Raw genomic sequence first — 72,089 nt, 5'->3', positions numbered from 1 at the left:
AGCCAACCCAATTGATTGGGACACAAAGCTCAGTTTGTTTTGGTGCAAATGAATGTTAAGAGCACTTCATGCATAATGTAGGAGATTCACGAATAGTCATTAGAAAATGAGGATTTTAAAATATGCCTGTTTGGTGGATTTACTCAAACTAAATATCTCGAATATGGATCCCATACTATTATTTAAGTGTCGGGTCAGTGGTCGACACAGGTACCTCGTACATTCACTCAAATCCATGTTACATAGACCATATGTGATATGTCAAATGGAGGATATAAGTAAGGGAAGGGTCCAACTAATGTAATTTGTTTTCCAATTAAGACAAATAAGATTTTGCGCCTAAAAAAAAAAAAACATTGAGATTATTAACTGCAACTGTAAGGGGAAATTATCGTCATTAATTATTGGGAAAAAAAAATCAGTATTCTGCTGTAAAATACTTGGTGTTATTGTACTAGACTCAGCCTTGTTCATTTTAGGGTCTCAAAATCCCGAGACACGGTCTCCAATAAATTTTCTCTATTTGTTTCTTTTCACTTATCACTCTCAAAAACCTCTCTCAAAATCCAAATCGAAAAGGGCATCATCATCCAATTTGAGCTTTACAACTATGTGCCCTGCAGTAAATTTTCCAATTAAATAGCAAAATAATTACGGAGTACTCCGTATTATTTATTCCGACTAAAGGTTTACACAATTTTAGTACCTGGAACGCTTCGGTCCGATCGGACACAACTGCATCCAACCAGATTCTCCTACTAAGGAGCAAATTCTAGGAACACAACTTTAGAACATAATTCCGGACAGAATTGCGTCCAACCAAATACTCCTACAGCGCGGCTAAAGTTCTTGTTTTTTCGGTACTTATTTCTCATTTAACGATATAAGTCATTCTCTAACGATAAATCACCTTTAATTTAAAAAATAAATACTTATTTTAGATGACAAAACACACCTAATAAAAATAGCTAAATTACTCTTTCCTAAAAGTAAGGAACAAAGTCAAGACACAGATTATAGTACCTGGAAGGCTTCGGTCCGATCGGGTCGTGTCGTGTAGGAGTTGCCAAAGAAGACCAAGTCGGGCACGTAGACGTTGAATTGGGAACAGAGAGGGGAGATGAAGTCTTTGAACTGCCACATTGCGTTGGCTCCGATCCCGTGGATGAGGAGCATGGTAGGCTTGGTGGGCTTGTGCGACTTTGGGACCCAGCAGTGCATGACCGTGCCGTCGCCCAGGTCGGTGGTGGTTGATTTGAGGCCGGCGCGGGAGAAGCACTGCTTGAGCCACCAGTCTTGTAACGCCGTGAAGCTGATGCAATTGCCCATCTGAGTTTTGGAGAGAGAGAGAGAGAGAGAGAGAGAGAGGGAGGTAGGGAGAGGGGTCTTGTGAAGATTAAGGAAACGATTTTTTCGAGGAAATGAATGCGTAGGTGAGGTGAGGGATGTGAGTCACATAAAGGGTGCGGAAGCAAGAACGCGAACATGAGGCCCGTTTATTTTAAGATTTTGGATTTAAATTTGTAAATAATTCAAGTAATAATTGTAAAAAGAAATAGAATAAAAATTAAAAATAAAAATAATAATTGAAGAAAGATAAAGAAAAAAAAAGAAGAATAATTAGAAATAATAAAATAATAAAATAGAATAATAATTCAAATTCAAATTTTTAAAATCCTAAAACGAATAGGTCAGTCAATGACTTTTTCTACAATCAATCCACAAGGCTGACGATAGTGGCTGACGATAGTGCATAACACGCACTAAAAATTGCCTCCACGCGCTTTTATCATGTTGTCCCTTTACGTATTTCTATGTACTGTCAATTTACTTTGTTGATTGAATGTTTTCGGCGGCAAATGATCAAATTAACCCCTAGTTCTTTTAATAGTCACTTGGGTGAGTTCTAAATTTTTAAGAAAATTAGTTAATTTGTTCTTATTTGAATTTTCTTTGTATTTGTTACTTTTGTCCCAAATTTTTATGAATTATTAATTCGTCTCAACGAAAGAAATCGAAAGAGTAAAAATAGTATTTTTGTCCAAATATTTTGAAAAATAACTACTTTTTAGCACAAAAAAAAAGTGAAATAAGTTGACTTTTTTTGGCTAAAAAATGGTTATTTCTCAAAATACTTGGATAAAAGTATTTTTTTACTCTTCCAACTCTCCCGTTGAGAACAATTAATAATCCACAAAAATTTGACACAAAATTAACAAATGCGAAAAAACTCAAATAAGAACAAAACCAACATGTTTTCTTAAAAGTTTAGGAGAACTATTAACAGTGACTCTCTCTCCCTTATCTGAGCAATGATACGTATACTTCTATCAACTACTCATCTCTCACAAATTAATACGGATTTTGATATTCGCGCTCCACTTTTTACTGATGACAAACTTCACTTTAAAAATGAAGCCCCATCAGTTAAAAGTGGAGCGCGAAAATCAATTTTCATTAATAAAGACAAAACAAAAAACACCCAAAAAGCTTGTTTGGAAAACTAGTGCATATGTTTTCTGTTTAAAAGGTGTGGCCGACTTGGGCTCCGTTCCAGAAATCTTCTTAAAAAATAAGCAACTTATTTCACATTTTCAAACTCAAAAATAATGTAAATAAAAAATAATTTTTTAATTTTTTTGCACCGTATTAAAGATCTTGATGAGATCTATTAAACAAGAACCATATTGGTAGGAAAATTATTTGCGTAAACATATTATTTTTAAATTTGAAATTATCTTCTTAAAAAATAAGTACTTATTTTACGTTTCGGAACGGAGCCTTGGCGGTGCAGCGTGACAAATCTGACTGTTCTGTCCTGGGTCGTGCATACTACTACTCCATTACCCAAGAGTCAAGAGGTAAAGTAGAGGGTAAGATTGTCTTCCTGAGGTAAAAATTTGAAATGACAAAAAAGTAGTTGCAAAAATATATCGACTGTTCTGAACCATGACAGATCTTGTCACTTCTTCGGTTTCTTTCGATCCTCCATTGGACTGATTATAGCAAGATTTTTTGTCAAAAACCTGTAAAACAACGAAAATTTGTGATTGTGACGATTGAGAGCACGAGGGTAGAGAACGCGAGTGTAGAGTGATGATTGATAACGCGAGCATAACCCATTTTGAAGGATTATGTGTCTAAGGCCTCGTTCTAGAACGTGTTATAAGTACTTATTTTTTAAAAAGACAATTTCAAACTCAAAAATAATGGACTTAATGAAATCTAAAAATATTTAATATAGATTTTGTTTGAAAGATCTCGATGAGATCTTTTATACGGTGAAAAAAATTAAAATTTTATTTTTATTTATATTATTTTTAAATTTAAAAATATGAAATGAATATTTATTTTTTTTAAAAATATTCTAGAACTGGACCCAAGGGGACGATTTGGTCTGATTTGGACCGGACAAAATGTGGATCCACTTTTCCCTGTTTCGGTTACCCAATGAGCAGAGCTTTTGGAGAGAGAGAGAGAGCGCAATTAGCGCCGGCTGCTTAAAATTCACATTTAGCTATTGTGCCCAAAAATTATAAAAAAAGAGCCAACTCTTCAAAAGTCTTTATAATAGAGCAAAACAGAGTTGGTAAAATTCACAAGCAATTGGATTTTTTTATTATAGTAGTGACTACTCCCTCCATCCGGATTTAATCGTCTTTTTTTGGAGTTTGTGTTATTTTTCAATCGATTATATCTTGTATTTTACAACGTTTTATGTGATTTCAAAAATATTGTATTATAGAATTAATCGAGATCTATCAAATAAGATCTATATTCGCTATGAAATTCATTACGCATTTAAAGATATAACCCATTTTTTAGCAGATTAGAATTGAACGATGGACTATTAAATCCAGACGGAAGGAGTATTTACAAGCAATTGAATTTTTTATTTGCTTTCTCTCCCAATCTATATAGGGACAAGCTCCCGTCCAATCCGCATTACTATCCAGTTCTGGCGAATCTGCCATTTTTCAGCTGACGTTAATTTCGTTCAATGATCAAATCCATTCATATTATAGATGTTGTCGAAACGCATAACCATGTTAGAAACCATGTCCATCAGATGTTGTTCAATACACAATGGTAATCCGTTTGTTTTGGACAAATGAATGAGAGGAGTTCCAATCCAGTGGGTATGAATTTTTATCCAAAATAAACGGATTACTATCGTGTATTGAATGATATCCGATGGGCATAATTTTTGACACGCTAACGCATCTGGACAAGATCTATAATATGAACTGATCCAATCATCGAACGAAACTGACATCCACCGAAAAATGCTGAAAAATGGCCGACTGACCAAAAAATTCAAAATGCACCAACACCAGGTAAAGTCGTGCTCGGAGAAAAAAAAAGGGTGAACTAGATGTGACGTTAAAGAGGAACATTACTCAAGCCACTTTTCTTTTCCATATTACTTCGTCCCTTTTTATAGTTCAGTATTTTATTTTAAGTTGTCCCTTAATAAATATCAATTTTATAAAGTTAATAGGTAAAAATTAATGCATTTTCCATTTTACCCTTAAAAATAGATTCTATTTTGAAAAGTTAATGAGTAAAAATATAAAATAATGTTTTCACAGAGAGTAAGTAGGAAAATTAGAGGTAAAAATTAATATGAAAGGTATGACTATGATGTCTCTTTAATAAGTTGGAGTTACGAAACTAGACACTTAAAATGGAACGGAAGGAAGAAGTATTAAACCAGTCGTGCTACTTGCACATACATTTTGCACATACACTTTTATGGGGCCCACATCGGGTTCTACCAATATGATCTGAACAGCTCATTATTTTTAAAACAATTGTTTAATAGTTATTGTAAAAAATCAACTTAATAGGAGATCGGTAAGGGCTTTTTAGAAATCGTAGAGTGAAACGAAACAGACTAATTCATCATGCGAAAACTGAAAAAACTCTTACCAATATCCTGTCGAGTTGATTTTTTATAGGAACTCTTAAACAATTATTTTAAAAAAAATAAGCGGTTCGGATTATATTGGTAGAACAGATGGGCCCATTAAAGTGTATGTGCATGATCAGTTTGGAATTGTCTGTGTCCTCGGGTTTATTGTCTCATCAAATTACTAACAAAAGTGCTACACACACAACGGTTGTGTAAAACACAACACACAACCAATCTCTAGCCATCCATGGCTGTAATGAATGATCAGGATTCGCTCAAACTATTCCTCATAAAAGTTAAACTTATCCATGGAAGAGTTTTTTTAAAATTTAGACCGTCCAAATACATCTGGACGGTCAGAATTACAGACACAACCAACACAACGGTTGTGCAAGTAGCATTTTTGAATTACTAAGGATAATGAATCTTGATTGGTTTATTGTCATCTCAAATTACAAAGGATGATGAATCTTGATTTGGACACTAACCAACCAAGAGCTTTAGCAGCACAAAAGTCAATAGATAGACCTATAGAGAAATCGTCATTAGTTAGAAAATAAAACCCTACACCCACCCCGTCCTCTCAGATAAGGGGAGAGGACCAACTTTTTTGTTTTTTTTTTTCATTATAATCAAACGTACAAGCCAGCTTGTATGCACCTTAATTGATTTCGGAAACCAAAAAACCTTCAGTAGCCGCAAGACTTGGATTGTTTTGGCCTCCGTGTAATTCGAACATTGAACCTCATAAAGGACGAACAATTACTAACTTTCTCATGTCCACTTAGCCAAACCCCTTCAGATTAAAGTAAAACGGCTGCTACAATGGCTTTGGGCAGTCAAAAACATTCGGAAGTTTCCCAAGAGGAAACTATTACTCATAATATTCAAAACATAAAAAAGAATCCGGAAGTACATAGTCCATTTTAAGGACCTAAGTCCCGTTCCAGAAACCTTCTTAAAAAATAAGCAGCTTATTTCACATTTTTAAACTCAAAAATAAAGTAAATGAAAAATAATTTTTAAAATTTTTTTGCATCGTATAAAAGATCTCATCGAGATCTTGCAAACAAGATCCATAATGCATATTTTTAGATTTCAATAAACCCATAATTTTTGAGCTTGAAATTACCTTCTTAAAAAATAAGTACTTATTTCTGGTTTCGGAACGGAGCCAGGAGACCCAGTTCCTCTATGTTCTCATCTCAGATAGTCAAATGTTGGCAATTGTTGATTTTCTTTTTGTACAATGCGTCTACAGGAGAAATTTTTCGGTGCTGGGTGGGCACGGCCACGTGGCGAGACATCCGGCACTGAAAAATTTCTCCATCTACAGGGAATGAGTGTAATGAATGTCAGGCTCCGTTCCGGAAACGAAAAAAAACCCTTATTTTTTAAGAAGGTAATTTCAAGGTCAAAAATTATGGACTTATTGAAATCTAAAAATATGCAATATGAATCTTGTTTGAAAGATCTCATCGAGATTTTTTATACGATGCAAAAAAAATTGAAAAATTATTTTTCATTTATATTATTTTTGAGTTTGAAAATATGAAATAAGTTACTTATTTTTTAAGAAGGTTTCTGGAACGGAACCTGCAGTTTTGGCGTAACCGATTGTTACTTGCACATACCTCTGTCCTGATCAGCAGACTCTCTCCCACCCTCTTTTCTTTCTCTTCTTCCCTTCACTTCTGTGCTCCATCTCCACCGCTGCTGCATCTTTTCCCCTTCCCTGCTCAGTGTTTCCCCACTCTTTCTCGCTTGTACATCTTTTGCTTCCAACATTTAAAATGCAGCCCCTCAAAACGAAAAAGTTTGTTGATATCAGTGGTGGTCGGGGCGAGGTTAAATTTTCGGGGCTAAATGAGGCAAAACCCGCCCCGTTGCCATTCCTAATTTTGACCGGACAAAATGTGGATGCACTTTTCCCTGTTTCGGTTACCCAATGAGCAGAGCTTTCGGAGGGAGAGAGAGAGAGTGATTAGCGCCGGCTGCTTTTCAAAAGTCTCAAGCTCCGTTTCAGAACACATTTTTAAAAAATAAGTACTTATTTAACATTTTAAAACTAAAAAATAATGTAAATGAAAAATAATTTTTCAATTTTTTTTGCACTGTATAAAAAATCTCAATGAGATCTATCAAAGAAGATCCATATTGATAGAAAAATTATTTGTATAAGCACATAATTTTTGAACTTAAAATTACTTTTTTAAAAAATAAATATTTATTTCTCTTTCGGGACGGGCCTTACTACAATTAGAACAAAACAGAATTGGTAAAATTCACAAGCAATTGGATTTTTTTATTATAGTAGTGACTATTTACAAGCAATTGAATTTTTTATTTGCCTTCTCTCTCCCAGTCTCTATGGCTCCGTTCAGTTGTCAGGAAAGTACAGGAAATGATGGGAAAATCAATTTTTCCATGATTTTTGTAGTGTTCAGTTGACAGGAAAGTAGTGGGAAACATGTTTTTAAGTTTTCCTGCATGAATTACTTTCCTGCAAAAGTGATCCTGCAAAAAACACAGGATTTTGCGTCGCGGGAAAAGGAAAATGAGTGAACACTCACAAAATTTTCCCAAAAGTTTCTTTTTCCTAACAAATGAACAACTAAACCTTAATTATTCTTGCAAAATTCTTTTGTCAAATGAACACTCACAGGAAAATAATTTTCTTTTTCTTTTACTTCACGTCACCTCACTTTTTCTGGGAATCAATTTCCCACACAACTTTCTCGACAACTGAACGGAGCCATAGAGTCAAGCTCCCGTCCAGTCTTGGTTACTGTTCAGTTCCGCCAGTCAGCCATTTTCCGGCGAACATTAATTTCATTCAATGATCAGATCCATTCATATTATAGATCTTGTCGAGACACAGAACCATGGCCATCAAATGTCGTTAAATACACGATGGTAATCCGTTTGTTTTGGACAAATAAATGAAAGGGGTTCCAATCTAGTGGGTACAAATGAATGAGAGGGGTTCCATTTTAGTGGGTATGTATTTTAATCCAAAATAAAAGGGTTATTATCGTGTATTGAATGATATCCGATGGACATAATTTTTGACATAATAATGCATCTGGACAAGATCTATAATATTAATTGATCCAATCATCGAACGAAACCGACGTCCACCGGAAAATGCCGAAAAATGGCCGACTGACCAAAAAAAATCAAAATGCACCAATACCAAGTGAAGTCGTGCTCGGAGAAAAAAAAAGCCGAACCGATGTGACGTTAAAGAGGAACGTTACAAAATTGTTACTCAAGCTACTTTTCTTTTCCACTATATTATTTCATTCATCTCTTTTGTATAGTCTAATATTCAATTTTTTGTTGTTCCTTAATAAGTATCCATTTTATAAGATAGTAGGTAAAAATTGATGCATTTTTCATTTTATCCTTAAAAATAGATTCTATTTTGAAAAGTTAATGAGTAAAAATATAATAATAATATTTCCACGTAAGGTAAGTAGGAAAATTTAAGGTAAAAATTGATATAAAAAATATAATGATGATATCTTTTTAATAAATTAGAGTTACAAAGTTAGATACTTAAAAGGGACAAAAAGAAGGAGTATTAAATTACCAGTCGTGCTACTTGCACATACATTTTTACACAGATTTTACACACACACTTTTATGGGACCCACCTCGGGTCTCACTAATATGATACGAACTGCTTATTATTTTTAAAATAATTGTTTAAGAGTTATTGTAAAAAATCAACTTAATAGGAAATCGGTAAGGGTTTTTTTAGAAATCCTAGAGCGAAACAAAACAAACGGATTTGTCCTGCGATTTTTTAAAAAACTCTTACCGATGTCTTGTCGAGTTGATTTTTTATAAGAACTCTTAAACAATTATTTTAAAAAAACATAAACGGTTCAAATTATATCGGTGGAACCCGAGGTGGGCCCATAAAAGTGTATGTGCATGATCTCTTTTGGAATTGTCTGTGTCCTCGGGTTTATTGTCTCCTCAAATTACTTAGGATGATGAATCTTGATTGGTTTATTGTCATCTCAAATTACGAAGGATGATGAATCTTGATTTGGACACTAACCAACCAAGAGCTTCAGCTGCACAAAAGTCAATAGATAGACCTATAGAGAAATCGTCATTAGTTAGGAGATTAAAATAGAACCCTACACCCACCCCTTCCTCTCAGATAAGGGGAGAGGACCAACTTCCTTTTTTTCATTATAATCAAATGTACAGGTCAGTTTGTATACACTTTAACTAATTTCGGGACCCAAAAAATCTCTACTAGCTGCAAGACTTAGATTGTTTTGGCCTCCGTGTGATTCAAACATTGAACTTCATAAAGGACGAACAATTACTAACTTTCTCATGTCCACTTGACCAAACCCCTTCATATTAAAGTAAAATGACTTTTACGACTGCGACAATGGCTTTGGGCAGTCAAAAACATTCGGAAGTTTCCCAAGAGGAAACTATTACTCATAATATTCAAAACATAAAAAAGAATCCGGAAGTACATGGTCCATTTTAAGGACTTAGGAGACCCAGTTCCTCTATGTTCTCATCTCAGATGGTCAAATGTTGGCAATTGTTGATTTTCCTTTTGTATAAAGCATCTACAGCAGAAATTTTTTAGTGCTAAGTGGGTACAGTCACGTGGTGAGACATTCACCACTGAAAAATTTCTCCATCTACGGGGAATGAGTGTAACGAATGTCGGTCAATTTTGGCGTTACCGATTGTTACTTGCACATACATCTGTCCTCAGCAGACTCTCTCCCACCCTCTTTTCTTTCTCTTCTTCCCTTCACTTCTGTGCTCCATCTCCACCTCTGCTGCATCTTTTCCCCTTCCCTGCTCAGTGTTTCCCCACTCTTTCTCGCTTGTACATCTTTTGCTTCCCACGTTTAAAATGCAGCCCCTCAAAGCGAAAATGTTTGTTGATATCAGTGGTGGTAACAAAGATCTTGTTTTCAGAATCCATGGCAGATTGAATCATCTTAAAATTGTTGGAATAATTGCTGTAAGTAAGGGACGGGTTACCTCAATAATCTGTAATTAAAACAGAATACCACTTGAAGAACAACGGTTGAGTTGAGTCGCAGACTAGGGGCTTATTTGATAACTTAAATTTAGTGCTTAAAACTGAATCAATTAAGTAATAAGTGATTCAGTAGGTTTGATAACAACATTATACATTGCTTAACAAATTAAGTGCTACTTAAAATGTAGGCTAAAAAATTGAAAAAAATTAAATAGCTTTGAGCTACTTAATTATGACTGAATTCTTATATATTTGCATTTAATCACCATACCACCACCACAACCACTCCCACCACCACCATTTCGCCACCACCACTCCGCCACCATCACCACCACTTCGCCACCACCACATCACCATCACCACCACCACCATTACCACACCGCCGCCGTTGCCGCCACCACCACAATGTCACCATTGCACAACTATCACTCCACCGACACCACTCACTGTCACCATTACACCATCACTCCACCGCCACCATCACCATTACACCATCATTCACTGCCACCGTTACATTACCATCACTCCACCACCACCGTTACAACACCATCACTCTACCACCACCATTACACCACTATCGTCAGAACTCCAACACCGCCGCCGCCACCACTCCATCACCACCAACACACCACCACCACCACCATTCCACTATTATTATAAGTACATTGTGGACATTACTAAATTAAGAGAGAATCGGAACTAAAATTAATTTATCATTTTTTTAATTCAGTACTTAATATATTTACCAAACAGCTTTTCAGCTTAGAAAATTCAGCATTCAGTTTCAGTTTTATCAAACAGGCCCTAGGTCGCTCTCTTTAAGACGTTTTGTGGCTCTACCCAGATTGTGCAAGCAATTCACGAGTACCACGCCATCCTCAGGATAAAACAGCCCAGAATACGTACACCACCTCTGCTCGGCCTTCTTTGCACAAAAGAAAACCAAAAACAAAACACAATTCTACCTACTACTCGAACTCAACAGAAAGCATTTTTGTGGAGGACGAGAGATGGTTTTTTTCTGCATCTAAAACAAGTCTAAAAGAGTGAATTTATAGATGGAGGAAGGAGCGGCCAGGCTAGTTTTGGAAAAAAAAAATTCAAATCAGTTGCTTTGATTTAGCACATGTTTTCAATGAACACACTTTCCATTTCGAAAAGGATTTGATTGACTAATCAATTTTGTAACAAAAAATTTCAGAATTTTAGCAAAGCATGGCAATTCCGGATTTGCACATTTCAAAATTTTAGCAAAGCATGGCTCAAATCTCAAATTTGACACCTTGGCGCTCAAATAACCCATGACGCATGCCCCGATTCACTAGTTTCCAAATTGCCTTGGCCCTTGGCCCATTTTCCCAAGCCCACAAGACATCTCCTTGGTTTCTCATTCACAAACACAATAATGTGCAATGTCATTTAAGATAGAAAAAAGTTTTGTAACCAGACAATGTGGGACAAGAGGCAAACACAATGTTTTATAAATACACACTAAAGTTTTCAACAATTTTTGGCGTCGGAGCCCTATTACAAGCCTTAGCAATCAAATTGTTCACCTTCTTTTGGCGCTTTATCAGCGGCCCATAGTCGGCTAGTAGATGGGAAAAAAGGGTCCTTATGCGAGATAAATGCGATCCTATATATCTGCAACCCAATAACAACTGCCATTGTAGCATGCCCATTTTCCACTGAAGTGAACTTTCGGAACGGGAAAGGACAATGCATGTTGCATGCTTGAAACCATCCAACTGCGCATACTGATACCAGCAGCAGCGGTTGTTGGAGATAGAAGCCCTACTCCTTGTTTGCTATACTGTACTGCAACCTGCTCTTGTTCTCACGCCCATTTCCTTCATTTTTGCTCTCACATTTTCCACTTCTTCCCACCTCCCAAGAGAGATATAAAGATCGACAATCATCACATAATAGCCCTCATTTTGTGGGTCAGCTTCAATAGCATGTTTTGCAACCCTAATACCAAACTCAGCATTATTGTGTATCTTGCAAGCACTTAACAAAGAACCCCAAATACAAGAATAGTGCTTCAGATTTGGCGACAGAGCGTAGTCCCCCTTTCCATCAAAGAAGCATTTCCCTTCTCCGACAAGCCCTGCATGAGTACAAGCAACGTTTGATTGCTTAATCTGCTGGAAGATTTCTATTGCAGATTCTGCATCTCCATCCATTCCATAACCGGAGATCATCACATTCCAAGAAATTCATATTTTTCTTTAATTGCATCAAAGATTTTCCTTGATTTGTCAAGCTGTCCGCATTTTCGGTACATATCAACCAATGCAGTGGAAGGAGATATATCAAGCTCAAATCCTTCGTCCTTGGCGTAACTATGAATCTGTTCTCCTCTCTCTAGAGATGCAATATGGGAACAAGCAGACAGAATGGTATCCAGTGTTGCTACATTAGGCTTGAAGCCTTCTGAGACCATTTTATTAAAGAGACCTAAAGCATCAGTAGAACGCCCACTATGACTGTAAGATGTGTTCCATGCATGTAACAGTATCCTTCCGTGCCCGACTAAATATCTTCTATGCGATGACTGAGTTTCCACTTTTACCATACATGTCTATAAGCGAATTGGCAATGGAGACGTTCTTATGCATTAAACTTTTAATCACGTAACAATGAAGTGACCGACCAAAATGGGTTGCCCCCAATCGTGAACATGAAGAAAACACAGATACCAGACTATTTGAATCAAATTCAATACCCAGATGTTACATTTCTGCAAACATTTCTAAGCACTTGGATTCCTGTCCTATACTCAAAAGCCCATATTATTCCATAACAGTTTGTCCCTTTCTCGTACTCTATCAAAAAGCTTCTCTGCAACAGAAAAAAGTCCAAGCCTACAATACATTGACAGTAAGGCATTTTTTTTACCATCTGATCAGTTATATAATTATGCCTCAAGATTATCCCGGGAAAAACTTTTCCTTCGGAGACTCTCTTTGAATTACCAAACCCCCGAAGCAGACAACTGATAACAACTCCATCGGGATATACTCCAGTAACCTTCATTTGCCAAAATAGATGCAAGCACTCGGCACACACCCATATCTTGAATAAACACTAATAATCGACGTCCATGATATAAGATCCATATGATCAACTTCACAAAATGAAAGGTAAGCTTCCTCAGGAGTCCCACACCTAGTATACAGAGACAAAACTGATGATTGAACAACATTTGTACTTCACCACTAAACCATGTAAAGCACTTTCCTTCTAACAAAGCACCCAAATTCGCACAAGCTTGAAACCCACCTTCTAAATTTCTAATGTCCTAGAATCCGGTCTCTCCCCATCCCCGGCCACCTATCTTGTGCATTTCACAAAGACGCGCCCCAAACCTTTCTCACTCACATCATTCCGCACATACCCAATAACAAGCGCGGTCCAACCAACCGCATCCCTCATTGGCATTTCGTCCAACATAAGAGCCCCATTCTCCACACAACCACATGCACATCGAGTATAAGTAAATAAACGAAGACCCAACCGCAGAATTACGTGCGATAAACCCAAGTTTCGTAACTAACTCGTGTATTTCGGTACCAAAAAGCTCAGCACTAGAATCAACAACCAAAGGAATTGTTAAATGGGTAGGGAGTATATGAGACAATCGTATTTGTAATTTGTTTCCAAAGATTAATAAAATTTTCGCCTTTCGAAAAAAAAAATACCCATGGGAGAATTGGGCTTTGATTACGAATTCCAAAGAAAAAATTATATATCGCCACCTTAGGGTATGTTTGGTTTGATAAAATCAACGTTGGAATGGAATGGTCATTCTATAGAATGCTTATTCTCATATTTGGTTTACCATTAAATGATGGAATGATAATTACAGATGGAATTATTATTCATCTTAGTAAAGAAATTGTCATTCCACTCAAAACAACTAAGGAATTCACATTTTATTTCTTTGCCACACCAAAATTATTAGTGCCACTCCAAGATTCACTATTACCAGAAAATTACTATTGTCACTCCGAAAATTACTATTTCCACTTCAAAAATTATTATTGTCACACCAAAAATTACCATTTCCACTCCAAAAACTACTATTGCGACACCATTTTATTGCAGATGAGAAGAGCTATTCCTAAGTACAATCAAACTTAGGAATGGAAAGAATATTCCAATCTCATTTCCTCCAATTCCATTTCATTGAACCAAACATACCCTTAGTGGGTCAACCATTATCCCCAACCACCCTAAATCTCTCTCAACATTAATTTTGTTCACTGTCTTTTTTTTGGTAAACCATTTTGTTCACTATCTTTAAAAGTGGATGGACATTTACACATCTTTCCGGTTCTATTTTAATGATTAGAACGGTTCATCTCTTAATTCATGATATTTTTAACTCCTCCTGAAAAAAATATAGCAAGTTGTTACCAATATGAGATTACGTGGACTTTTTACAAGATTAGTTAAAGTATCATTATCTAAGAGATGAATTTTTCGAGTATTGAAATAAGACCGGAAATATGACGGATAATGTTCACCTACGGTGTTAAATAAGAGTGAACTCGATAAATCCTTATTTCGAATCTTACCGCCTATCTAATGTTAAAATATTTACATGTGTTTAGCCCGTTTATGTAGAAGAGTCTAACTAGACGTGAAAGGCATATTGAAAGTATAAATAATAAAGTTATCTCCCTAATAACTTAAGCTTTTAGATTAGTTGGTGGTTCAATCTAATATGGTATCAGAGTTAGGTTTTGAGTGGCTTCACCTCACGTGGTCGAGTCTCCGGTGTCCGAGCAAATCTCCTGGTCTCCTCAATTCGTACCTCCACATGCATCTGGGCTGTACCTGAGGGGGAATGTTAGACTTTATCACACATCGCTCATCTAAGCCATCCAAACTTAGTTAATAAAATCTAAAGGCTAATTCATCTATTGCCAATTGATTTTATGTTTGAAACCTCCAAAAAATCTAACACTTCTATAGATGTATGATGAAATCAGGAAAAGCATCAGTAATAGAGTGGCATGCATGATACTTTTTGCTAAAATATGGCCGACACATTGGTGTGCCTCGTCAACGAGGCAAGACAATTTCTCCTCTGCTTTACAACCAGATACTCCCTCCGTGACTCAAGGGAGAGATTTTTCAATGTCCAGCGGCTATATTCCATTTGGTTTCTATTCGGCACATCCGAACCGTCCGAAACACTTTTGGACGGCTAGAATTGAAACTCTCTCTCTCCTCTCACCCCAACACTTTCTCTCTCATTTTCTCTCTCCAAATATGAGCCGTTCAAAAACAAAATGGACGGTTTGGATGCACGAGCAGACACCACATGGTACCCGCTCGGCACTGAAAAATTTTCCCCATCCTTCATATTGAAAGTTATAATGATTGAACACTAATACAAATATCAAAAAAAGGACAAACAAAATTGGATAGAGAGAGTATCACGGAGCCATCACAGCACCAAAGACAAGATTTGACCAAATAGCAACCCAAGAGGGGGGTGAATTGGATTTCTCAAATTTAACGCGGAATTTTTGAAAATTAATTGCAATCTATTCCACTACAATTCCAATTTCAATGATATACTATTTTACTCATGCAATATTATTGCTATGCAAAACGGAAAGTAAAGAGAATAGGGAAGAGAGAATCGAACACAAGGATTTATAGTGGTTCGGTCCGTAACTTCACGGCCTAGTCCACTCCCCAAGTGTCCAACTTGGGATTTGCTGCACTATCTCCAATAGTTACAATCTTCTAGCTTCACGGGTGCTAGACAACCTTTACAATAAGCAATTATCCCCAATTGCTCCGACTAATTTTGACTCCGGTACTAGTCACACCTAACCCAATTAATTTTGACTCCGGTGCTAGTAACACCTAACCCTCAAGTGATTTTCTCTTCAAAACCACTTACAAAAAGATAATTCTTCTCTCAAGAATACGAACAAGGGCGTACAATCCCCTTTACAATTGATGCTCAAGAACAACACTCAAACTAGTGTAATAAGATATTCAAGATAAGGCTTTAGAGATGATTAACAGATATTTAAGAGTAGCTCACTGCAATTTTTCTTCAAGAGATCATCTCACATTTCTTCCTTCGACAAAAGTGTATATATATCCTTCAAGAATGAAGCCCTATTTGACTGTTGAAGATTAGTAACCGTCGGAAAGATAGGCTCCTTCCACAAATCAAGTAATTAATCAGCTCCTTTCTTGATTCCCGAAAATATATCTTCTACTTTTTCCATCCTCAATATTCTCCAATCATTCAATCATCTAGTTTCCATTTTTCCACTGAAATGCATCTGCATGGGAATTTCCAATAGCCGTTGGAAATTTAATCTCTCAAAATTATCACCCAATAATTTCTTTCATTTGAATCATTCTCTAGCCAATTAAGTTAGGAGAAGATTTGTTCTTAATCTTCCTCCTTCAATTTATCGTGACTATTGAGATAGTGATTTGGTGTAGCAATGTGTCCATGTGTACTTCAACCAAATCCTACAAAATAAACATTAGCTCAAATGAGTACCAAATATCACAATATTAATTATATTTCTTCTTCAATAAAATATAGGGGAAATTACAGTAAGCCCCCTTCAACTATACCTCGGTAACGAGTTGCCCCCTTCATCGTTTGACTCGGACACTTAACCCCCTTCATCTTTTATCGCGTGACACTTAACCCCCGATATTTTATCTCGTGACACTTAACCCCCTTCATCTTTTATCGCGTGACACTTAACCCCCGATATTTTATCTCGTGACACTTAACCCCCTTCATCTTTTATCATGTGAGCAGTACATGACCATATTAATGACAGATCGTGCCCTTATAAATACATAAGTGTTCCAAATTTCAATCCGTTTGAACCCGGGAAAAGATTTTTGTTTTCTGATCATGTTATCCTAAATGGTCATAATTAAATTTTGACTCTAGGACTTTGGTTGACTAGTCCTAAGAAATTCGTAGAATCAAATATCTCTTAGGACTAATCAACTAAAGCCATAAAGTCAAAATTTAACTATAACCATTTAGGATAAAATGATCAAAAAACTAAAATCTTTCCACCATTTCAAACGGATTGAAATTTGGAACACTTAATTTTTTAACCATATTTTTAAATATATAAATGGTATAAAGAGGTATTTGACTTTATGGCTTTCGTTGATTAGCCTTAAGAGATATTTGATTCTACGAATTTCTTAGGACTAGTCAACCAAAGTCCTAGAGTCAAAATTTAATTATGACCATTTAGGATAACATGATCAGAAAACAAAAATCTTTTCCCGGGTTCAAACGGATTGAAATTTGGAACACTTATGTATTTATAAGGGCACGATCTGTCATTAATATGGTCATGTACTGCTCACATGATAAAAGATGAAGGGGGTTAAGTGTCACGAGATAAAATATCGGGGTTAAGTGTCACGCGATAAAAGATGAAGGGGGTTAAGTGTCACGAGATAAAATATCGGGGGTTAAGTGTCACGCGATAAAAGATGAAGGGGGTTAAGTGTCCGAGTCAAACGATGAAGGGGGCAACTCGTTACCGAGGTATAGTTGAAGGGGGCTTACTGTAATTTCCCCTAAAATATATTTGTTATCATCAAAATCAACAAGGTATTCATAAAAACCTTTGGGCTAACAGAAATAGCAGTAGCAAACTCAGTACCGGTAGCAGTAATGGTGTAGTACCAGTAATGGGTGCAATATTGAACGATATGTAGCGGGAATCAGATGTAGTGATCTTGAATTTTTTAAAATTATTTTTGGTGCCACAGCATCAGAATCGAAGCTGTTGTTGCGTTCAAGTTTGCAGTCTTGAAATGGGGAAAAAATTGGATAAAAAAAAGATACGTAACTGGTATTAGACGATGTGGGTGTGAATTTTTTGTAGCGCCCATAAAGCTGAGTACTATAGCAGTACCGGAGGACCCAAAAACCGCTACGTATCTATCTATAGGCTACATAGGGTCGGGGTGTTTATACTAACCAACAAGTTGTGGAACACAACTTTTTTATTTTATCCTTATTCAAATTTGTTTGTTTGTTTTTATGCTAAATTTTTATGCAATATTGATTCGTCTCGATGAGAGGAAATGAAAAAATAAAAAATTATGACTTTTATACAAGTACATATTTTGAGAATATTCAAGGAAAAACTAAAAAATTCAGCTTTTTGAACTTTTTCTTGAATATTTTCAAAAATACTTGTGGAAAAGTCATAATTTTTAGTTTTCCAATTTCTCTTATCTAAACAAATTAATAATAGATAAAAATTTGGTGCAAAACTTAAAAAAAAATAAAAATAATAAAAATAAAGACAAAATTAAAAAGTTGTGATCTGGTGGAAACACATCGATCTCCAACCAAGGATGTCAAACTTGATATGTCATGCCAAGTGGAAGAATTGGCATGTGAAGCAACTCCAATCAATATATCAAATGCTTATATGTCATTTGACATCTCCTTTCTCATGTCAACTTTGACATTTGATGTCAAACATTTTCTTTCATTATTTCACTCTAAAACTTCCTAAATAATACTCCATCCGTCCTGATTTGTTTGTCCTTTTTTTGACTTTTAAGTGTCCCAAAATATTTGTCCATTTGACTTCTAATTGGATCGATTTTTCGTTTTTGCCATTTCTTTAGTGGAATAAATTAAGTAACTTTTTTGAAAAAGTTAAGGATAAATGTGTTTCCTTAAAAAGTTGAATTTTCGATATTGGACAAACAAATTGAGACGGAGGGAATAAATTTGACGTGTTGATTGAAATGGGTACCTTAAAGACGTCAAACTCTAACATCCAAATTGCCACGTAAATCTTCAAAAAAAAATTGACGTCCACGAATTTATAGCCAGAGTTGAAAATGCTCAGCTGCTGGTACTTAAATCCTTGCAAGTTGCAACACCCAAAGCATAAGTCAAGGTGACTGAATTGACTTAAATATATACATCCTTGATCCATGTACCTCTTTGTCATTATGTACCAGAAAAGCAATATTCCTGTCAAATGGCGTTTACTGTCATCTCCTATTTCTGGTAATGAAAGCTCATTTCTTCTCAAGAACAGTACCATCAATGGCGTCAAAACCCCCAACAAGAACCCTACACACCAACCTTAAAAGTGTTCCCATGAGAATACAGGCCGTCCATGATTTCCACACATCAAGTGTCCAAACACTAAACTCCAAGAACCCATAACCAAACAAGGGAGCTACCAACTTCCGAGTTTCCGGTTCGATGAGTACTTGGCAAAGATGTTGAAGAAAGTGTAAGAAGCGCTCGACGAGGTGGTCCCGTTACAGGAGCCGATGAAGCTCCACGAGGCAATGCGGTACTCCCTCCTCGCGCCCGGAAAACGGGTGCGCCCGATCGTCTGCATCACCTCGTGTGAGCTGATGGGGGCCACGAGCCGACGGCGGTGCCCAGGGCTTGCGCGGCCGAGATGATCAACACCTTGTCAGTCATCCACGACGACCTGCGGTGCGGTGCATGGACGACGCGGACCTCAGGAGGGGAATCCCTTCCAGTCATAAGGTAAACTCGGTGCAAGCGGGAACTTACGTATCCTCTCTTAGGACAACGCTTAATGCGTGACTTTATTCATATAAATTTTTTCTTAAACTCCTAATTTTGTGCATACATAATTATCACAATATTTTATTTTTTGTGTTGTTGTCTTCGGTTATTATAATTTACAGAATTTCTAACGAATATTTCCAACAGGTTAATTTATGGTGAACAGATGACAGTTTTAGCCGGTTGCTCCCTTTTCTCCCTCGCTTTCAAGCACGTGGCTGCTATAACCGTCGGTGTGGTGGCGGACCGCATTGTCCGAGCCATCGCCGAACTGAGTTCGGCGTCGGGATGGAAGGGCTCGTGGGGTGGGGGGGTGTGCAAGTGGTGGACCTCTTGTTGGGTGGGTCCACAAGGGGGCTTATTAATTAAGTCCAAAATGTTATGGGGTTATCTTGTTATTCTTTGAATGACAAGGGGAGAACTTGTAATTTCCACCATGGGATTACAAAAGAAAGTCAGGAGAGTTGTCTCATTTGACTGCTGCTGGTTTCGAGAGTAACAGAGAGTTTCAGAGAGCTGCCGAGAAAAGTGAGGGTTTTGCTTCTTAGTTCAAGCCAAGATCGAACCACTGTTGCTACTCCGATTTTGATGGGTTTTCAATATGTTCCATAGTTTGACGAGCTCTACGCACTGATCGGAGCAGATTGGCAAGGTTCTCTCGGGTTCTAGGAGTTTAGGAAATCCACTTGGTGAGACCTAAACTTGTACTCTTTGTTGTTTATTGAAATCTACCTTTGGGTAATGTTTGTATGCCTCTAGTAGCTTGCTAGGGAAGAACTCCTGTAACCCCATTATCATTAGTGGAAGATTTGGTAGTGATTACGCTCCCGTGGACGTACCTCTAATTTAGGGGGAACCAGGTAAAAATTTCGGTGTCTCGTGGTTTGCTTGTTGTTGCTTATTTTACTTTCGGCTCCTAGATTGCTTGTTGTTGTTGGTTATTGTGGTTGCGATAATTTAGCCTATTCTCTATTTGCACAAGGAGGGAAAAATATTCGTAGTGTTTTGGGTAGTTTTTCCCAACAAGTGGTATCAAAGCTACTGGTTTGGGAGTGTGCTCGTCTGAATCTTGTGTGAATTTAGAATGGAGGAAAATTCGAGGGCTATGATTAAATTGACTTCCGCTAATTACTCGATATGAAAACCACGAATGGAGGATGTCCTTTACACTAAGGACTTGTATTTGCCGATCTATGGTGATACAAAGAAACCGCAGGGTACAAGCGATGAGGATTGGAAGATAACGAATAGAAAAGCCGTTGCCTTAATTCGTACTTGGGTTGATCAAAGCGTGTTTCATCATGTGGCTCAAGAAACCAATGCGTATGAGTTGTGGACGAAACTTGAGGCTATGTATGAGAGGAAAACGACACAAAACAAAGCTTCTTTGATTCGAAGGCTTGTTAATTTGAAGTACAAAGATGGCCGTAGTGTTGCGGAGCACATGAGTGACTTCCAAGGGTTGATAAACCAGTTGACTACGATGAAACTAGTGCTAGATGAGGAGTTGCAAGCACTGTTGTTGTTGAGCTCTTTGCCTGATAGTTGGGAAACGCTAGTTATGACAATCAGCAATTCGGCTCCAAGTGGGATGGTAACCATGGACATGGTGAAAGATGGCATGTTCAATGAAAAGGCAAGAAGAAAAGAGCAAGGTACTTCGGTTGACATTGAGGCTCTTGTTGTTTAGAATAGGGGCAGGAGCAGAACTAGAAATTCTCATGGTGACCGTAACAAGCCCAAAGACAAATCAAGAAGCAAGTCAAGAGGAACATTTAAGCCAATGAGTGAAATCGAATGCTTCCATTGTCATAAAATGGGGCATATGAGAAAGGAGTGTTGAATACTTCAAAATGAGCTAAAGAAAGGGAAAGGTGTTGAAAGTAGTGGTACAAAAGATACAGCCGCAGTTGCCTCCGATTGAGAAGTTATCATTGTTTGCGATGATGGTTTTGTTGGACTCACGGGGCAGGACTTGAGTTGGGTGATTGACTCCGGTGCTTCCTTCCATGTTACTTCACAAATGGACTTTTTCGCATCTTATACACATGGAGACTTTGGCCATGTCTGGATGGGTAATGAAGGTGTGTCCAAGATTGTGGGGATGGGAAATGTTTGCTTAAAGACCAACATGGGTTGTAAACTTGTGCTCAAGGATGTTCGACATGTTCCCGATATTCAGCTCAATTTGATCTCCGCCGGTAAGCTTGATGATGAGGGGTACAAGAACCAATTTGGTGATGGAAAATGGAAGCTTTCCAAGGGTTCTTTGGTTGTTGCTAGAGGAAAGAAGAGTTCTACTCTTTATTTGATGCAATCTAAGCTAAGCAAAGGAGAGGTGAATGCAATTGGGGATGAAGACTCCACCGAGCTATGGCACAAGTGGCTCGGTCACATGAGCGAGAAAGAAATGCAAATTCTAGCCCGGAAAGCACTTCTTCCGGAGGTGAAAGGTACATGTTTAAAGCATTGTGTTCATTGCTTAGCCGGTAAACAACATAGAGTTGCATTCAATAGAACTCCTGCATCTAGAAAGCCTAATGTTCTAGATTTGGTACACTCTGATGTTTGCGATCCAATGAAAGTTAGAACACATAGTGGTGCACGTTACTTTGTTACTTTCATTGATGATCATTCTAGAAAAGTTTGAGCTTATGCTTTGAAAACTAAAGATGCTGTGTTGGAAGCATTTAAACTTTTTCAAGTGAATGCTGAAAGGGAAAGCGGAAGGACTTTGAAATGTATCCGAACTGATAATGGGGGTGAATACAAAGGCCCGTTTCACCGATATTGCATGAAAAATGGCATCAAGCATGAAAGAACCGTTCCCAAGACACCTCGACAAAATGGCGTGGTAGAAAGAATGAATAGAACAATTGTGGAAAGAGTGAGATGTATGCTCTCACATGCAAAGCTGCCTAAATCCTTTTGGGGTGAGGCAATGAGGACAGCAGTTGCTCTAATCAATCTTTCTCCCTCAGCTCCATTGAATGGTGATGTGCCGGAAAGGTTTTGGTCAGGAAAGGAAGTTTCCTATGGGCATTTGAGGGTGTTTAGGTGCAGGGCATTTGTACATGTTCCGAAAGATGAAAGGTCAAAGCTTGATGGCAAGACAAAGCAATGTATTTTTCTGGGATATGGTGATGAAGAGTTCGGTTACAGACTATGGGATCCAGTTGGCAGGAAACTTGTGAGAAGTAATGATGTCATCTTCTTTGAGGATCAAACCATTGAAGATCTAGACAAAAATGAGAAGCCAACACCATCACATGAGTACCCAATGAATCTTGATCCGATTCCTCCACCCATGGTGCATGATGATTACGGGGGAGATGTACAAAATGATGATGATGTTGAAGATACTCCTGCAGCTGAGGAAACAGAACAAGAAGTGCAACAAGAACAAGTTCTTTTCAAACCACCTGAAGAAGAACAGTTGAGAAAGACAACCTTCAAGAAGGTATCCCGTTGATGAGTATGTGATGCTTACAGATTGTGGAGAACCTGAGTGCTACGAAGAAGCTCTAACTCACAAGCATAAGGGGGAGTGGATGAAAGCCATGCAAGAAGAGTTGAAATCCTTGCATGAGAACCACACTTATGACTTGGTGAAATTACCTAACGGTAAGAGAGCTCTTAAAAACAAGTGGGTGTATCGCTTGAAGACTGAAGAGAAAAGCTCACAGCCACGGTACAAGGCAAGGTTGGTTGTGAAGGGTTTTGGCCAGAAAAAGGGCATTGACTTTGAAGAAATTTTCTCACCGGTGGTGAAGATGCCGTCTATACGAGTTGTTCTTGGGTTGGCCGCTAGCTTGAATCTTGAGATTGAGCAACTTGATGTAAAGACCGCTTTCCTTCATGGTGATTTGGAGGAAGAAATTTACATGGAACAACCGGAGGGGTTCAAAGTCAAAGGCAAGGAGAACTTAGTTTGTAAACTAAAGAAGAGCTTGTATGGGCTAAAGCAAGCGCCACGACAATGGTACAAGAAGTTTGATTCGTTCATGGTTGAACATGGGTATAACAGGACTTCTTCGGATCATTGTGTGTTTATGAAGAAATTCTCCGATGGTGACTTCATCATTTTATTGCTCTATGTGGACGATATGTTGATCATTGGCCACGATGCGGGAAAATTTGAGAGGTTGAAAAAGGAGCTTGGCAAATCCTTTGCTATGAAGGATTTGGGTCCCGCGAAGAAAATTCTTGGCATGAAGATCACCCGTGACAGGAAGAATGGCAAGCTTTGGCTATCGCAAGAAAGGTACATTGAAAAGGTGCTTGAAAGGTTTAACATGAGTAAGGCTAAACCGGTTGGCACTCTGATGAGCAACCAAGATTGTATAATCTTGGTGCTTTAGTTCCCTAATTTGTAGCATTTTGATTCCCTTAGATATCATTTGTATCTCATTTTGCACGTAAGGGTTTGCTTTGGTTGTCTCAGGTAATACGCGGTGCTAAGGCGGTTCTTAACGCCAAGGATCGTAGTCGGAAGTATCCAAGGGTTTGAGGCAGTGAAGTATTGCTCCACAAAGGCCATCGGGTGATTAATCTAGGCCAAAGAGGGTGTCGGGTCGCTGTCGGGCTGTCGGGGCCAAAGCAGGAAAAATCTGAAGTTCTGCCTCCTATGAACCGGTACTGGGATTTGGCCAGTACCGGTTCATGATGTCCAGAGTTGAAGTTTTCCAGCTTTTGAAGACCTATGAACCGGTACTGGGATTTGGCCAGTACCGGTTCATACTGCAGATTGCAGCACGATTTTGCTGCTTTTTCTACTTTCCACTTTTGGAATGTTTTCCACTTTTGGTTACTTTTGGGATATTTTCTTGGGATATTTTGTGAGAGAGAGACCACCTTGTATAAATAGGGTCTCTCTCTCTCTCATCTAGGGCATCTTGTCACTTTCCACTTTAAGTCCTTTAATTTTCTAGAACTCCATTAATGGCTTTCAAGCTTTTCTAGCTAATTTCTTCAAGAACTCCTCAAGGTATTTGTCGTTTAATGTTTTCTCGTTTATTAATGTTGTAGCCGCGGACTAGATCCTTTATAAAATAAACTTTATTTTCATTTCTATCGGTTAAAATTCATGTCTTACTTCTATGCTTTGGTTTATGCTTTAAGTATGTGTGAGTAGTCGTTTGGCCAAGTCTTGGGATAATCTTTCCCGAGGACTTAGGTGATTATTTGGTTCTCAAATATTAGGGCTTAAAAGCATGATTTACGGAATAGAACTTAACTTGCATTTTTGGTCCAAGCAAAGGGGTGTTAACTACTTGGTGAGGCGTTTACCAAGCGGTCTTGGCGAGCGGCTCCCTGAGGGCTCGTGGCCTCCTATGTGTTCGATAAATTCGTCAAACAAGTTGGTCCGCCTCCGTTTAATCACATCTTTCATTAAACGTAGTCATAAAAGTTAAATTCTCCAGGCGTGAGCACGCGGTCGTGACTCTCGCCTGAGTTATTCTGAGAACCGGTAACCTCCTTTGTCAAGGGTTAGAAGATCCTTAGACTTGCCTATTTTAAGTTAACTAAGCTTTTTCCTAGTAAATCGCCCGGGCGATTTTCACCAATTCTAAGCAAAACCAAGTTGGCCGTCTTGAACGCCGCAGTCTACCTTTTAAACCTACAATCCAGACTAGCTATATTGCGAATTCCCTGTGGTACGATCCCGGTCTTGCCGGTTTACTATGCTATCGACGACCTAGCCCTACGCTTGGGGTTTTTCTCAACCTTATTTGAAGGCGAGGTTGGAGGTTAAGCACACTCCACTTGCTAATCATTTCAAACTTAGCTCCAAGCAAAGTCCGACATGTGAGAAGGAAAAAATTGAAATGAAGAATGTTCCATATGCATCGGCGGTTGGCTCGTTGATGTATGCAATGGTATGTACTAGGCCCGACATTGCCTATGCGTTGGTGTGGTAAGTCAATTTCTATCTAATCCGGGAAAGGATCATTGGGCTGCAGTGAAATGGATTTTGCGTTATCTCCGCGGTACTTCCAAAATGTGTTTATGTTTTGGAAATGGTAAGCCTTTGCTTGAAGGCTATACGGATGCAGATATGGCAGGAGATGTTGACTCTAGAAAATCCACTTCAGGCTACTTGCTGACTTATTCAGGGGGAGCCATATCTTGGCAGTCCAAGTTGCAGAAATGTGTTGCATTATCTACCACTGAGGCCGAGTACATTGCAGTAGCAGAGGGCTCCAAAGATTTGCTATGGGTGAAAAAGCTTCTTCAAGAATTGGACTTTGAACAAGAAAGGTATGTTCTCAATTGTGACAATCAAAGTCCTATTCATTTGAGCAAGAACCCAACTTTTCATTCACGGTCAAAACACATTGATGTGTGTTATCATTGGATTCGTGAGGCGTTGGATGAAAAATTGTTGCAGCTTGAGAAAATCCATACGGACAAGAATGGTTCCGATATGATGACTAAATCTTTGCCTAAGGAGAATCATGTCTTTTGTTGTTCCCAAGCAGGGTTGGTTGAACCCCCCACCTAAGTCGGGAGGGGGAGATTTGTTGGGTGGGTCCCTCCTAGTTGGTGGGTCCACAAGGGGGCTTATTAATTAAGTCCAAAATGTTATGGGGTTATCTTGTTATTCTTTGAATGACAAAGGGAGAACTTGTAATTTCCACCATGGGATTACAAAAGAAAGTGAGGAGACTTGTCTCATTTGACTGCTGCTGGTTTCGAGAGTAACAGAGAGTTCCAGAGAGCTGCCAAGAAAAGTGAGGGTTTTGCTTCTTAGTTCAAGCCAAGATCGGACCACTGTTGCTACTCCGATTTTGATGGGTTTTCAATATGTTCCATAGTTTGACGAGCTCTACGCACTGATCGGAGCAGATTGGCAAGGTTCTCTCAGGTTTTAGGAGTTTAGAAAATCCACTTGGTGAGACCTAAACTTGTACTCTTTGTTGTTTATTGAAATCTACCTTTGGGTAATGTTTGTATGCCTCTAGTAGCTTGCTAGGGAAGAACTCTTGTAATCCCATTATCATTAGTGAAAGATTTGGTAACGATTACGCTCCCGTGGACGTACCTCTAATTTAGGGAGAACCACGTAAAAATTCCGGTGTCTCGTAGTTTGCTTGTTGTTGCTTATTTTACTTTCGACTCCTAGATTGCTTGTTGTTGTTGGTTATTGTGGTTGCGATAATTTAGCCTATTCTCTATTTGCACAAGGAGGGAAAAATATTCGTAGTGTTTTGGGTAATTTTTCCCAACACCTCTGTAGCGAGGGAGAGACGGTTGATAGAATTGTCTTGGATTACATTGTTGAGAATGCCTTGTATTCTTTTGTTTCACATTGGTTAATTATGTTGTTCTCATTTTTGTATCTTATTATAAATAGGGCTAGCTTTGCGGGACTTCTAGGATTTTATCCTTATTATCTTTTGGGCTCTCATATTATAGCCTTTCTAGAGTTACGGATTACAACCGGCTTTTTGTATCTCTTCTTCACGTTGGTTAGTGAATCATCTCTCTCCTCGCCCGTGGACGTACCCATCTTGGAGAACCACGTATATCTTTTGTTTTTGTGATTTCTTATTTAGTTTTCAATTTCTTATTTTTAGATTACATTCATAATGTTTGTTACAACAAAATGGTATCAGAGCCATAGGTTGCAAAAACTAGGGTTTTGTTTCCGATTGTGACTATGACAGCTAAATTCGAAATTGCAAAATTCGATGGGCAAATCAACAGTTTCAATCTTTGGAGAGTAAAGATGAAGGCTCTGTTAACCCAACAAAAACTGCACAAGTCCGAATTGTTTTTACTAGTCTCCACCACTTTAAGAAAGAGACGATCGAAGGAGAAATACGTGAAAATTACTACACCAAAATGTTCGATGACTACGCATCCACTCATATTCATGTAACACGAGACACATGCCTCCATTATCGTAACTCTATTTTGAGAGACTCGAGCATTTATTTTAAAAGGTTATCAAAAGTATTGATAGTGGTGGGTAAAAATGCAAAATTGACCAATATTTGTAGTTGCTAGTCCGACTATGGGTACACCATTTTGGTGTATACCAAATAAACACACACGTTGTGTGGGACCCATCTCGGGATCCTACAAAAATTATTAAAGTCTCTAATTTGTTTAAAATATTTTTGTAAGGGTCTTTGTAAAAATAATCAGGTCAGTCTGATATCGACAAGGATTTTATCGATCTTCGCTCAATTTCCTGTCAAGCGATCGAGCAAAAAACGTATCAAGCTCTTACCGATATACGACTGGGCTGATTTTTTTTTTACAGGGTTCCTTAGAGAAATACTTTTAAACAAAATTAAACGGCTCCGATCATTTATGCGAGACTCAAGGTGGGTCCCACACAACGCAGTGTGCATTTAGTATGCACCCCCAAATGGTGTGTACCCATAGTTTTATTGTTGATATAAGTGTTGTGTGAGGTGGACATGCATGTTGTATGTGGAGGACATGCGTAGAGTTGATTAGCTTTTGGGAGAAAGGCAGATTTTTTATAGATGCTTGGGGGCCAACAGGGATAAATATTGGAGTAGTATGAAAAAAGATGGAAAGAGCGGAGAATTTTGAGTGAAAGGTCAAGGTAAAAGGTTAAGGGGCGGGGTCAAGGTAAAAGGTTAAGGGGGGGGGGGGGGGGGGGTGGGTGTTGAGGAAATAAGTTTTCAAATTTAAGGCTCCGTTTGTTTTGAAGTTATATACGGAGTATTTTTCAGTATAAAATATTTTACACGTAAAATAATTTCAGTAAAAAAGAAATTTTTCGTTTCTATTTTACGTTATTTGGTTGGTAATTGAAAATAATTTTTGGCAACAAAACATTTTTCTAGACGTGGGTTGCCTTGGAATGGCAAAGGAAAAACTTGTAATTTCAATTGTGGGATTACAAAAAGAATCGGAGACTTTAATCTCCTGTGGACCTGTGGTCTGCGTGAAAAAACAAAAAGAACAGAGAGCACACAAAAAGAACAGAGAGCACGAGAGCTCTCAGTGAACAACGTAAAATGACTTACGGAGATTTCTGCCGTAAGTCATTTTTCTCCCATAACTCAAAAATATTTTACGGGGAAAACAATTTACCTGTCATTTAGCCACCCAAACACTGGAAAATGAATAAAATGTTTTACCGAAAAATATTTTATGTTCGATCAAACGGAGCCTAAATACCAAAATATGTGTAGGTCTGGATAGAAAGAATAGGAGTGCCGGTTAGGAGTGGCCAAATCGTTTGGTGTGGCTTGTGGTGCCTGCATGGTGATGGTGGCTGTCTTCTGTTCTGATATGAGGTTGGTGATCTACGGTTGAGATCGAAGATGTTCAAAAGGCTAAGGTTAGGTTTTGGCCTTTTGAATATTCTTTTGGGCAGGGCTTCATTGTCTTGATTTGGGAGTTTTAGGCATTTTGTTTTATGTACTTCATAGTACTCCCTCCGTCCCTTTTTTTGTGTTCAGTATTTTATTTTGGGTTGTCCCTTAATAAGTGTCCATTTTATAAAGTTAGGAGGGTAAAAGTTGGTGTATTGTCTATTTTGTCCCTAAAAGTAGATTTTATTTTGAAAAGTTAGTGAGTAAAAGTGTTATGATGATGGATAAGTAGGGAAAGTGGAGGAAAAAGTTGATGTGAAAGGTGTAATGATGATGTCTTTTTAAAAAATTGGAGTTATGAAACAAGACACTTAAAAAGAGACGGATGGAGTATTATGAATCTTGGTTTATAGGTTCACGTACGAGTGTATTGGGCTTTGTCCCTATATATAGAAGTTTTGGACTTTCTTCCCAATTGGTTGTACTTTCAACTTTTGATAGGAATTTCCGTCCCCTTTTCCCCCTTAATAAAATATTTTTGCCGATAAAAAAAAGTAATTGCTTTTCTTTTGATTAATTAAACCTTAGTGGTTTCTGTATAACAAATTTTTGGTATCTATTAAATTAGGTTGGTATCTTTTTGGAGGGTGGGTTGGTTGCACTTTTTCCTCTACTGAAGATTATCTTTGCCCCAAGCAGAGTGGAGTGAGTGCAGTTGGCACCTCTCTTAATACTCACGTGCAAATGGGCAGAGTTTGATTTTCATAAGCACTCATCTCCCTTCTCAAATCCTCTAGGATAAAGTAAGTTAAGTTTAACGAATGGAAAAAAAACAAAAACAAGAAGATTATCTTTGCCAACTTTCTCAAAAGAAAATTACTGAGAAGAATGACAATCTTCATAATATTGATGTAAGCAATGACGTTCAGGGTATCCACAATACTATAATCAAAAGTTGCAACATGGCCTTCCACAGTGGTATAATAAAAAAAGGATAATCAAAAGTTGACACATCAACTTTTGATTATTCACTTAAGAGGTTGCTAAGCTTAACAATGTTGAGCTTCACAATGGTCACTTCTAGTCCATAACCAAAATAAGGGTCCACTACAATTTCACTCTCTCTCCTCCCCTGTTTCCTGCCATTCACTTTCCTCCATTTACATTTTTTTTTGGCAAAAATATATTGATTCCCTCTCTTAATTTTGGAAAAGAATCGGTGACTTTCTTCTCTCCTATTATGAATTTTTTTGGGTGAAAAAAAAGAAACGGAAAGAATAGTGAAATACCTTAATCCGGCGATGATGGGTTGAATTGTAGATGATCGAGAGATATGAGCTTCACTTTTTGAGGGAAAGGAAGAGAAATAGATTGTGGGTGAAGTGAAGAAGATATAGAGTAGGCAAAGAAGAGAAGAAAAAATTACCAATTGAATCACGCATGTATATAAATTTTGGATCTAGTTAACATATGTGGCGTGGAGTCCACAAATTTTGATTACTAAAAAAAGTTGCTAGTTTTGGTTATCCAAAACTCAAAATTTGATTATTTCTAAGGATATTGCTAGGTTTGATTATACTATTGTGAGCTATCTTTTGTACAACATTGTTAACTTTAAAAATAATTGGCTCTTGATTATACCACTGTGGATGGTCTAAGCTTTTGATTTTTCATTTAAGAGATTGCTGAGATTAGCAATATAAATGTCTACAATGACATAATCAAAATTAAATAATCAAACTTGTCACATCATCTTTTTAAACTACAAAAAACTAAAAATTGTGAACAGTAGAAAATAGTTTTTCTAAAAATGGTTTTGAAACTAATAAAAACTATTTACTAGAAATAGAAAATAGTTTTTGAAACTCTTTTTGGAAAAAAAACTTTTTAAAAAAAAAGCTGTTTCTAAAAAAAACATTTTTTTAGTAACATATTTCTTTTTCGAAAATATTGTCCGAAAAGAAAGAGAGAGAGGAAAATAGAAGGAGATAGAACATTTTTGTATAATGATTGGTATATTTGATTGAGAATATGTATGGTCTATTAAATTCGGTTATTGTCAAAAAGTTATTAGTTTTGGTTATCTTCCTAAAATTTGATTATTTCTAAGGAGGTTGTTAAATTTGATTATAGTATTGTAAGTCATATTTTGTACCAATTTTATTAACTATAAAAATCTTTTGCTTTTGATTATAGCATTGTGGATACTCTCATAGGATACCCAAACATCTATTATGTAACAATATAGAAGGTATAATTTCAGTGGACCCCTATTTATGTTAGAAATTAATTAAATGATCATAATCGAACATAATTTTTTACTCCAATTTTTGGCTTCATCTCATCTAGAAGAACCAATAATTCACCAAAATCGATAAAAACTTTTTTTTACCCCCGGAAAAAATGCAATTCATATAGTTAAGAAAAACAAATATAAACTACATGGCCCATAGGCCAAAACAAACAACGAAAATAAAGTATACGTTCCACAATCTGCACAAATCAAATACAACAACGACTTAAAAAGAAAAATATTATTTAAACGGATTATTTAGCCACAGTGGCAGAACCAAAGCATATATGTAGTGAGGATGCCCTGTTTCTGCTAATAACACTCCTTATATGGTATACGTAAATGCACTAATGCATCAAGTTTTTATGATATTGGCACCTCCACAAGGCCGAAACCACGTTTAAAATTTTAAGAAAGAACTAAATCCACTTTAATCACAACTGTTAATCGATTCTCTGCCAATCAGTTAGCAGATGGTTGTCTTCAAATTAAGAATCTATTTACTTAAAGAATTTTAAACTGATACATATACTTCATTTTGTTTTCGAAGTATTTCCATCAAGGAAGTTAGCCTCTTAAATTTCATGCTATTCAGTTTAACATTCCCCAATTGGACGATTCGGTTTCAGTTCGTGCATCAAATTTTGACGGGAATAATAGTGAAGGGATTTATATAATTTCAGTAGATTGACAAAAAATCGGCTGAGGGCCGGTTTGGCTCAAACTTAATGAATTAGCTGTAGTGTGATTCTATTTGAATTTTATCATTTAGAATCAATCATTTGTCTTGATGAGATGAATTTAAGTAGAAAATTAGGATGAGAGGAAAAAAATCTCTAACGATAAAAAAAAATCCAAAGGTGCGTTTTTCTAACTGTTTAGAACTTTGGTTCACATTTTATTTTACTCCTGCCGTACAGAAGAATGATTAATCCCTACCGACATAGGCAGAGGGACTTAGAGATAAGGGTGGGCAGCCGACCCCATTGGCTATTAAATTTTTAAAGAGATAGATATAATTTTTACCTCATTTTTACTAATTTGACCCCACTTAGAAATTTATTTTTGCCTCAGCCCATATAAGAGTTTTTTACTTTGAGAAAAAAAAAGAGTCAAAATAGAATCTCCACCCACAAAATTCTATCATGAATGTGTGTTCTAGTCAGGAGTTTTCCAATTTGAAAGGAATTAGTGACCTTGCGCAAACGATGGTTGAGATATGGGATATTCCTTAGTTTATAAGCTTCTTACTTTGACCCTTATTTTATCAGTTGTTATTGCGCTATCATCAATCGTTTTCGAAGTATGAAAAGTCCTCGAGGTCAATCGTAAATCGGAGCTACATTTTGTTATTAATATATATCTATCTTAGGATATCGATCCTAATTGTTTCTTTCAATTAGCAACTAGAAAAGTGAACTACACAGTACACATAGTTTAAATTTCTGACCCCACTTATCAAAAATTCTGGCTCAGCCGCTGTCTACCGATCAATAAAAAAAATAATTTAGTCCCCAAAAAAATTAATTGGAGGAAAACGAATATAAATTTCACCAAATAGTTTAATATACCTATCGATTTCATGAACAATAAGTACTTTAGACCAATCTCACCTTACCCTTAATAATAGCACAGCTCCACTAGTCTTGTATAATCCACAATTGTGTGAGATTATATACAAGAACCATGTTTAATCTGGAATCTGGATCACAAACTAATGAATCATAAACCGAAGGTTTGGTCACTTTAAATATGTAATCCAACCCTATATTCATATCGGTAATTAAAAAAATTATGTATCCGTCAAACAAACACAAGTATGGAGGTGGATGAAGGCACGAGATTATCTGGTTTTGTTTTGGTTTGGAATGCTACCAGACGAAGATACCTTTTCTTTTTCTTCGATCTTTTCTTTTCTTTGAACTAGACTCAAAAAAAATTGGATTACTCAAAATCCGCCCAAAGGGCTACAAACCCACAATAATCAGGATCCACATGGTTTTGATGGGAATATACTCAGAATCCACATGGTTTTGATGGAAACACATTGACTACAGCGAAATGCTTCCCAAAAAGAGTCATGAGAACAGTCCCACGCGGAGAAAAGATTGAAACGGAGTTGAGGATGGCAGTGGTAATTTCACTAGCCTCACCGATACCTATAAACTTGTTTTATGGGGTTATTGATTTCGAAAATTGAAAAATAACAGCCATATGTTGGTTAATCTTCGGCAAAAGCGGCAAAACTACAAAATGTTTATTCGGGATTGTAGAGTTTTATAACTAAAAGTTCGCAACGCCCTCAACAATTCCGTTGTAGTCTAGTTGGTTAGGATACTCGGCTCTCACCCGAGAGACCCGGGTTCAAGTCCCGGCAACGGAATTTTTTTATTTTCCAGTTACTACTCCATAATATTTTAGGCACGCCTTGGTATTTTTTTATTTTCCAGTTACTACTCCATAATATTTTAGGCACGCCTTGGTATTATAGGGCTGTAAACAAGCTAAGCCGAGCCGATCCTGTTACTACTCCATAATATTTTAGGTACGCCTTGGTATTAAAGGGTTGTAAACAAGCCGAGCCGAGATTTGTCAAGCTCAAGCTCGGCTCGTTTAGTAAACAAACAAAAATTTGAGCTTGAGCCTTATAATTAATGACGAGCCAAAAATTTGAGCTCAAGTTTTAACGAACCGAGCTTAGTCATTTACTTAGCCGAACTTTTGTTGAACGAGCAAAGTGGAATTTACTAAAAAAATGAGCCGATAACTCAAGCTCGAACTTGGCTCATTTACTAACGAGCCAAGCGAGCTGCTCGGTTCATTTGCAGCTCTACTCATGTTAGTGATTAACTTATGCAGAATAATTTTTTGGTTCAAACTTGTTCAATTGTTTTTGGCATTTGTTAGTTTTACGCCAAACTTTTATGTGATATAGGTGAGTAAGAATGAGAGGAATCGAAAAAATAAAAAATTATTTTACTTAAGTATTTTGGGAAATATCCAAAGAAAAAGTCATAATTTTTTACTTTTGTCGATTCCTCTGGACCTTCCTCACCCATATTTCCCAAAAATTTGGCATAAAACAATCAAACGCCAAAAAAAAAAAAATTGAATAAAGACAAAACCAAAAAACTGTGTTGCATAAATTAATCACTAGCACCCAAAACTACTGCCTCAAACTCTCAAAACGCAAAACAGATCATTTGTCAAGATGTATAAATTCTCAATTTACTCAAGGCACTTCAATGTCCCCTATGTTACCAATTAATTCTATTGGCGACGCCTAGCGTGGTTGCTTATCATTACTCTCCATTGTAAGGGGAGAAATTCGCAGTTCGATTCTTCATAGATGAGGTGCTCGACCCACTTAATTAAATTAACCACAGACAACAAACCCTCAACGTCCTATCGTCTGAAGAAAAAATCTTCCCGTCTTGTTTTCAGTAATTCTCCCCAAAGCCACTTCCGAATTGCAGTCCATATACAGTTATCCAAAAGAAAAGTTTACTCTCATGGTAAGCTGTGGGTAGCCAGATTTCGGATTTCGCGGTGGGCGGTGCTAAAACGTGCAACATTTCAACAATCTATTTTGTTCGATTTCTTACTGAAAAAGCATGAACTCGTTGGCTACAAAATGATCAATCGCCAATATGTATACATTCCTTACTGTAAAAGCATGCACTCGGTTACTAAGATTGATCATATTTACAGTTGAATGAAAACTACTTTAACGCTCTAATAAAACTTTACGCAAAAAGTGCTCCAAGTGATTTTTTTCCCATTTAAGAAAAAAGTGGGAGGCCCGAGTTGCCCGACCCCAGCCCCCTATACACCTCTGCCACTTGATGGTACCGTTTTTTCGAAATCCTTCACTTGACAAGTGACAGGAAAACCACAGATTGTCTCCCTCTTCTGCTGGACTCCGACTTCATCCTTTTCATTTTCTTCTTTCTTCCTCCTCTTCGGCTAATAGATGGGGAGAAAGCTCTGAATCCCCGCGTTCCCATTCTTCCATGTCCATGCCCCAATCAAGGTAATCGGCGCCTACCATTGCTAGAGCTTCCATAGAAATCGACATGATTTTTTAAAGAGTTATTTCAATCTGGGTAAAAATTTTCAAAACAGAACTCAGAAAGTGTTTATAACCCAAGGCCGTCAAAAGACAAACCTATTTATATGCAATTCGGAGTGCGGAAAATCTCAATCTGTTTTTCTTTTCAAAATTCACGAGAGTTATAGAAGGTGGGTCAAATGTCAATATCTTCTCATGAACAGGATTGTTAATGCGATTCCCGTGACTCTTTCTTCCACCCCAACGGCACATGAACAGGATTGTTAATGCGATTCCCGTGACTCTTTCTTCCACCCCAACGGCAAATAAAATGTGTTTGCAGTGCAGATTATGAGGTCAGACATGACGAATTAATGCTTCGCCTTTAGTTTAATGATGATGAAAGCTGTGATGCGAGGTGAAATAATTCAATAGTCCAGAACACGACAATCATCTGCTTGGGGCCTTCGGGCGACTGGGAAGATCTGAAAACACGAGTGCGTTAAATGAACCAACTTATTTGAGTTTGACTCAACTCGACTTCAGGCCTTCAGCTCATTTAAAACTCATTTGATACATACATTTCACATTTGCAAAGCAAGGCTTGAATAACAATTATCTGCTCTAAGCTTACACTAGTCTAATGTTCTGTAATCCTCTGCTTGGGGCAGAATTGAAAATGGAAATTATTTATTTTTTATTTTGGTAACGCAGAGTATTCTTATATAGGCCAACTTGCGTGCACTATGGGACTAATCTCTATTGCCCCCAACAGCCTTTGCTAACGCTAAAGGGTTTTTAAGCATGGGTGGCTTCAAGGTTTTTTCGCAGTGCAGGTGTTTACACCATATATTACCGTCTGTCGATATCGACCGAAAGGTGGCAATTATGCGGATGCTTCCTATTTTATTATTTCGTATTAATAATATAACTAGTTTTTATTTCTTTTATTTGTTTGTATTTTAGTGAAGTGCAAGACATGCACTTAGTATGCCCCTACGCATTTAGAAGTTAAAATGACAGTTGTCATTGTCCTACATATTTTGAAGTTAAAGGGAAGTTATTTGGACACTTGAAAGCAAATTAGAAGAATGAAGAGTAGTAGTGGGAAGTTAGGAAGTTACAGAGTATTTCCTACACATTTGTTGTTTCCTATAAATAGTATTTTTATACTTCATTGTAATCTCTCTCCAACAAATCAAAGTCTTATCTTTATTTGTTCTTAAATTTTTGTCTTACTAACCCAATTTTGGGTTATAATTAGGATTTCGATGCTCCTAGCAATAGCTCAATCGTTGAAGATTGATGGAAGAATTTCTTTCACTCTTCTTCAACTTGTAAACTAGATTCTCTCTCACCTCTTGTGTTGATTTCGTTCTTGAAGAGCAACATGCCTAGCGTCAACGATTTTTTTTTTACGTGTTGACACGCTTCTCTCAAACTACCAATTTCACATTTGACTTAACTATCATTTCTCTTCTGGTGAAGTCGTGAATATGGTGTGGAACTAGGGGTCCGCCTTTTGAGACAAGCCGCATCGCCATTTTCTTTTGTTGCCTTTGTTTCCTTTCTCTATCAAGTTGGTTTGAAGAAATAAAATATTGGTAAACAATTTTTGGCACTAGAAGGAGGGCAAGCATTACTAAATCGGAAGTAATGACAAAGATTAAATGTGAAAATGAAAGCCTTGTATGTAAGGCCTGAACATTTTGCGGAAATGGAATAACGGCCATTTGTACGTTAGCCAACTTTGGAATCATTCTGAAAAAAGAAAAAAAAATGGATAGAATGAGACGCCAGTGTAATGTGAAACGAAAGTCTCACAAGGCTTCAACAATTTAATCATGCAAAAGCAGCCATTCATTGGCTTTGTTAAAACGAAAGCCTTGCATGAGAAGCCTTTGAAATCGACAGAGATTTCAGCCAAATGGCCATGGATATGAGCCATACAGTGGCCATGAATTAGAGCCATACAATGACACATGGAGGCTTGAATATTCGCTTTTGTTCAAAATAAGTGCTTATAAATTATTCCATTAATGGGACAGCCTGTGAATGTTTGGCCTTTGATGTAGAAATTTTTCGGATAGAAAGTGGGTTGCCACAAATAGATGGAAAACGCTATCCAGCTTAAAGGCCCTTGCACACGGAAGGCTTGAACAATTTATTTGTTCAAAACAAGCCGTTTGATTGTTCGGAAATTGGATGAATTTATGTGTTAGGCCTTCCACAGAGAACATATCCATATGCTTCCATTATTGGAGGTTGAGTTCCATTGGGCTTCAAATTATGGCCTTAATCAAATGTGGAATAAAAACATTCCCACTCTTAGTGGAAGGCCAGGACAGTGTTGGTTCAAATTATCCCTCATTTGAATGAGCAAAGGCCAAAAAATGTTTTGTAGTGGTCATTTCTGATCATTCTTTGAAAGGGATAAGCTATTGTTGTAGCCAAATTTCTTTGTGGCTAAATTATAGAATGAGAAATAACCCCTTTCAATGATGAATTGGGGGCAAAAATTCATCTTTGGAAGAGCCAATTATAAAACTTAAGAGGCTCAAAAGTTTGAAATTCGACATATGCCATTCGGTATGAATGCCTTGCATGGAAACAATACAACAAATCAGCTTTTTTGAGAGGAAATTTTTAGTGAGAATGTCTATTTTCTCGCTAAATGAAGAGTTTTGGCAAGGAAATTATTGTTCCTCGCTAATAGTGTTTTTTTGCGTGGAAGGCATATTTTCCTCGCTATTTACTTGTCGCTAAAGAGTATTTGTGACAAAGTTTCAAAATTCCTCGCTAATTGTTGTCGCTAAAAACATGGTGGGAATTTTTTATATAGGCAGGAAAAATAAATTTGCGAGGAAATACAGTATTTTGTCGCCAAAAGCCTGTAGTGAGTTTTTGTGGCAAACTTATTGGGACGCTAAAGTTGAAAACCTTTTGCAAGGAATTAGTTTTTTTGCAAAAACATTGGTTATTTGGGAGGAAATAAAGAATTCGTCACCAAAGACTATGGTTCCAATTTGCGGGAAATTGTGTTTCTCGCAAAAAACTAATTTTTTGCAAGAAAATAATAAATTTGTCGCTATAAGTCTAACTTCCTTTTTGTGGCTATGTTAGTCCATGCAACAGTACTTAAAAGCACAGTTTGCGAGGAATCGGCGTTACTGCAAAAAGAAATTAATGTGTCCAAAGAAATTAAAGTCTTATAGTGCATCGCATGAGGCCTTCTTTTGCTATCAAAATCGTCTATTTTTTACGTAATATGGACTAAATCACTTTGTACCAAGAATGAAGTTAATCGCTTATCGTTAGACACGTGATCAGACTTAAAATTTTTATTTTATTAACAAATTTGCATACTGATATAGGGGTTTTTCTAAACCGATTGAGCCAAAAATTCACGTGAATGATTTAATCGACAAGCTCAAGGAAATCAACGGCATCGATCGTCATGATTATGTTTGTGTTGTAGTTACGTGGCTACTGTACATTCACTACAACAAATTTGGCATTTTGTGACCAGCAAAAACTAGTCTCTGGATTTGTACATTTTGTGACAAAAAACTACTTTGGTCACAAAATCAAAAAAACATGAAGTTCCCCTCACTAGGCGCGCGGCTGGAGTTGGCGCCAAACTTTCCCACCACAGGAAAACTCTTTCAGCGACCAGGTTTGTGGCCTTTTGCGACCAGAAAATACTTGGTCATGTAGTTTGTCGACTAAAAAAACACTTTGTCGTCAATAAGATATTTTTTGCAAGTAATGGCCCACTTTTGGCGACTAATTTGTTTAATATTAGCGTCCAATTAATTCTCGCTAAATGGTGTACTCAATAGCAACAAAGCCAATTTCTTGCAAAATTTATCTTTTTTGCGCGGGAAAAAAAATTCCTCGCTGTTGGTGGAGAAAAACGAATAGTACCTAGAACAACACTGTATTGCGACGACTATTCATGCCTTTCCACCGGAACTCTAATCTGCAAAACAGACAAGAGGTGAGCGCATATTTGCCTCTCGTGGCAAAGGTCCTCCGATGCCTGAGTTAGTATCACGTACCAAAGAAAACCCTAATTATCAATAGGAAAAGGTGGAGTAAGTGTAATTTTCTGCATACCTTTTACCTCTAAGTTTGTCTCGTATTTATAGATTCACAAGTGCTTGCTGCTCAAGCATCCCTGTTGTCCTGAGATTCCTATATCGTATAGATACCCCAAGATATCTTGGACTCTCATTGCCTTATCAGTTTATTTCCTTAGTCATTTTAGGACTCTTTTCCATAACTGGCCGAACATTCCATTCCCGTTGGGTATCTTTCCTGGATCTTGTATTCTCGGGATCCCGTTCCTTCTCGAAACATCACAGTTCTGGAACCTCTTAGAGTATTTCCTCTGCTTCAGCACTTGATTGGAGTTATTTCCTTATTCGGCTTATCCCATCGCTGAACAGTTTGTCTGGACCAGTCCCTTCTCGTGTAACTGGTCCTTTATCAACTTCTTGGACCAATATCTTCTCAAAAGCTCTCCTTCTGTTTGGCGCTCTTGTTGTCCAGAAAGTCTATGAGTACATATGTTTTTTTTTTGAACAGCAAAAGAATTTTATTAATCTTTGAAAACATATGTACTCAAAAGAATTTTTTTTTGAGTACATATGTTAATGCACATACACCACGTACATACGTCTTTTGGGCCCGTTTCGGTCCCTATTAAATGATCGGAGCCGCTCATTTTGTTTAAAATATTTTGCTAACGGTCCTTTCAAAAAATAAGCTCAATCCAATATCGATAAGAACGTTTACTAAACTTCCAACTTTGATTTAGAATTCAAGCTTGAATTATGGGACAAAGTTGGACGTTTTGTACACACCGTAATTGATACCAAATTGAGCTTATTTTTTGTAGGGTCCATAAACAAAATGAGCGGCTCTGATCATTTTTTGGGGACCCAAAACGGGCCTAAAAGAGGTATGCACTCGCTAGTACAGATATAAAATCTGTACCAGTAGCACCTCTCCTTGTTGTCGAACAGATTGACTGGTCCAGCGACTGTTCATGTCACTGGACTTTACTAATGGCTTGAACCGTTGACTTCACATGTCTTTGGTCCTTACTGCCGAACAGATTACCTGAATTAAGGACTTCACATGTCATTGGTCCGTGTCGCCGATCACCGTTTCCTACCGCGATTTTACCCTATCATAGTTATTCTGTGTCCCCACATTCCACTTGTTCGGGCTTTATTTGTATCTGTTCGGGAATACTTCCCTACACTCGCAAAAAAGTATCAGAGACTATATTTTTGGGAGGAACTGACGACGAATGAAATTTCCTCGCAAAAGGCTTTTGGCAAGGAACAATTCAGATTTTGCGATGAATTATGGTCCTCGCAAAAAGCCTAATTTCTTGTAGTAAAGGCTTGAAGAGTCTGTTTGTTCGACATATGCCATTCGGGGAAGATTTGACTGTAAATTTCACGAACGGAGATTATGGGTGGCCAATGGCCATCAGTCGATTGAAGAGGCTGTTGTAGAAATTCTGCATGTATATTGGAGTAGTATTTCTTTCTATTACTACTCCATAATATTTTAGGCACGCCTTGGTATTATAGGGCTGTAAGCAAGCCGAGCTTTGTCGAGCTCAACCTTGGTTCGTTTAATAAACCAACTAAAAATTTGAGATCGAGCCTTAACGACAAATTTTTGATCGAGCCTTAACGACGGGCCAAACATTTGAACTTGGCTTGAGCCTTAACTAGCAGAGCTTAATCATTTATTAAACGAACCTAGCTCCCTTAACGAGCCAATCTTTTGTCGAACGAGCCGAGCCTCCACTCAGCTTGTTTACTAAAAGCAAGCCGATAACTCGAGCTCGAACTTGGCTCGTTGTAAACCACCCAAAAATTTGATCTCGAACCTTAACGACGGGCCAAAAATTTGAACTCAGCTTGATCCTTAACTAGCCGAGCTTAATCATTTACTAAATGAACCTAGCTCCCTTAACGAGCCAATCTTTTGTCGAGCCGAGCCTCCACTCGACTTGTTTACTAAAAGTGAGCCAATAACTCGAGCTCGAACTCGGCTCGTTTAGTAAACGAACCGAGCGAGCTACTCGGTTCATTTGCAGCCCTACTTGATAGCAACCAAAACTAATTTAAGTTTTAGTCTCAAACTCTCGAAACGCAAAACAGATCATTTGTCAAGATGTATTCATACTCAATTTACTCAGGCACATCAACGCCCCCTATGTTTACCAATTAATTCTATTGGCGACACCTAGCATGGTTGCTTCATTACTCTCCATTGTAAGGGGGGAAATTCCGAATTCGAGTCTTCATAGATGAGGTGCTCGACCCCCTTAATTAAATTAACCACTGACAACAAACCCCCAACGTCCTATTGTCTGAAGAAAAATTCTTCCCATCTTCTTTTCAATGATTCTCTGCAAACCCATTTCTGGATTGCAGTATCACCATTCAAAAGACAAGTTTCCTCTCATGGTAAGCTGCGGGGAGCTAGATTTAGGATTTGGAGGTGGCCGGTGCTGAAACGTGCAACATTTCAACAATCTATTTTGTTTGATTTCTTGCTGAAAAAGCATGCACTCGTTCTCTACAAAATCAATCGCCGATATGCATGTTTACATTCCTTACTGAAAAAGCATGCACTTGTTTACTACGATTGATCATATTTGGAGTTGAATAAAAACTATATAACGCTCTACTAAAACTTAAAGCAAAAAGTTTACACTCCTCACCAAGTGAATTTTTTTTCCATTTTAGAAAAATGTGGGAGGCCCGAGTCGCCTGACTCCAGCCCCCTATACACCTCTGCCACTTGATGGTACCGTCTTTTCGAAACCCTTCACTTGACAAGTAACAGGAAAACCACAGATTGTCTCCCTCTTCTGCTGGACTCTGACTTCGTCTTTTTCATTTTCTTCCTCTACTTCTTCGACTAGTAGATGGGGAGGAAGCTCTGAATCCCCGCGTTCCCATTCTTCCATGTCCATGCCCCAATCAAGGTAATCAGCACCTACCATTGCTAGGGCTTCCATGGAAATCGACATGAATTTTTTTTTTTTTTTTTTGGGGATTGTAAAGAGCTATTTCAATCTTGGTAAAATGTTTTTAAAACAGAACTCAGAAGTGTTTATAACCCAAGGCAGTCAAAAGATAAACCTATTTATATGCAATTCGGAGTACGGAAAATCAATCTGTGTATGCTTTTCAAAATTCACGAGAGTTTAGTAGAATGTGGGTCAAATGTCTCTTCGATCTCATGAACAGGATCGTTAATACGATTCTCGTGACTCTCTTTCTCCCACAACAAACCACCCCCCCCCCCCCCCCCCCCCCCCCCCCCCCAACCCAACAGCAAATAAAATGCGTATGCAGTGCAAATTATGAGGTCAGACATGACGATCTAGGCGTGGCTCCTGCCGGTAATGTGGAGTCGCGCATCTGATCTCAGGGTCTTTCCCTTTCGACGTACTCGTCGGTTCTTTGTTGCCATTGTTTGGATCCAGGATTCGACCTAAACCATATGGAGGGTTCTCTTGCAGGTATTGTTGGTGTGATGTTTCTGTCCGGCGACATTGTATGGCAATGGTGGGTGGACGGCAGGGTGGGGTGGGGTGGTGTGATGATTGGGGCTATTTTAGACTGTCTTTTGATCAGTGGCGGTCCTAGGATTTCTCGGGAGGGTTTTCAAAAAAAAACTTACAATATACTATCTAGTATTTTAAATGATGCTCGCCGCTAGTTGGGCGGCGACCCACTGCCAAGCACCAAGCCCGCCTAGACGCCACCGAGCAATTCAGCATTTTTTTTTAAAAAAATCAGGAGATTATGTTTAAGACAATATGGACTGAAATAAAAAATAAATGAGAGAGAGAGAGAGAGAGAGAGAGAGAGAGAGAGAGAGAGAGAGAGAGAGAGAGAGAGAGAGAGAGAGAGAGAGAGAGAGAGAGACTAACACTGTTTATGTATTAAAAACTACGGTTAAAAAATTAAGGACTGCAATTTTCAATCTATTTCAACCGGTGCGAAGATCTTATTTTTAGAATCATTTTATCGTAAAAGCCTAAAAGGTCATAATTAATATTTCTTTCTATAGCTCTCATAATTAAGTATCTGCTCTTCATTTGGTTTTACGGCTCACTTAGGGCTCTCATATGAAAGCCCAAAGCCAAAAATTAATTATGATCTTTTAGGATAAAATAATTTAAAAAATATTATTTTCGTACCGGTTCAAACGAAATTTTTAAGACTGTTATATATTAAGAAATATAATGAAAAAATGTATAAACAGTCTAAAATAAATAGAATAAAAAACCTTAATTTTACCACTGATCAGTAGTCATTGATGTGTGGACTGTGTGTTCAAACTACTACAAAGTATGGACTATCCTAAAATTTCTACATGTATTATAGCAAATTAATTACCCTATGTTTTTTGGAGGGTGGGCATGTGACCATATATGGTGCTCTCTATGTGGAGCCGCCATTGCTTTTGATAGTCACTTCCAAGTGATTTGTGCATGTTGTGTGCTGTGTGGCTAGCTCTTAGGACAGTTAACGGCATAGGATTAGCAGACGGGTTGAGTGTCGATTGGGATGGTTTGTTTGTTATGATGCCTATTCTTGCTATCTTTTTAATCTCTGCAACGTTACTTGTAATTTTATTGTGATTAATAAAACTTGGGTAAAGTGCAAATTACCTCCCTGTCGTTTAAGCCTTTTGCACATCACCGTCCTAACATTTAGAAATGATCAATTCACCTCCTCGTGGTTTCGGACTAAAGTGTCGAGCTAACACCGTTAACGGCAGATGTTAAAATAACCACAATACCCTCTGTCTTTCCATGTACATTCCCAAGTTGACAATGATTGATTTGTCTTTCCCTTTTTTCCCATTCTCATGACTTTTACTACATAAGATTTTATGTTTTTTTTTTATCCGCCATAAGATTTTAAGTTAGAAGCTTATTTAATTTTTGTTTTAATTCTTTTGGATATATTCCCTCCGTCCCAATTTAATTGTCATTTTTGGAAGTTCGTGCTACTTTTCAATTAATTATATCTTATAATTTATAATGTTTTAGGTGATTTCAAAAATATTGAATTATAGAACAAATCGAGATCTATCAAATAAGATCCATATTTGATAGAAAATTCATTATCATTTTAAAAATATAACTAGTTTTTTACTCCAATTAGAATAGAACTTGAACAAGTAAATTGGGATGGAGGGAGTATCTAGTTAGAAATTATTCATAAAATTAGAAACCAAAGAATCTGTTAGGTAACATTGATAATTTTTTGCTTTTTGTTCGTACTCAATATAAGAAGCAAGTTTTTTTTTTTTCAATAAAGAAAAACATGTTTTTAACCATTACTAATATTCTGGAAACAAATTTAAAAAGAAAATAGAAAACCATGATCGGTAAGCGTTTGTTACCCATATCGACTTTCTTCAGGGCCATCAATGGTTTGCAAGAGCCAATTACACACACACACACACACACAAATTCATAGGAGGCTAAACCTCGTCTTTGCTAAAATTGTTCCGATTTTGAACTACTTTTGACGCAAGAGGTTACATCCGTGACTGTGAGACGAAGACTCCGGCATTGATTGGTAGCTTCGAACGCGCCTATCGCGATGGCGTCGAGGTAGCAAGGACGACGACGCCACCGACGCTGAGAGAGATGACGACGACTCCTTTGGCCAAGGGCAGATCTAATTTTCAATTGCTGATGGTTGTGATCATGCTGAGGGAAGAGCCGCAACAGTGAGGCGTGAAGGAGATAACTTACTGTTGTGAATTTGCTTGGTTGATTCCGTAGGTATTTTTGGAGGTGATGAAGAAGGGTAATGTTGTCTTCTCAAATTAAAGTAGAACTTTATTTATTTACTCTTTCCATTCTCACTCTCTTAACAGGCTTGTGTACTCCATCTTCTGTCATTTTGGGAGGGAATTGTAATGGTAGCCCTTTAGTTCGAAATCACGATGAGATGAATTGATCATTTCTAAATGTTAGGGAGCTATGTGCAAAAGGCTTAAACAACAAAGAGATAATATGTGCTTTGCTCATAAAACTTTCTTCGCCGTTCAAATAATAATAATAGTAATAATAATAATAATAATAAAGACATGACGAATTGATGCTTTGCCTTTCATTTAATGATGAAAGCTGTGACGCGAGGTGAAATAATTCAATAGTTCGGAACACGACAATCATCTGCTTGGGGCCTTTGGACAACTGGCTCGGTCTGGAAAGATCTGAAAACACGTGCATTAAATGAATCAACTTTATTCGAGTTCGACTCAACTCAACTTCATTTAAAACTCATCCAAAACATATATTTTACATGCATTTGCAAAGCAAGGCTTGAATAACAAATTATCTGCTTTAAGCTTACACTGTTTTGGGACATCAGGCTACTAAGTTCGATTTGTTTGTGATCAACTCGACTTGAAAACAAATCGAGACATTAAAAAAAAATTAGAATTCGCTGAATGAATCAAGCTACTCCAGCTAAGTTCGACGCGATTTATTTAGTCTTATTTTAAAAGCTCATTTGTGATCCACTTATCAAAATAAAACTTGAGTAATTTGAGTAATTCATTACTCCACTCGATAACTTTACGTTACTTGAAAGAACTCAAGCTCTTTCAGATCAATTAGTTTGAAATTTGCTTGTAATCGATTAGACTGATTATACTTCAAAATATGCCACGTGGACATTTTATCCCCTTAAACTTTTATTTTTGGCACTTGATCACATCTAATTTGTGGAAATGCTACCTCTGTTTTCCATCCGTTACGAATTGAATAGGAAAACGCTACTTCCATTTTCCATCTATTACGAATTGGATGGAAAATGCTACTCCCTCCGTTCCCTTATTATAGTCCAGTATTTCATTTTGGTCTGTCCCTTAATGAGTGTCCATTTGATAAAATTAGTGGGTAAAAGTTGGTACATTGTCTATTTTGTCTCTAAAAGTAGATTCCATTTTGAAAAGTTAGTGAGTAAAAAGTGTAATAATGATGGGTAAGTAGAGAAAGTGGAGGAAAAAGTTGATGTGAAAGGTATAATGATGATATTTTTTTAATAAGTTGGAGTTACGAAGTAGGACATTTAAAAATGGACGGAGGGAGCACTAAGATTGATCATACTTCAAAATCAAATAAAAGTAATTTAATGATCTACTAAATTTTTTTAAAGTACAATAGTTAAATTCCTCTCCAATTAATTTTTTTTTTTTTTACAAAAACGAAAAGGCATCGGGCCAGGCCCCAGCTCCTATAAACTTCCACCACTTGACGGTAAGCTATTTTGTGTTGCTCCGTTTTCCAAAATCCACTTGAGAAGTAACAGGGAAAACACAAATAGTACGTCCCTCTCTTCCTCTGGACACCGACTTCGTCTTTTTCATTTTCTTCTTCTTCTTCCTCCTCTTCTTTCACTAAGAGCATCCGCAATGGGGATAATCAAAATCAATAACCAAAATGTGCCACATCAGCATTTGATTATCCATTTAGTTCATAATCAAACTTAACAAACTTTACCTCCACATTGGTTATTTTTGCATCCCTATAAAAAAAACCCCCATAATACGCAATGCACCTATATCCAATTACATACGAGTTCTAATCACACACCCGACCACACCAAATTATTCTTCTCAATGAGACGATTCTAATGTGTGGTGTTTTTTAGTTTTTTAGTTTTGAATTTGGTTATTGGGTTTGATTATTGAGTTTTGGTTATTGGTAAAAGTTGCTAAGTTTGGTTATGGAATGGGTGGAATTTGGTTATTTGTTAAAAGACTTGTAATTTTGCTTATTACAATGTGAGGTATTTTTTTAGCATTGTTGTTAAGTTTGCTTATCCATACCAATTTGCTTATTACAATGTGGATGCTCTAATAGACGGGGAGGAAGCTCCAGATCCCCACGTTCCCATTCTTCCATGTCCTTGCCCCAATCTAGGTAATCAGCACTAGGGGTGGCAAATTGCTTAACCTTCAAACCTCGCCTTCAAATAAGGTTGAGAAAAACCCCAAGCGTAGGGCTAGGTCGTCGGTAGCATAATAAACCGGTAAGACCGGGATCGTTCCCAGAGAGAATTCGAATATAGCTTAATCGGATTGTAGGTTTTATATGGTGGATTGCAGCGTTCAAAACGGCCAACTTGGTTTTGCTTTGAAACGATGAAAATTGCCAAGGCAAAAGACTATGATAACGCTTAATAAACTAAAAGGAGGCAAGTCTAGGGATCGTCTAACCGTTGACAAAGGATGTTACCGGTTCTCAATTTAACTCAGGCGAGAGTCACAACCGCGTGCTCACGCCCGAAGAATTTAGCTTTAATGACTACGTTTATCAAAAGATGTGATTAAACGGAACTAAACAAACCTATTTTTACTAATGTATCTAACACGTAGGAGGCCACGAGCCCTCAATATGCCACTTGCCAAGACCGCTTGACTAAACGACATACTAAGGAGTTAACACCCCTCACTTAGACCAAAATGGCTAGGTTAATGAAATTCCGAAAACCATGATTTTAAGCCCGAAAGTTCAAGAACCGAATAACAACCTAAGTCCTCGGGAAAGATTATCCCGAGACTTAGCCTATCGACTACTCATACATAGCTAAAGTATGGAAGAAAACATAAAAACGAGACATGACTTTTAACCGATAAAAACGAAAACAAACTTGATATTATAAAAGATCTAGTCCGTAGGAACAACTTTAATAAACGAGAAATTAACAAACGAGAATTACTTACTTGAGTTCTAAGAGATTACACTAGAAAAGCTTAAAAGAGCATTAATGGAGGAAAAACTAAAGTTAGTAAAGAACTAGGTTCTAAAAGAGAGAGAAGAGACCCCTATTTATACACAATGGGTTTCTCTCTCCTCAAATATCTAAAAACATACTATTAAAGGCAAGTATTCCATAAATGGAAGGCCCAAAAAGTAGCAAAATATCTGGCCGAAAGCTCCCCGTATCGATACAGATTATGCAAAGTATCGATACCACATCGTTAAGCTGACAAGACCAATTTCCCGTAACAATCCCGTATCGATACAGATTATTGCCGTATCGATACGGGACTCTCTGCTTGGAAAGATAACCAACGCATATCGATACGGTCCAAAATCCGTATCGATACGGGGAGCTTATCTCCAATTCTTCAGGCCAGCCTCCCAGACTTGACACCCGACGACCGTTGGCTTGCCCGACGCTTCTCGCCTTCGTTCTTTGGTCACTTTGGCACAAGTTCTACCGGGCGATGATTCTTGAACTAACTTGGGGGTTGGCTTTGCACTCAAAATACGCCTTTTAAAGGCGTTTTGCCTGAAACACTTAACAAACTACCTTATGAGCAATATTGAATAAAAACGACAAATAATAGCTAAAAAGACTTCTAACTAACGGACTTAAGCACCACGATCAAGCAATCTTAGGTGTTTATCACAAATGGGCGGGTTTAGGCAAAAATAGGTAAGTTACAAGTGGGTTGGGTATTTAATGGGTCATTGACACATTTAGACCCATTAATTATGAGTCTAATTATCCATACCCAACCCAACCCATTTATTTAAAAGCAAACTCGACCCGCCCATTAGCCCAATTGCATACTATATACTAAAAATACATATTACCCCCGTAAATTTAAAGGACTAAAATACCATGTACACTAAAATTACCATACTATCCCTCTACTAAAAATGACCAAATTACCTTTGTACACTTAATTACCATATTGGTCGCTCTTAATTACCGAATCACAACGCATCCAAGTGTCTTATTTTTTTGTCTTTATTCAAATATTTTCGCATTTGTTATTTTTTCAATTTCTTTAGGATTATTGCTTTGTCATGACAAGAGGAATCTAAAAGGTTAAAAATTACGATCGAAATTCATATTTTTTTGAAAAAAGATGAAAAAATTGAAGAAAAAATATTTTTTCAATTTTTTACTTTTTAGATTCCTCCTGTCATGACAAAGAAATAATCCACAAACAAATTAACAAAAAACAAATAAATGCGAAAAAATTGAATAAAAACAAAAAAATAAGCCACGAACAAGTCAGCTTTCCATTTATAAGTTGAATTTTCTCTCTAAACAATATTTCAAGTGGATTGCTAATCGCCCCCCTCCGTGTCAGGCCCCCCTCCTGACACGGCTCCCCTTTTCCCCTTTTACCCCTACCCCCTCTCTCTCTCTCTCTCTCTCTCTTTTTGTAAAATTTTAAATACTAATAATTTTTTTTCACGTATTTTTTTAATAAATTATATATTTTTGAAATATACTCAAAAAAAACCTATCAAACGAGCCTAATATTGATGGTGTAATAATGTAAAACGGAAAAATTATATTTTTGTGATAGTTTAATATTAAGGGGGCGTTCGGCTAAATAAGCCACTTGGCTTATTTTTTTGTATTTATTCAAATTTTTTTTTCGCATTTGTTGGTTTTTAGTCAATTTTTTGAGAATTATTGCTTCGTCATGATGAGAGGAATCGAAAAAGTAAAAAATTACGATCCAAACCTAATTTTTTTGAATAAAGACAAAAATAAGCCAATAAGTCAATTTTTTCGTCTTTATTTAAAAAAAATAGACTTCGATCGTAGTTTTTTACTTTTTAGATTCCTCTTGTTATGAAAAAGCAATAATCCCCAAAAAATTGACCAAAAACTAACAAATGCGAAAAAAATTTGAAGAATGACATTAAAATAAAATAAAAAATTTGCTTCCAACCATCGGCACCAGAGGATCATTGGATGGATTTTATAACATTGGGACTTGTTCGCATCAAGGTACAACGTTGTACTACATACATTCAATATGATTGCTTTGAGTTGTCTCACTCACTTGTCGTTGAGCTCACATCCAGTTCCATTCGCAGCGCGCAAACATATACTAGCTATTGGCCATGTTAATGGAAATCACTTCGTGCAAGTTTTCATATACCCTCATTATCCTGTACCACCCATTATCATATGGTGGAGGCGAAATGCATCAAATGAAGCACGCGGATGGGCTCATCCTTATGAAGCACGCTTCCAATTGTGGTATGAAATAATGCAGATAGAACTGCCGGGACGAAAAAAAAGGACAAAAAATAAAAATAAAGAGATATTATACTGGGCCCAAAAAAATCATTTAATTTAAACACATTATTTCATATTCAATATTTGACTTGTTTGATAGGTTTCGTTGAGTAGATTTCAAAAAAATAAAATTTATTTTAAAAAAATACGTAATTTCAACCTCTTTAGACAATTTATATATTAAAAATATAGTTAAAAAATTAAGTATTTCAAATTTCAATCCTTTTGAACCGGTGGAAAGATTTTAATTTTCTGATCATTTTATCCTAAATGGTCATAATTAAATTTTAACTCTAGGACTCTCGTTGATTAACCCTAAGAGATATTTGATTCAAACGGATTGAAATTTAGGACACTCAATTTTTCAACCTATTTAGACAGTTTAAACTATCAAAAAATATAATTTTTCCGTTTTACATTATTTCACCATCAATATTAGGCTCATTTGATAGATTTCGTTGAGTAGATTTTAAAAATATAAAATTTATTTAAAAATAATACGTGAAAAAAAGTTATTAGCATTTAAAATTTTATAACAAAAAATAAAATAAGAGAGAGAGAGAGACAGCGGGGAGAGAGAGAAAGAGAGCGCATAAAGAGCCAGGGTAAAACGGGGAATTGAAGAGGGCCCGTGTCAGGGGGGGCCTGACACGGGGGGTGCGATTAACAGCACTCATATTTCAAGGTGCAGGTACAGAGAAAATTTTGGGACTCGTATAAAATATGGAAACTTCTTTGATTGTATAAATTTCTTTTGATTATCCAAGAAAAAACCCAAAAACGGAAAACAATTTGTAGAAAATCAGAGAGAGAAAGAACTGGAAAGTAGAGAGAGAGAGAGAGAGAGAGATAGAGAATTGGAAAACCAGAAGAGCAAGTAATGATTTGTTCTGTACTATGAGAGAGAGGGAATTGGGAAGTAAAGAGGAAAGTAGAGTGAGAGTGGAGCAGATGACGAGGAAAGTCAGCGCACATTAATAGGAGATCGACTAATCGACTGAGAAGGGTTATGAGAGCCAATGGCTATTTTGACTACTTGGAAGGCACAGTTGAATGTCCACCTGCTCAGATTCAAAATACAGAAGGGGTTCTTGGCCCTAATTCTGCACATACTCTCTGGAAATTGATAGATTCACAACTTCTGTCGTGTTTGATTGCATCTTTGTCCCAAACCACACTATCATATGTTTTAGGGTTAACAAGTACTCAGAGAGTTTGGGAATCTCTATCTAATCGGTATAATTCTTTGTCACGAAATCATGTACAAGAGCTTAAGAATAGGCTGTATTGTCACACCAAATTGACCACAGTGGAAGCTTATATTGACACAATCAAGGACTATGCTCAAAAGCTAGCTGCTGCGGGCAGCCCTCTTAATGAAGATGATCTAATTTTTCATACAATGCGGGGTTTACCTAAGTCATTTAATGGATTTAAGACTGCTGTACGAACTCGCGGGGATACTATCAGTTTTGAGGAATTGGTTACCATGTTGAAAGGAGAAGATCTTCAATTACAACAAGAATCTGAAGTTGATACCACTACTGTACTTGTTGCTAATCATTCAAACCAGTCTCAAGGTTCTAATTCTGGAGGGTCTTCTATGTCACAACCTATGTCCTCATCTACATCATCATTTGGACAGCCTCAAATGTTTCCATCACAGTCATATGGTTCATCTCAGATGTTCTCATCACAGCTGAATGGTCCATCTCAGTTTGGTTTTCCATCCTCACACGCTCAGTTCATGCCTCAACAATATTTTTCTCCATTCAGGAATTTTTCTAGAGGAAGAGGTCGAGGACCAAGGTCACCTTGTGATATTTGTGGAAGGAACAATCACAGCACCAACTTTTGTTACTATAAACCGCAACAGCCTTTTGACTACTCTAGTTTACAGTGGAGAGGATCTTATCCTACTAATTCTTCTTGGGGCCCTAATCCTCCTTGGATTCCTATGTTTCAAACAGGTCAATCATTCTCAGGCATACCTATGTTCCAACCAGGCCAATCATCCTTTGGTTCTTTCTCAGGAATACCTATGATTCAACCAAGACAATCATTCAATTTTAGACCTTCTACTTCATCAGTGCCACAGCTGGGCTATCCAAGTGGTTCAGGAGAGTATTCTGGTTTTGGAGGAAGACCTGGGGTATCTTCACAGTCTCATCCACAAGCTAATCTAGCTGAATTTTCTGGTTCCTTTGCTATGCCAGTGTCTTACACAGGATCAAATTATGGTTCAATGGGAAATTCAGTTGGAATGCCTTCTCAAGTCTCTGGTCATCATTCTTCTGCAACCACATCCAGTGCTACACATCCATGGTATTTTGATAGCGGTGCTACAAATCACATCACCAATAACTTGCACAATATTGAACAACCTCAGCCTGTTCATAACAGTCATGGAGTGATGGTTGGAAATGGATCAAATCTGCAGGTTTCTCATGCTGGTAAGGGCATACAACTCCACTACCTGTCTAACTAACTGAACAGAAAACCCCCTTCTCGAACCGCTAACTAACTAGCATCTAAACATTATTAACACACACTAATGATTCTGTTTAACACAAATTAGCTGGATCATGTTCGTGGCTTATTGGGTCATTTAAGTTAACCCAATTAAGATCCAACTATGACCCAATTAATAAATGGGTTGGATGGGGTCTATTTTCTAGTGGATGGGTCTGGGTTGATTAATAGATTTGGGTCTAATTTGCCACCCCTAATCAGCACCTACCATTGCTAGAGCTTCAATGGAAATTGACATGCTTCGTATAATCGTATTTGTGGCTTATATATAAATGTTGGTAAGAACCTTAATTTACTGGTTCAAAATAGAACTCGATCAGAAGTGTTTTTAAAACAAAGCAATCGTACGACAAACATATTTATATTCAATTCTGAGATTGAAAATCAAACTCTTCTTCTTTTCAAAATTCACGAGCGTTATTAAAAGGATGGTCAAATGTCAAAATATATCTTCTAAAGAAACCTGAGGAGGAGGAAATAAAGCAACATTAATCTCGTGACTCTTTTTTTCCCCCACAGCAAATAAAATGTTTATGTGGTGCACAGATCGAGTATGATGTCAGATGTGACGAATTGACGCACGCCTATTAATGACGAAAGCTGCGACGTACGCGAGAGCGCGACAATTATCGGCTTTGGCGGCTCGCTCAACTTGCATTAGGAAGGAGATGTTACCGATTTAAGAAGAAAAATTGAGAAACAAAGGAGAAGGTAAAAAGGAGGCTCGCTCGACTTGCATTCTATTAAAAGGAGGCTCACTCAACATCTGTCAAGTTTTCTCCTATTAATCGGAAGCTTTGTGATGAGTGGATGCCCGATTCTGGAATCTTTAGGCTTAACAATTGTTGATAGGAAAATATTTCTAAACCGTATAGGTTTGTCTTGAGTTTCAGGGATGCCCCAATGATGTTGTAGCTTTTGCGCGTTTTTGTTGAAATGAAATTACTTTAAAAAAAAAAAAACAGATAGTGAGATTATAATTCCATGATTGTTTCATGGCTAAAGTGCAGTGAATTTAGGGGCATCCTCACGTGATGGTGCCCTAACATCTTTCTCAATTACATATTCAAACGGGATTAATACATTTAGTTTTGAGTTCCACATGAATATATAGTGAAGAAAATCATTGGGCACCATGTGGCGACATCCCAACAACACTTAATAATTTGGCTCCTTGTTCGGACATGGTACAAATTTGTTTTTATAATTGCAAAAAATAATAATAATAATCAAAATATGCCAGTGGAGAGCCGTGCCCCCACTGGCCCTCAAGTGCCTCCGCCCTACCCCGGCCCCCTGTGCACCTCTGCCGCTGCCACTTGATGGTACCGTTTTTTCGAAATCCTTCACTTGACAAGTGACAGGAAAACCACAGATTGTCTCCCTCTTCTGCTCCTGGACTCCAACTTCGTCCTTTCCATTTTCTTCTTCTTCTTCCTCCTCCTCTTCGGCTAATAGATGAGGAGGAAGCTCTAAATCCCCGCGTTCCCATTCTTCCATGTTCATGCCCCAATCAAGATAATCAACACCTACCATTGCTAGAGCTTCCAGGGAAATCGACATGATTATTTTATTTTTGCACGTGGGGATTATAAAGAGTTACTTCGATCTTGGTAAAATGTTTTAAAACAGAACGACTCGGAAGTGTTTTTAACCCAAGGCAGGCAGTCAAAAGACAAACATATTTATATGCAATTCGGAGTTCGGAAAATCAATCTGTTCTCTCTTTTAAAAATTCACGAGAGAGTTAGTAGAATGTGGGTCAAATGTCAATATCTTCCCATGAACTGGATTGTTGATAATTATAAGCAACATTCTCGTGACTCTTTTTCCCCCAAACAGCAAATAAAACGTGTTTGCAGTGCAGATTATGATGAAAGATGTGATGCGAGGTGAAATAATTCAATACTCCGAAACACAACAATTATATGTAAATTTTCAGTCCAAACGAACTTAGCCTAATCCACCATCCTCTCATTCAGCCCAGCCCAACCCGTCATACGTTTGAACTGGTACGAAGATTTTATTTTTCTAATCATTTTATCCTAAAAGCCATATTATTATTTTTTGTTTCTATGGCTCTCGTAATCAAGTATTTGCTCTTATTTGGGACTCTACAAAGCAGATACTTGATTATAAGTGCCCTATAGTCAAATATTAATTATGACTTTTTAGAATAATATGAACAGATAAATAAGATCTTCATATCGATTCAAACGGATTAAAAATTGAAGCACTTAAGATACTTGCCGAAGTATTTGTAGCAGGCCGAGCAAAGTGGCTCTTGCTATTTCAGAACGTGGTCCAGTATCCCTTTCAACTCCGATCTATCTTTCTCTCCACGTTCGGAACTTCGAAGTTCTCTGTAGCCGAGGGTGTCGTTAATTACAACTTCCTTAATCGCCTCGGTTTACAGTACCCATGCGAACGGGAAACTCGCTCGGATTGGACACCACTTGAGGTCGCACGACACGTCGGTGCCGAACGAGCATAGCTAACATTCTATCTCACCTGTATGGGAACAGCAACCTTGGTTGTGGTGACGTTCGTGACGTCACCCGAGCAGTTATCAGGATAAGGATAGGGGCAGCACGTGAAGGTTCCAGCTCATCCTACAAACGATTACAAAACCCTAAACATGACATAAGAATGGCGTCAGCCAACGCGTGTCGAGCGTTGGTGCAATCTTGGAGACCAAGCTAAGAGGTTCTCTATAAATATCCCATTATGCCTACTTGGAAGAGGTACGCACAAAAACCCTAGCTCCTAATCCCTAATTCTTCCTTGCAAATAAACTGACTCTTGCACCGGAGGGCCATCCCGGAGGACCTCCGGTATAGTCTCTAGTCGTGCTTCGTTTTGCAGAGCAGAGAAGGGAACTAGGAGCGGACCTCGAGCCCACATTCAGAAAGTATGAACCACTCAGAACGGAGCCCCCACAATTTGGTGAACCCGACGTGAAACGATTGTTTCTCAGATCCACGGCGGCTCCTCCACGTCGACCACTTCTTCTGTCCCTAAAACTTCACTCCTCCAGATCTCCACCGGTCTCCTCCTAAAAAATGGGCGGAGCACCTCCAGCTCCTCTTTTCAACCCATCAGTTCCTCTTTGCACATCACCTCTGAAACCGGTATCAACGCTGCCTCCCTATCTCACCCTCCTGGATTTACTCCTCCAGGCGAGAGCACTTCCATCCAACGACCAGTAGGATTAAGTGAAGACGCTCTAGCATACGTACAGATGCTAGAACAGCAGCAAGAACAGACCAACGCTGATGTCGCCATTCTCAAAATGGAGATCGCAAAAATTAAGGCCAACGAATGTCCGACAGCGTCCCACTCCGGCTCTAAGGGACGTCGTCGGAGAGGACACCTTTGCTTAGCCTCGAACCTCGCCTTCCAATAAGGTTGAAACACCCCAAGCGTAGGGCTAGGTCGTCGATAGCATAATATCCGGAAGTCCGGGATCGTACCCACAGAGAATCGAAATATAGCTAGTTTGGATTGTAGGTTTATATGGTAGAATGCGGCGTTCAAGACGGCCAACTTAATTTTGCTTTAAAAGTGAAAATTAAGGAAAAGACTAGAAATGAGCTTAATTAACTTAAAAGAGGCAAGTCTAGGGATCGTTCATCCCTTGACAAAGGCCGCTACCGGTTCTCGATTATAACTCAAGCGAGAGTCACGACCGCGTGCTCACGCCCGGAGAATTTAACTTTAATGACTACGTTTATCAAAAGATGTGATTAAACGGAACTAAACAAACCTATTTTTGCTAATGTATCTAACACGTAGGAGGCCACGAGCCCTCGGTACGTCGCTTGCCAAGACCGCTTGACTAAACAACATACTAAGGAGTTAAGACCCCTCGCTTAGACCAAAATGGCTAGGTTAATCCAATTCCAAAAATCATGATTTTAAGCCCGAAGATTCGAGAACCAAATAACCGCCTAAGTCATTGGGAAAGATTAGCCCAAGACTTAGCCAAAAGACTACTTACACATAGCTAAAAGACTAGACATGATAAGAAAATGGAGCGAAATATTTAACCGAAGAAAACGAAAATAAATTTGATTTATGCAAAGATCCGAAGCGTAGCTACAACATTAATAAACGAGAAATTAACATAAGACAAACACTTACTTGAGTTCTTGAAGAAATCAACACAAAAGCTTGAAGAACAACAATGGAGTTCTCTAGGAAAAAAGAAAGACTTAGGCCTAAATCTAACTAAAAATGGCCATCCTTTCCATATATGGCATATAAGCCTATTTATAGGGCCCTAAAGTTAAGTTACAAAGGACTAAAAAGTCCCCAAAATATCCCAAAAACATTCCATAAGTGGAAACTTTTCATAAATGAAAGGTTGAAAAAGTAGCAAAAACGTGGATATTTCTCCAGTATGAACCGGTACTGGGATTTGCCCAGTACCGGTACAAGGCCTTCAAAAATACTGGAAAAACTGATCTCTGGACTTTATGAACCGGTACTGGGAAATTCCCAGTACCGGTACAAGCTTGACAGCTTTTTTAGGCAACTTTGCGGACTCGCTCCGGACACTCCCGAACTCGAATTTAGGCGTTCTTTGAACCGTTGGAAAGCTCGTTGAGCCTACTTTCTAACCCAATGGTTTGGATCAAAAGTAATTTGTACATCAAAAGTTATGACAATTCTACCCTCAGCACGTCGAAAGATGAGTAGCTTTAGTAAAATCCTCACTTCTTCTTCAATCCCCTTGACTCTTGGGCGACCAAAGCAACCTCCAAACCATCTCTTGAGTACCACAACGGGGTGGCACTTGGCCTTGAGTACTTGGTTGCATCCAGAGCATTCCTTGACGATCAAACGCACCTTATTTATACAAATTGCCTGAAATACACAAAAACACACCTTACGTGCAATATCGCATAAAAACGACAACATATATGTACAAACACAACATACTAGAGGACTTAAGCACCAAGAATATGCATTATTGGGTGCTTATCACACCCCCCAACTTGAACTTTGCTAGTCCCTAGCAAACTAAATCAAAATGTATTAAACGAAGCTAAGCAATCTCCCTGAAATTCAAGACACGAAAGTTATGCTCAACTACTTCAACTAGGCAAGAGTCCAAAACACCCCTTCAAATCCGATCACGTGCAATCCACTCACAAACATGCCATGAACTAGGATGAACAAATTATGCCATATTAGAGTAGTCAAGCGTGTGTGCACCACAACGAGTTTCGACTCAAAAACTCACAAGGATACGCTCTTATTCGACTTTTCACACAGTGAGATACAAGATACATCCCATGACAAGCGCTAGCGAGTAAATGCGATAGCCAGAGACAAAAAGCTACGCATGCTATCAAAAGGGCGCTTAGAACAAAAGGAAAGCTAATTATTGACAAGTGTGGAACGACTAGGACAATCACAACTTAAGTAATAATAGATATCGACCATGCATCAATTGGAGTTAATTAGCGTACAAAAGATCAACGGAGGACTTTATTAGCTTCAAACGACCTTGGATACAAAGAGAAAGGGACTACAAAAATGTAGTGGCCATATACTTGCACGGTTCATCTACCCTTGGCCACTACCGACTCTAAACTACCAAGGCATGGCCTCATATCGAGCCAAACACCAAACAAAGTTACAAAAAAAGAAATAAAGAAAAACTACTACCACCGACTCCACCACACATAATCTTCATCTTCATCCGGCTCCTCACGGTATTGAGCATTGAGCTCCCCCTTTCTATCGGACTCTTTCTCATCCGGAATGTAAGCTAGCCCGGTAGTCACACCAATCCTCTCATCAAAGTATTCAACCATCTTTCGTATATGATTTGCTCTTTCATAGTACTTCTTTGATTTTTTCTTTGAGGAATAGGGTCATTTGAAATGAAATTTGAAGTAAGAGAGATTGAGGGGCCAATTTTGAGGACTTTGGAAAGGGAGATGAAAATTTGGGGCCTTAGCTTTTGTAGTGGAAAAGGAGAGATAGAGAATCATGTACCAATTCTTCGCCTTTTTACATTCCAACCACTTCTATCACATTCACATCACCCCCAAACCTCCTTGAAATATTGAAAACTATTGACACACAACCCTCCAAACATCCGGTTACCTAGGTTTAAACAACAGAAGAGACTCGGACTACGGTTCAAAACAAGGACGAGGTGACTCTTATGCGGTTTAATCAAACAAAAATGCCTTGAATCATTTCCTAAGTACGCTAACAACTCCAATAAGATGCATAAAAAATATATACACTACTCAAGTATGAACAAAAGATATTATTTACGCAAGTGCAGAAATGAGAACAAAAAGCATGGGATGCTTAAGAAACGAATCTCTACTCTAACGATGCACACAACTTGACTTTACTTTTAGGCTCAACTTGTTCATCAATATTCATGTATATGCATGTGACATGGATTCAAACACATAAGCAAATTCGACGGGATACACGACTCTTCCATATTGACACAATTGAGCATAATTAAAGTATCTAACATACGAAATCACTTCCAACAAGGGAAGATTGCACAAAAAATTTTGAAAATTTAACAAAAGCAGAAAAATAAGACAAGTCTCATAACATATATATGGCACAAAAATTTTGAAAATTTAACAAAAGCAGAAAAATAAGACAAGTCTCATAACATATATATGGCACATATATAACCCTCCCCCCAACTTAAACGATGCTATGTCCTCATAGCATGAAGACAAAAGTATTAGAGAGGGGAGAACAAAAATTGTACCTCCGGGAGGAATGTCAACCCCCTTATACCTCGACCAAGTTTGAGGCTTTCTTGTCATTGCTTCCCTTCATCATTGGAACCGCTTTCAAGGCTCACTCTTTCGGCTCCACCATCGGAACCATAGCTAGTCACACAGGATCATGGCCAAAGCTTTATTGGACTAACAACCGCGACGCGTAATCGCACCCATGCTTAGGGCTCCTGAATGCCTCAATCACTCCGACGTTAGATCCAAACCACCAAGGCTGGTGTGGTAGCACGTTCACCCTGCAAAAGACTTAAGAACCAACTACCTACTAAGAAGTAAATGACATTAGTACCGCCCGACTCGTGTTATCCGGGCGCCAACAAATAGATAAACAAAGGAAAACAACAAAGAACACCAACCGATTTTCACGCAATCTCACGAGTCATACTTTTCTCCCCACTTCCCAAGCGAGAAACAGGTGGCTATACCAGACCATCAAAAGAGAAAAAGAAAAGAGAAAGAGGGAAAGAAAGAGCTTAGGTACGTTCAGCCAAACGCGGGCTCCGAACATTTAGTATGGCATCAAAAATTATTACCATGAACATACCACTCAAATTTATACTCTTTATCAAGAATTGAATTTGACCATGCCACAAGAATAAATATTTGAAGTAAAGCAAGTGCCGAATTTGTTTCATAAACTTGAGTTCCACCAAATGCATATTCCAAACTAAATCAATTTTCAGACTATTGACAAAATCTACTATAAGAGGATGGTACACCAAATCAAATTCATCAACACCAACAAAATCAATCAATTCGACTTTTAAAAGCTCTTGCACTGGTGGAGACACGATAGGAGGGGTGGCATCGTCTAGACCTGAGAGTATTGAATGGTTCAAAATTTCTATGGAAGGTATCTCCTCAAAGGAAGGAGACAAACTCTCAGGTCTAGACACATTCTTCCCATCCTGCTCATTCAGTAGAGCATTCAAGAAGTCCACCTCCGCATTCATTTTCTCAACAATAAGAAATTTCTCCCCCGGATCGTCACACAGAGAGGGATCCACAGGGGGAGAACACTGGACATCAGGCTCAACATCTGGCTCACCACCCCAATCAGACGCTGAGGAGTTGTCAGAATCTAAACTAACATCTTCAGCAAAGGTATGCAGCTCAATTTCCTCTTCCATGGCATTTGAATTGGACTCTTGAAAATGTTTAACAAAAACCCTAGATTGCAAAGTTTGAGCCAATAGATCAAAGAAATCTAATGCTTCAACGGGTTCTTTATCAAACAATTTACCATCGCACAACACATCTATGAAACCATGACTCTTGTGAGAAAGTCCATCATAAAAATAGTTAGCAATTTGAAAATTTTCAAAGCCATGATTTGGGACCGCAATGAACAAGTCCTTGTATCTTCCCCAACATGCATAAAAGGACTCATTCTCTCTTTCGGCAAAAGTTTGAATTTGTTTCTTGAGAGCAAACCAATTGGTAATGGTCATACGACTTTTTAAAACATTGGCGTCATGAGTGGCTATGCAAAGGGGTGTAAAAGTTTGATTGGGACAAAGGTAATCCCGCAAGGTCTTATGAGTGATAGAATGCGGCGTTCAAGACGGCCAACTTAATTTTGCTTTAAAAGTGAAAATTAAGGAAAAGACTAGAAATGAGCTTAATTAACTTAAAAGAGGCAAGTCTAGGGATCGTTCATCCCTTGACAAAGGCCGCTACCGGTTCTCGATTATAACTCAAGCGAGAGTCACGACCGCGTGCTCACGCCCGGAGAATTTAACTTTAATGACTATGTTTATCAAAAGATGTGATTAAACGGAACTAAACAAACCTATTTTTGCTAATGTATCTAGCACGTAGGAGGCCATGAGCCCTCGGTATGTCGCTTGCCAAGACCGCTTGACTAAACGACATACTAAGGAGTTAAGACCCCTCGCTTAGACCAAAATGGCTAGGTTAATCCAATTCCAAAAACCATGATTTTAAGCCCGAAGATTCGAGAACCAAATAACCGCCTAAGTCATTGGGAAAGATTAGCCCAAGACTTAGCCAAAAGACTACTTACACATAGCTAAAAGACTAGACATGGTAAGAAAATGGAGCGAAATATTTAACCGAAGAAAACGAAAATAAACTTGATTTATGCAAAGATCTGAAGCGTAGCTACAACATTAATAAACGAGAAATTAACATAAGACAAACACTTACTTGAGTTCTTGAAGAAATCAACACAAAAGCTTGAAGAACAACAATGGAGTTCTCTAGGAAAAAAGAAAGACTTAGGCCTAAATCTAACTAAAAATGGCCATCCTTTCCATATATGGCATATAAGCCTATTTATAGGGCCCTAAAGTTAAGTTACAAAGGACTAAAAAGTCCCCAAAATATCCCAAAAACATTCCATAAGTGGAAACTTTCCATAAATGAAAGGTTGAAAAAGTAGCAAAAACGTGGATATTTCTCCAGTATGAACCGGTACTGGGATTTGCCCAGTACCGGTACAAGGCCTTCAAAAATACTGGAAAAACTGATCTCTGGACTTTATGAACCGGTACTGGGAAATTCCCAGTACCGGTACAAGCTTGACAGCTTTTTTAGGCAACTTTGCGGACTCGCTCCGGACACTCCCGAACTCGGATTTAGGCGTTCTTTGAACCGTTGGAAAGCTCGTTGAGCCTACTTTCTAACCCAATGGTTTGGATCAAAAGTAATTTGTACATCAAAAGTTATGACAATTCTACCCTCAGCACGTCGAAAGATGAGTAGCTTTAGTAAAATCCTCACTTCTTCTTCAATCCCCTTGACTCTTGGGCAACCAGAGCAACCTCCAAACCATCTCTTGAGTACCACAACGGGGTGGCACTTGGTCTTGAGTACTTGGTTGCATCCAGAGCATTCCTTGACGATCAAACGCACCTTATTTATACAAATTGCCTGAAATACACAAAAACACACCTTACGTGCAATATCGCATAAAAACGACAACATATATGTACAAACACAACATACTAGAGGACTTAAGCACCAAGAATATGCATTATTGGGTGCTTATCAACCTTCCACCTCCTCCTCCTTTGGTTGGTGACGGACGACCGCATAGAATCTCGGTCCATGATCGCTTGGACCCACCATTAACAGAGCACCGAGCCGGGGATAGCGCTCGCCTTAGGCAGCAACTCTCCCCGGTTCATCAACGTCTCGGTAATGGTGCGGGACTTAGAGGAAGAGAATCGCGACGAGAAGGAAGCCCACACACTGTTTTCTCAAGTTCGTCGGCTGGAGACGAATATTCCCAAGGCTCCCAAAGTTATGATACCGTAAAATTTCAAGACAACGATTAGGCTCTTATCCCGTATGAATCCGAACGGCGAAGAAGCCGAACGCCGCGAAGAAACGGGAAAGGTCCTCAGAGCCACCATATTGAACATGATGAAGTCCCTCGGGAAAAAACCTACGATCAGCGAGCAACAAACTCGGGAAGCACTCGAAAACTTCATCGTGAAAAGAGCGTAAGTGTGGTCGTTCGGCAGGACAATCGTCCTAGTCAACGAAGGGTCTATCATACTGAAAATCTTCCAGAAAAGGACCACAAAAGGGTCCCCATAGAGAAGAGAGAAAGGGGATCCCAACGCCAGCATGATGCATTGGAAGAAAAACATAGGGAACAGGAATACTGAGCATCGAAGAAATCTCAGAACGCTCGGGAAGGTCTCCCCCCTTGGCCAACTCACGAGTATCAATTGAAAAAGCTGACGGAATCACCCTTCTCGGCCAAGATCCAAGCCACCTTGCCGAAGCCAGGGCTCGACCTCCCGAAGTTCCAGAAGTTCGACCCCAGCACAATCAAAGCATACACCCATCTCATCAGCTACAGAAGCATCATCTCATGCGTCACCGATGACGACGCCATCATGTGCAAAGCATTTCCCTCGAGTCTTGGGCGCCTCGGCCTGCTTTGGTTTAACCAATTAGAGGCAGGATCGATCCATAGTTTCAAAGAGCTTGAAAGGGCTTTTAATTATCAGTTCATCACTAGCAACAAAGCAAGCCAAGGAAGAAGACGCCCTGGCACAAATGAGGAAGCAGCCCGGCGAAACACTTCGGAAGTATGCCGAACGTTACTGGCAATTGTTTAACGAGATACCTAGTGTTGATCAATACTGGGCAGCAAGGAACTTCAAAAATGGGTTGGAAACTGGAAGCAAGATTTTAGATGAGCTGGCAATACGGGCACCTCATGGAATGAACGAGCTAATGAGGACAGTTGAACAGTTCTGTTCCTACGAAGAGTTTCTCGCCGAACGAGAACTCCAAGGATGACAAAACTCAAACGCACCTCAAAGCCTTCATATCCCCACGTCTCAGATCGCACCACCAAAACCTGTGGTCGCGGTCCAGCCGAAGAAGCAGGTCAACACAGTCAAGATGGCGGAAAAAAAGGGTCCGAAAGCTCATGACTATATTGCTGAAACCACTGTTTTTAAAGAGCCAATTTATTTCCTCCTCTGTACGTTAGAGAGGGAACCATTCTTTGTCTGGTCGAACCCTCCCAAGTTGAACACAGAAGAAGGCAATAACAACAGTCGGAAGAGATGCTCGTACCACAACGAGCTCGGGCATTACACCACGGCTTGCGCTCCGTATAAAGCACTTTTGGAAAATCTAGCGGCACAGGGACTTCTCGATGATCATATTAACTAGACAAAAACGCCGAGGAGACAGCCGAACGCGGGTGGGCAAAATCCCGTTTCCCGTCCGGTCGGAGTAATCAACATCATTCACGGACCAACAACAAAGGAGGCAGCAAAACAGCTTCGTTTAGAGCTTGACAAAGCTCAGAAAGTTAGCGAAATTTTTTCCATCGATCGTGCACCTAAACGGATGAAAATGCTTGAGCGTCCCTGGTCAATCACTTTCACCGAGCAAGATCTTCAACGCATCCAAACACCCTATAGCGACGCTCTGGTGGTCACGGTGCAAATCTCAACTCACTCCATCAAAAGGGTGCTTATAGATCAAGGAAGCTCGGCTGAAGTTATGTACTTATCGCTCTTCAAGGAGCTCAAAATCCCAGAGTCGTGCCTTCTCCCAGCAGAAGTTCCCTTGATTGGATTCAGTGGAACTCCCGTTTGGCCTCTCGGTAGGATTACCCTCCCCGTCGTTACCGGCTCGGTTGCTTATAATCTGGAGTTCGTCGTCGTGGACGCCCCGAGCCCATACAACGCAATCCTTGGTCGAAATTGGCTCCATTCAATAAAAGTCGTCGCCTCAACCTACCACCAGGTGGTCAGGTACATCGGCGCTAACGGCAAACAAGAAGATCTGTTCGGAGACCAATTACAGGCCAGACAATGTTATGTCTCGGCCATCAGAAAGACATCAAGCTCCAAACGAGTACATTGGGTTGAAATCCCTGAAAAACCGGTTCTCGAGGACGTCGGATCTCTTCCTGAAGAAAAATCCATTGAAGATCTTATCAAATTCCCACTCAACGAGGATGCATCACGATATTTCATGCTCGGCGCCGATTTGCCCAAAACCAAGAGTGAAGAAACGTTTCAGTTCCTAAAGACCAACATTGAAGTCTTTGCTTGGACGCCGTACGATATGCCAGGCATCGACCCGAAGCTCATCCAGCACTCACTCAACGTTTCAAAATCAGCAAAGCCAGTGATTCAAAAGCCTCGATGATCGGCCACTATTCATGCCGAAGCAGTAAACGAAGAAGTGGACAAACTCCTCGAGGCTGGTGCCATTAAAGAAGTGCAATACCCCACTTGGCTTGCGAACCCTGTGGTGGTAAAGAAGAAGAATGGAAAATGGAGAGTCTGCGTGAACTACACCAACTTGAATGATGCTTGCCCAAAGGACTGCCTACCACTTCCAAAGATAGATCAATTAGTAGATGCAACAGCGGGTCACGCTCGGCTGAGTTTCTTGGATGCCTATAGAGGTTACCACCGAATAGCCATGGACCCCGACGACATGGAAAAGACGGCATTCATCACCCCCAGGGGCCTCTTCTGCTACCTGGTTATGCCGTTCGGTCTTAAGAATGCGGGGGCCATATTTCAAAGAATGGTATACCTATTGTTCGGAATGCTCATCGGAGAGATCATGGAAGCCTATATTGACGATATGGTCGTCAAAAGTCTCAAAGCCGAGAACCACCTCTCTCATCTTGCCGAGGTCTTCGCATTACTGAAGAAGCACAAGCTACGGCTAAATGCCGACAAATGCGCCTTCGGAGTTAGTTCCAGGAAGTTCCTCGGTTATTTGGTCACTCGGCGTGGAATCGAAGCAGATCCGAACCAAATCTCAGCTATTCAGCAATTAAAACCACCATCAACTCCTCGGGAAATTCAGAAGCTAACAGGGATGGCAGCGGCCCTCAACAGGTTTATTAGCCGCTCATCAAATAAATGCCACGTCTTCTTCCAAACTCTTAAAAAGCAAAGCCGACGAAGTTTCAAGTGGACGGAAGATTGCAACGCAGCCCTAACCGAGCTGAAATCTTATCTTTGTTCGGCCGCGCTTCTCGTCAAACCAAAAGCTTTTGAAACTCTCCATCTCTACTTAGCTGTCTCTCCACATGCTGTAAGCTCGGCATTTATCCGACGGGATTGAAGACCAACCAATTTACTTTACTAGTCTAACCTTACTCCCAGCACAAACCAGATATCTGCCGCTGGAGAAGCTTCTTCTAGCATTGGTTACAGCAACTCAGAAATTGCTCCCTTATTTTCAGGAGCACCTCATCATAGTCCTCACAGAGTTTCCACTTAAAAACCTCTTAAGGAAGGCCGACCTATCAAGCCGGGTATCTCAGTGGGCGGTCGAGTTAGCAAATTTTGATATCCATTTTGAGCCTCGAACAGCAATCAAGGCCCAAGTATTAGCAGACTTCATTGCAGAATTCACCCCTGGAAGCCCGGACGAAAAAGCATTGGTTAAGCCTAATTATGGAATGCTAGAACAACAAGAGGCTCGGAAAACGTGGAACTTATTTAGTGGAGACGTTTGGAAGCTGCACATTGATGGGGCATCAAACAGCAACGGTGCGGGTACAGGGGTTGTCCTTGTAAACCCTTGTGGCATTCTTCATGAAAATGCTATCACAATCAACTTCCCAGCCACAAATAACGAAGCTGAATATGAAGCACTGTTAGCTGGGCTCCGAGCCGCAACAAGTTTACAAGTTGAAGACCTACAAGTTTTTTGTGACTCTCAGCTGCTCGTCAACCAAGTAACAGGTGATTATGAAGCTCGGGACCCAAGGATGATAAAGTATCAGGCTACGGCTCTTGAGCTAATCCGAGGGTTCAAGGGATTCCACATTGAACAGATCAACAGAGAGAACAACGCACATGCCGATGCTCTTACAAGTTTGGCCTCGGCAAGCAAAGCATCCGAGTACAGACACATCAGCCTCGGCGAGATCCACCAGCCAAGCTTCGAAGTCTCGGAAGAAGTTCTCGGCATTTCCATCGGCCCTAGCTGGATGGATGAGATCGTCTCGTTCCTCAAGAATGACACGCTCCCCTCCGACAAAAAGGAGGCCCACCATGTACGCAGCAAAACAGCCCACTATTGGATCTCTGAGTACAGCTAACTCTACAGGAAAAGCTTCACAGGGCCATATCTTTGAGTTGTTCATCCAACTGAGGTCCCAATTATTTTGACCGAACTTCACTCTGGAAGCTGCGGTTGTCACTCCGGCGGGCGTTCCCTCTGTCAAAGAGCTCTCAGTCAAGGATATTTCTAAAAAGGAATGAAGAAGGATTATGAAGAAGTAGTCAAAAAGTGCAAACCTTGCCAACTTTTTTCTCCTATACCAAAGCAGCCCGCTCAATCTCTCAAACCTATCACCAGCCCTTGGCCCTTTGCCCAATGGGGCTTGGATATAGTTGGCAAACTTCCAACTGCCCCTGGGGGCTTCAAGTTTTTGATAACTGCAACGGATTATTTTTCAAAGTGGGTGGAAGCCGAGCCACTAGTCACAACAACTGAAGCAGACGTTCGGAGATTTGTTTGGAGGAACATCGTCACAAGGTTCGGCGTGCCTTATGCGATTGTTTCAGATAATGGCTCCCAATTCGTCGGCAAAGAGTTAACAGGACTTTGCGCTGAGTTCGGAATCAAGTTTTTCAATTCAACCTCATCCTACCCCCAGGGCAACGGCCAGGCCGAAGCAACAAACAAGACTGTCTGCGCTGGCATCAAACGTCGGCTAGACTCTAAACGAGGAAAATGGGCCGAAGAACTGCCTTGGGTCCTCTGGGCCTACCGCTCCACTCCGAGACGCTCCACTGGCCAAACTCCCTTTGCAATGGCCTTCGGCATGGAGGCTGTCATCCCCCTTGAATCCAGGTTCCCAACCCTGCGCACTGAAACTTTTGATCCACAAACCAACAATGATGCTATAGCAATTGAGCTTATTTTAGCCGAAGAAAAGCGAGACGTTGCCCAGCTCAAATTAGCTAACTATCAGCAGGAAGTCACTCGGGGCTACAATAGAAACGTAAGGCTCAAGAAGTTCAGAACCGACGACTGGGTCTGGAGGAAAGTTGTCCGAGCCAACCAGAAGACTAAATTCAAACCAAATTGGGAAGGACCCTACAGAGTGATAAGGGAGGTCGGCAATGGCTCATACAAGTTGGAAGACAAAGAAGGAAGGGAAATTGAGAACCCCTAGAACGCTCTAAACCTCAGGAAGGCATACCTTTGAAGTTTCTCCTCAGTCTTGATCTATCACATCCCCTACAAGTTTATTACTCGTCACTTACCAAAATGCTGTACCTGTTTTGGTCATCTTTTTATTTAATGAGAAGTCCCTCCTATTTCTGAAGCATCAATGTTCTCTATATTCGATTACATTGTTCCTACTTCGATCACTACAGCTCGGCATTTAAACCATTATAGCTACGTTCGGATTTATTGACTGCAAACACATCGTGGCTCGGACAACTTGATTTCCAGCCACAATTCGACCAACATATTGGTTCGGCTATGTTCATACTTTGACTTGAACTAATTGCCACTTCAAACATTTACTTAACATATTACCTTGGTACAATGCTGGCATTTGATGCCGAGCCTTATACCAACGTAGGGGACTGTTACAAGTAAATAATGACAACTCGAAAACAAGCCAAGGTTGCTTAACCTTCGGCCAAACTCAGAAAATATTTCTAAGGCATAGAGGAATATTCAACAAAGCAACAAATTTGAGAATTTTTTCTAAGTCATTGAAACATAAACTGAAAATTCAGAAACTCCTACCAAGAGGGCTCGGCTTGGTAAACCGTTCGATGCCGTCCCCCTTCAAACTATTACATCTGGCATGGCAAATTTCAAATGTTCGGAGCCATCCAGTTCAAAAACAAAGTTCAAAATATTCAGAAAGAAAAACGACTTGAAAAAAATTTCTTCTAACTTTCAAAAGATATTCATTAAGCGGCTTATGATTGGAACGTGTCCATCTTAGTCGATTTGAACATCCCCACCTTCGGCATTCTTCTCTCGAAGCTCGGATGGCTGATCAGCATTTTTTCCCTGATGATCACCATCGGCCATCTCTTCATCATCATCCTCGGGAGGCAATGGTTGGCATTCCTCTTCGGTATAAGGAAGCTCTAAATCAGGCACGATAGGCTCGGGAAGCTGCTTCAGAAATCCAGAATCGGCCTGAATCGCCATAACCGCAGCCATCGCCTCGGCACCAGCAGTATACCCCAGCTTAAAGAAATCGGGAAGCCGAGCCTCAAGCTTGTCATTCACCATCTTATGAGCTATTTGGGTATACTCCAAAGCGGCTCGGTTAATTCCAGCTTCATAACCTTTGACGTCGGCAGCCCTGAGTTTTTCTTCTTCCTCTCCCCTCATTCTTTTTACATCGGCCGCGGCATCAGCCTTAACATCAGCAAGCTCCTTCTTCAGCTTATCCACCTCAGCCTCTGCATCCTTTGCTTGTTGATCTGAGATCCTCCATTTGGTTCGGTAGGAATCTCGGTCAGATCTGTATCGTTCACGCTTGGCAGAGACTTTGGTAGCCTTATCATAGGCCTTCAAGGCAGCTTGCCCGGCCTAGCAAAAACAAAAGTTAAGATTTCCACAAGAAAATTCTAAGGCTAGATGACAAGGAATAAAACAAAGTACAAGTAATACCTACACCAGATGGGAGCACATTTCTCCGAGCCCAGAGATTAGGTCGGTTGGCACCTGATCATAGTCTCTCGGAAGAGCTAGACCCCTTAGGAGTGTCACTGCAAGATTCGGTTCTTCCTTAACGGAATCACTCAGCTGCAGGACTCTGGCGTCAGACATCGTGTAAGAAGGGCTGAATTGACGTCGAACGGCAGCCTCGGTTGCAGGGTCAGTAAGGTCGGTATGAGGTTCGATAAGATTTCTTTGTTCATGGGGCGGAGAGGCTCAGGCAACAATTGAAGGAGCTGATTGAGAAACGTTCGGCTGTGGAACATCCTCAGATATCTTCTGTCTCTTTTCTTTTTGCTGAAGCTGCTGGTCCGCGGAGCCTCGGCCGCGACCTGGGTTAGCCGACTTTGTTGGGATGACAGGCCTGGGGATGTTTCTCATCGACATCTCATCGACAACAGGGTCGGTTAAATCGTCGGATAAAAACGGAGTGAGCCACTCCTCGGCGGTAAATCCAATCTTCGGCAAGCGTACTCCTTACTGCCTCTTTGCCGAACGGCTTCAATGTTTGAAGCCCCCCCCCCCCCCCCCCCCCCCTTTTTAGAAGTTCCGGTAGTCTTGAGGGCGTCTGCTTTCTCCTTTCCTGGTTCAGCCTCTTTATTCTTCTCCTTCCTCCTCAGCACACCCTTGTATGAGGGTCGGTAGTCAAGAAGGGTTGGAGCGTGTCGGCAAGCTTGGGCGAGCAGCGTGTCGCAGGCTTTTTCTCGGGAATTGGTGTTAAGTCCCTTCGATATTGAACCGAGCTCTGCAAACAGGGGATGGCAAAAATGAAAGCGTCAGCAATAAAAGAAAAGCCGGATGAATATTTATTAAAATAAAAAAGGAGCGGTTCAGTAGTACCTCTCGTGTCCCTAACCTTAGGAACTGTGAACCGACGCAGACCGTTGCCAAATTCATAGTTCCCATGAACTTCAAGATAAAAATCGGCCCATTTATCCATGTCGGATAAACCTTCTATCAGAGGACTCTTTTTGGGATGAGTTGTGAGGTACCGACAGCCAGACTTACCATGACGTGACATTGTATATGTGAAAAAGAGGTCCGTCGGCCTGAAATCAAGATCTTGGCTCTCGATCAAGGCGATGACCGACATGATGATTCGGTAACTGTTGATCACAAGTTGATGGGGAGCCAAACTAAATCTCCAAAGAATTTCCCTAAGGAAGGGGTGGAGGGGGAACCGAAGCCCAGCCTCGCAAATGGCCATTAGGGGTACGGTAATATGCTCGGGATGATGATCCCTATGATCTTTTATATCAGTGCTCCTGACTCGGTGAATCAAAACATCGTCGGGAATATTGTACTTCGTGCGAAATACTGCGTATTCCGCGGGATTGCCACTAAAATAGTGAGCATAAGGGCACAACAGGCCTTTGTCAAAAAGATCGACGTCGAAGCTTCGGCTCCTGACATAAGCCGTGATTTGGCCTCTTGCCCCACTTGTGGCTTGGTCTCGGATTGGGTTTCCGGGAAAAAACTTATCTCGGGCTCCGTAAGGAAGCCATCTGCAGCGTACTCAAAATCGCGCTCGGCGTTAGAATCATCAGACACAGGGGAAGTCACCGACATCCTAGTTGAAGCAGATTCCACTGCTCGGCCACTCCTCAACCTACACAGCTCTAGAAGTTCGCTGATGAACTGACGATCGGATTCGGTTTCCGAGCAATCCGAGTCTGAAGACACGTCGATGACCTCGTGAGCCAGACCTAGGAAAAGAGCAAAGGGGTATTAAGCAGTTGAAATCTGCGTCGGCAAAGAAAACAATTTGGAAGTTTGGTCTATCTTATCGGCTCACGAGTCATAGCTATCCTAGAATGGGCTCGACACATCTAAAACATTTCTCTACACTCGGCCTAACAATCAAATAGTGATCATGTTCGGTTACTTACCCCCATCGGGAGAAGTCGTTCGGATAGCCCCGAACGTCCTATTGGGGCTCGGAAGAACAGTTTGAGTTCAGGGATGAACATCACTGTTCACCCCCAGATTTTCGTTGTTGACTCAAAACAGAAAAACCCCAGAATAACGCCCAAAAGCCCAAAAAAAGCATATGAAAAGCAAAGGAAAAAGCAAAGCAATAAAAATCAATGACATACCTGAAGATTTCTGTTGAAACGAGGCTTGAGGATGAAGATCACGATTCGAATCAAGCTCTGGAACGAAGTTGTAGAGAGAGAAGCTCAAAGTGCTAGAGAGAGAAAGTGCAGAAGAACTTTCTCTCTCCTCCTTCGTCGTTATTTATAGATGGAGCGGGCG

The 72,089-nt window shown here is 39.1% G+C and overlaps 3 protein-coding genes and 1 non-coding gene across 4 annotated transcripts in view; 3 read left to right on the top strand and 1 right to left on the bottom strand.

Annotated features, from left to right (window-relative positions):
* The window catches only part of LOC131302487 (uncharacterized), a 5,623-nt gene extending 4,136 nt beyond the window's left edge, over nucleotides 1-1,487 (bottom strand). The window contains exon 1 of the mRNA XM_058329156.1: nucleotides 1,024-1,487. Within this exon, the coding sequence (XP_058185139.1) occupies nucleotides 1,024-1,329 (306 nt within the window). The 5' untranslated portion in view covers nucleotides 1,330-1,487. The remainder of the gene's footprint in view (nucleotides 1-1,023) is intronic.
* Nucleotides 1,488-18,985: 17,498 nt separating this feature from the next.
* Nucleotides 18,986-20,631, top strand: LOC131303138 (uncharacterized). The gene is made up of 4 exons (XM_058329930.1): nucleotides 18,986-19,014; nucleotides 19,702-19,894; nucleotides 20,167-20,206; nucleotides 20,516-20,631. Exons 1-4 carry the CDS (start codon nucleotides 18,986-18,988, stop codon nucleotides 20,629-20,631), a joined length of 378 nt encoding a protein of 125 aa, XP_058185913.1.
* A 12,828-nt stretch (nucleotides 20,632-33,459) lies between these two features.
* Nucleotides 33,460-33,532, top strand: TRNAE-CUC (transfer RNA glutamic acid (anticodon CUC)). The gene has a single exon. It is a non-coding gene; the product is annotated as a tRNA-Glu (tRNA).
* A 30,973-nt stretch (nucleotides 33,533-64,505) lies between these two features.
* On the top strand, nucleotides 64,506-68,313 carry LOC131303137 (uncharacterized). Its single transcript, XM_058329929.1, has 5 exons — nucleotides 64,506-65,232; nucleotides 65,335-66,215; nucleotides 66,367-66,699; nucleotides 66,850-67,185; nucleotides 67,594-68,313. Exons 1-5 carry the CDS (start codon nucleotides 64,506-64,508, stop codon nucleotides 68,311-68,313), a joined length of 2,997 nt encoding a protein of 998 aa, XP_058185912.1.
* The last annotated feature ends 3,776 nt before the right edge of the window (nucleotides 68,314-72,089 follow it).

This window comes from Rhododendron vialii, chromosome 10a, assembly GCF_030253575.1.
Source record: "Rhododendron vialii isolate Sample 1 chromosome 10a, ASM3025357v1".
Classification (NCBI taxonomy): domain Eukaryota; kingdom Viridiplantae; phylum Streptophyta; class Magnoliopsida; order Ericales; family Ericaceae; genus Rhododendron; species Rhododendron vialii.
Note: the sequence above shows the minus strand (reverse complement) of the source record. Positions and strands in the feature narration are given on the sequence as shown.

Coding starts and splice junctions, on each gene's coding strand:
- LOC131303138 (XM_058329930.1), top strand. CDS start 18,986: ATGGCGTTTACTGTCATCTCCTATTTCTG. Junction 19,015..19,701: donor ACTGTCATCTCCTATTTCTG/GTAATGAAAGCT, acceptor TATTTCCAACAG/GTTAATTTATGGTGAACAGA. Junction 19,895..20,166: donor AGTGGTGGACCTCTTGTTGG/GTGGGTCCACAA, acceptor TATGTTCCATAG/TTTGACGAGCTCTACGCACT.
- LOC131303137 (XM_058329929.1), top strand. CDS start 64,506: ATGCTTGAGCGTCCCTGGTCAATCACTTTCACCGAGCAAGATCTTCAA. Junction 65,233..65,334: donor GACGCCGTACGATATGCCAG/GCATCGACCCGA, acceptor ATGCCGAAGCAG/TAAACGAAGAAGTGGACAAA. Junction 67,186..67,593: donor ACAAAAAGGAGGCCCACCAT/GTACGCAGCAAA, acceptor TATTTTTCAAAG/TGGGTGGAAGCCGAGCCACT.